Genomic DNA, 72,089 nt, shown 5'->3' on the forward strand with positions numbered 1-72,089 from the left:
TTCTTGGCTCAACTGCCTCCATATGACATTGGTCCTTATCAACCATGAAGCAGATGGTTTTCTCATATTTCTCAACAATCTCCTTTGGAATCCTCTCTCTTCTTTGTATTGGTACTTGAAATGATTTAAAATATCCGCATAAAGTAAACTTCTGCACAATAGTATCGCCTAAAACTTGTAATCCTTCCTTAATTTGAACAACCACTGGTTTATCATAACCCCACTGAATCTTTCCAATACTGGGGATTTCATTTAGGAAATACAGTGCTAAGAATACAATCAAGGAACTGAATTTGAATACATGTGTCTTGTCTTGCTTAATCTTCTTCATATTTCTTAATAACTCACTGAGAAGTACTGCACAAATATCATACCTTTTCCCTTCCTTTAGCATCTCATAGGCTGCAAATATGACAGTGTCAGATACATAGTTTTGCCTATTGGATTAATATACCTTATATCCAGTCACCATCGAGGCAAATCTAACATCATGCTCAATGATATCACTGATTGTCATCGATTAGCTATCATGCTGAGATCTGGTAACCTTTGTTACCATTGTATTCTAAACTTTCCTTAATCTGGGGATCTCACTGGTTTCATTTAAACATGTAACTACTTCAATGGCTTTCGATTGGTCCAACCATATGAATTCATCATGGATTTGACTCAGAATGTATCAGACCCATTCGGGTTCATTGAACACCAGGAAATGAATGAATTGGATGAAACCTTTATCATGCAATGACTTGAATTCTGGCTTCAAATTTCCCATACCATCCATCATATGCTTGGTGTAAAGTGAGAGCATATCTCCATTCCCAATCTATTCAATGTTGTAGTGGATATATGCCCTAATATCTTCATTATGAAGCATTCCATATGGAACAAAGGAAAATTCACCTTATAGATTATCTTTAGTAGATTTGAATGGGTGCCTTTTGAATGTGGGCCTTGCCTTCTCTATAATATCCACCACCAATGGAGTCACAACACTATATGTAGATGCAGATGCCATTTCAAAATTAGGGTATGAATAGATAGCTTCAAGAATGAATAAATACCTTTCCAATCATAACTGGATGCTTAGAATCACTGACTGGTCGCTACAGGCTCAGATTTTGCTACTAAATCTCTTTTTGCCCTTCTACTCTTTTCTTTTCTCTCATTCACATTATGAGAAATAATTAGAATCCCTTTTTATCCACAAAAAACCTAATTTTAAGTTTTAATAAATGCACAACCCTAAAGACTTCTGGATACTTTATTTTTTCATGAATATCATTTGCACATCTAATCTCCACCATTTGCAACGATCATGACTGGTTATAGATCTTCGAAAGGGGGTTCTAAATATCTACATGAAAATCTTCCCCCTAATGCATTAGGCCTTAGTTACCGAATGAGGTTCCTATACCCAGATCAGGTGTGGAGCCATTTTGCACATTTGAATGTTCCTTCTTCACCCACATCTTCTTATATTGATCTCTGATCTCTTCCACCTTAGCTTTTCCCTTTTCATCTGATTTGTTCTTTTCTACCAAAGCATTCTTTCTTACATTCTTTCTTTTGTAATATCTTGTAATGTGATCAAGTTTCTTGCATGCATGGCAAACAACATTTATTTGCATAGGCTTGAAGTTCATATAATTGGTCTCATCCTGCAATGGTTAGAAATATGCCCAAACATTCCAGAAGCATAGAATCTCTTATTCTAAAAATTATTTATCACTATTTTGTACATGTTTGACTTATGACCAAAGTTGTTGCATATGAAATATTGACCGGTAAGGATAGGACCATTGTTCATCATCCCATTATTCATCCTACTTCAGCATTGACTTTCCATATGCCCGAGTTTACCATAAACAAAACATTTACCATTGAATTTGTATGCATTAGGTTATCTTACCAAAGGTTTCTTGTTCTTCTATTGATGATTTCTCTGACCAAAACCGAAGGATTCTCCTTTCTTAAATCCAAGTCCTTGCAAGTCTTTCCCATGTCTCTGACTTTCCATCATCTCATCTGGTTGGGCTGAACTAGATTTGAATTTTTCTTTGTACTTGTTGGATTTTGCCAAGATCAAGAGGTCAATGAAATGTACAAGATAGAGACACAATATAGGACAAGAATAAACTGTATTCTCATCAATAGAAAATGATCAATAGTTGTTCAATAGTTGTTACATACAATGTAGAAGAGCCTGCTTATATAGGCAAGGCTAGGGATATGTATGAGCACACAAACATGACAAGTGGCTCAATAAGAAACAAGGGTAGATAGGAAATAGGTGTGGGTAGGTAGGAGAAATAATATAATATTCCACATGAGGTGGATCACCCACCGAAGGTGGAATTATCACTCCACAATAAGTGGATATGATAGTGTAATAACAAGATCAACACCATAAGAGGTGGAATTTCTCCTACACACACTATCCCAATGTGGCACAAACACCCAAGTGTCTCATATCCAAACTACTATGAAATGCATTATCCTAAGTAAACTTAAGTAAGTGTAATAATATCCATGATGAATAATTATTTACACCAACACCCCCCCTTAAGTGCAACTTAGGGGAATGCACTTAAGTCTACAATGCAACTAAGCAATGCAAGATGGGTCCCGGCAATGAGGCCATGTTAGGTACCCATGTACAAATGCAAATGCATGCAAACCAATGCACTGAAATCTCTCACAAAGTGGGGAAAGAGAGAAAAACCCAATGGGAAAAAACCCTCCCCCAAAAGAGAGATGAAAGCTATACAAAAACTCTCATAGAAGAATGTGAGGAACAAAACCCCATGTGAGGAAAAAGTCCCCCCCATATGAGAGAAGAAGAGAAGTCAAACTGTGATCCTCCCTCAATGAAGAATCTGCACCAATGATAGAAGCTCGATGTATGAAGAAACTGCTCCATGAACATCGAACAACATTCCTCCCCTTAGGAAGAAACAAAACCAAAGGTGTATCCATGAAGTCTCCCCAATCATGAAGGGAAGATGTATGAAGAAAACTCATGATGAAAGGAATCTCTGAAAACTGCTCAAGTGTCCCCATGTCAATGCTGAAAGATACCCCTTCCAAAGGTGGTAAACTGTGCCACACTACTGAAAAAGGCACACCAAGATCTAGTGGAGATGGATGTAGAACATGTCCCAAAGATTCACATGTCTCCTCAAAGAACAAAGAGACCTCCTCCAATTGCTGTACATAAGTATCCACAATCATGTCAACCTCGAAAGAATGATCATGTAGAGAATGAACAAGAGGGTCAGAGTGTGCCCTCGCAACAATCGAAGAAGGATCACCTTCATCAAAGAGAAGATGAATGTCATCAATGATGTCTCCCAAATCTGCAATGTAGGATTCCACAAACAAACCTGCAATATCTGTCAAGTAATCATCCCATGAATCTGAAGCTGGAAGACAATGAATATCCTGCTGCACTGAATCACATGAAGGCAAAACTGTCGCACTATCTGCATCATCAGGTGCAATAGGTGATGTGATATCAATATGAGGAGATAAAATACAAGACTCAAGAACGGGGTTACATGTGAGAATCCCCATGTTCAAGTGTCCAAAGTCCTCCTCAAATTCTGAACCATCACAATAAGTGTGATCATCAAATGTGAAATCATCATCATCAACAAAATCTGAAAAGGAGTATAACTGAGATGCATGATCAACCACCCCAGTTGCAATGATAGCTCTAGTCTCCATGTCTCTAATGAAAACTGAGTCAGGTGTGAACTCCACAACTTTCTTAGTTGCGCCATGTGTGATTTGATAGATAGAAAGGAGATTATTTGTCAAGTGGGGTACACACAACACATCATTGAAGGAGTTATCCCCAATGTCAATAGATCCTTTCCCAATCACATCCATGTATGTATGATTGCCCATCAAAATCTGTGGCATGGTACAAGGCTCAAATGTAGAGAACATAGACTGTGAAGATGCCATATGATGAGAAGCCCCTGAATCTAGAAGCCATCTCTCTGAATCATGACTGATAGTAGCACATAGAGCTTTTCCTTTTCTTGTTCCAAAAGAGTGAGTCTTTCCACTTGTAGAAGCCATGAATGCTTGCCCTTTTCCTTTTGAATGTGAGGAAGTTGAAGTTGATGAATCATCCTTCTTGTAGACTTTAGGAAAATCAATGTTATGCTTTTTGATGATATGTGTGAGCTCATCAATCTTCTTAGAATAGCAACGATGCTCCTCATGACCAATCCTTTTACAATAAGCACAAGTAGGTTTCTCTCTCTTTGGTGAATTATCTCTCTTGGAAGAGAATGAATCTCCTTGTTTTGGAGAAGATGGTGCTTTTTCCTTAGGCTTTGATTGCCATTTCTTCTTGTTTGAGTTGTCCTTTCCTTGATTTCCTTTGTTTCCTTGATTTGCCACTAATGCTTGAGACTTAGAAGCCTTAAGAATGCCCATGCTTATCAACTTAGTTTGTTCCATCATCAACATTTCATTGAAAGCATCAAATGTAGGCATTTTGTATCTTGAACCCATTTTCATCCTATGAGTTTGGAAACTAGAAACAAATGCTGCATATTCTTGTGGAAGCTTGCCTATCAAGTTGAATATCAATTGAATATCCTTCTTATCAATGCCACGATCTTTGAGTTGTGCCCTCAACTCATTTGCCTTAGTGACATAATCTTGTATAGTATCAAAGTTCTTGGGATCTAACATGGTGAGATCACTATCAATTTGATATCCCCTAATCTCATCAACTTGACCATACAAGTCTTGAAACTTTTGCCAAGCATCCTTGATTAGAGTACATTTCTCAATATGAAAAATGAGATCCTTTGATACATACTTTCTTAAGGTACCAATTGCCATGATATTTTTAGTGAGCCAATCTAAGTGACCAACTGGATCAGCCTTAGGATCAGCTGGAGCAACAATAGTTCCATCAATGTAATGAGTGAGTCCTTTTTCCATAAGTTTACTCCATGCATCAATTTTCCAAGTAGCATAATTATGTGGAGTTAAGAGAGGAAACTTAGAAGAACCCATAGCAGCAAAAAGGAAGGAACACAAGAGCACAAAAGCACAAGAGACACCCCCCAAATTCAATCAATCAAAGTACCCCCCCAAAAGTGATGATTTTGGCACTTTATACTTAGTGCGATTACAATGAGCCACTTGCAAAACAAGACAAAGTTGACTTATGATGCAAATTTTACAACTTCCCAAATGAGATACAAGAGACTTCAATCGATAGTGCAATGAATCTAACTGAGATTCAAGCAAACATACAAGTATCAAGAGAGCCAAAAATGGCCAAGATCTAAAAGTACAATTTCTACTTACAAGGACATCAATCTGATAGCGTCATGTGAAAGTAGATGAAAAAATACGCACTTTCAAAAAAAATGGCACCTAAAAAGGAGGTCGGATGACCCCAAACGAAGCCTCTGAAGTTGCAAAAACTGGGATTACTCAGGGACAGTCACCAAAAACTGCATTTTCTGAAAACTCTGTGCATCAAAATTAAAAAATTCTTTCACCACTGCGGAGAGCACAAAATTCTAGCCCATTTCAAAAAAAATTGCACCCAAAAAGGAGCAAAAATGAGCAAGTTATGGCCATTTGAAGTTGAACTGCAAAATCAAAAATGCAAATGAGAGGGGGTCCAAAATTTTCAAACCCTGCTGATGTGGTGCTGACATCACCAAGTCATGCAATTAAATTTGACGATCGTATGACCGTCACAAAAACTTCGCCCTCTACTGACTTGGCGTCCGTACTGTACGGACAGATTACGTGGCAGGCTGGCTATGTATTGCGTACTGTATGGAATTGTTGACGTGTCTTTGTGACTGGACGTGATGACGTGGTATCTGTACGGATGTGTTTTATCCATAGGCCAGTGGCTTCCTACCATGTGGCGGGCGTGGTCCTCCGTTCTGTGTCTGCGTGGCGGATGAGCTGGCGCCTGTAGGTGGGCTGCGGAGGTACCGGCGACGGTTTTCGTGGGCGGCGGCGCCGGAGGCCTCAGCGGGCGCCAAAGACGGGAGGAGCAGGGAGGTGGCACGGCCCGAGGGTAGGCGGTTGCTCGGGAGGCACCGCTAGGTAGAGGAGCGGGCGCCGCTGTCGGGAGAACCTGCGGGCAGCTGTCGGGAAGCGGCAAGCAGGCGGCTGGACCAGAGTCTTCGACTGCGGGCAGAGCGAGGACGACGCACTTGGCACTGCGGCAGCGTGCGGAGCGAGGACAGCAGGGAGGACGCGGTTGCGGGCGCGGACAGCGGCGGCGGGCGCGAGGTTCGGAGCTCGCTGCAGCGTTCTGACAGGGACGGACTGACAAACCTGCGACCTGCAACACGCAGGTACGTTCGGCACGGGGGGGGTCTGCGGACCCTCAAAAACCAATTTTTTTATTTATTTTTTTCAAGTTTTTGATGATTTTTTTCGATTTTTTTCAATTTTTTTTTATTTTTCAATTTTTGAAAACAATTTTCAGAAAAAAAAATTTCCGAAAAAATATAAAATAAATTTCGAAAATCCGTACGATATAGCAAAATTGGGGAAAAAAAATTTCTCACCAAAATAGGCCAACTTTATAACCAAAATTTATGGAAATGACCTTCTGGACGCAATGGCGAGGTCGGATCTGGTCTAGGACACCTCCAAAAGATGCTGCTCCTCAGATCTGCCTCTTGACGTCGCAATAATGCCTCTTCAAGACGAATCAATGAAGCCCCAATAGCTCTGATACCATGTTGGATTTTGCCAAGATCAAGAGGTCAATGAAATGTACAAGATAGAGACACAATATAGGACAAGAATAAACTGTATTCTCATCAATAGAAAATGATCAATAGTTGTTCAATAGTTGTTACATACAATGTAGAAGAGCCTGCTTATATAGGCAAGGCTAGGGATATGTATGAGCACACAAACATGACAAGTGGCTCAATAAGAAACAAGGGTAGATAGGAAATAGGTGTGGGTAGGTAGGAGAAATAATATAATATTCCACATGAGGTGGATCACCCACCGAAGGTGGAATTATCACTCCACAATAAGTGGATATGATAGTGTAATAACAAGATCAACACCATAAGAGGTGGAATTTCTCCTACACACACTATCCCAATGTGGCACAAACACCCAAGTGTCTCATATCCAAACTACTATGAAATGCATTATCCTAAGTAAACTTAAGTAAGTGTAATAATATCCATGATGAATAATTATTTACACCAACAGTACTCATTAGCAGTAGTCAGCTCATTTATCGGAATTATGATTTGCCTTTCAAGTTCTTGACCAACATTCTTTGTTTGCACCAATTCAAGCTTCATTTGATCATTCTCATATGTCAATCTACAAAATTCATCAGATCTATCCTTCAGTGATTGAGTTAGGGTTTCTTCATTCTTCTTCCTATCTTCAAACTCATTTGTTGGCTTCATTACAATGGATTGCATCTCATTCTTCAAGACTACATTCTCCCTAGCCAACTTCTTACATTCATCTATCTTGTCTTGTAGAGCTTGATTGTCTATGCTTTGTTCTTCTTTCTCCTTCATTTTATCCATCAATTAATTTCTCTTCTCTCTTGATGTGCTTACTTGATCTTTCAGGGTTTCAATGAAATCTTCAGCTGCATTTAGGTTTCTTTGCAGGGAACTCATTGTGTTTCTTGTTACATCAAGATCTTCAAGTGCCACACTAAGTTGTCTCTACAAACCAGAGTCCATTGATTCAATCTTCTAAATCTTCCTCAAGTTGTTAGGCTTCTTTTGAGGCACAAAGATCCGATACCAATTGTTGGAATCAAAGAACACTGAGAGGGGGGTGAATTAGTTTTTATAATTTGCAAACTTGTCAAATTGATTCTTAAACCATCAAATGCACAAGAAAGAAAGTGAAATGCATAAACATAAAGCAATTAACCATGCAACCATAGCACCAAGTTTTTTTTACATGGAAACCCAAAAAGGGAAAAACAATGGTGGTATTTGAACCCATAATATTATTATACTATGGCCAGAGGTATGATAATATTACATGTGGGGAATGCACTTGCATTTAGGCTCACTGCCTAGATCTCACTACTCAATTACAAAAAGGGCTACAACCTGGAGGAAGGCTCACTACCTTAAAATATATTACAAAAGGATTACAGTAATGAGTGAATTGAAGTATAGCATCTAACTATGCCAAAATCCAGTTCCAGTTAGGCTCAGATTCTCTCTTACAATTGATCTGATATTCTGCTTTATAATTACCGGAGCAACAAAATCTTCAATCACACTCACCAAACTTACAAACTCGCTTACAAATATTTTCTTCGCTCATAACACACACCAAAATGATCAACCAAATCAATCTTATATATCTGCACCAACAAAAGAAAATCATTTACTAAATTGGCTTCCAAACATAACACGCAACATGAAATGTGTTTCACCAAGTCGACTCAATCCAATCACAAATAAAAATGCAGAACAAAAAAATTGATAATATGCTTCTCATAAGTCAGCCCAATCACCTCAAACACAAAACTAATCACGGAAATCAACCCATCAAATCTACAATGCATGTTACACCAAAATAGCTCTACCTTAACTGAATTATCGGATACCGGAGCTCTAAAATTGCACACAATTCAACACCAAATATAAGGATCATGAGATAATCTATCTTGAAACTTGAATCAACGGCCTTGATAACCACAACCAAAATTACAACACCAACATCAAGATGTGTACACTAATCTCAAGCTCTACCAGTTACTGTGTTCCACCATTCAGACTTATGCCTATGAAGAAAATAAATTTCAATAAGTAAAATCTATGTACACTGGATGTGATCTGCAAACTGAGTTGCCATCAATAACAACCCCTAAACATCTATCATGCACCAATCTTCACCAGAACAATGTCTCTTTCCAAAAAACCTGTTGTTCAAAATGCATATGACAGTTCAAACAAAGATATTATTTATGAGACATGAAGACAACAATGTTGAAGATGAATATGAAAATGTTTAAGTGTAGCAATAAACAATGGAAAAGAATAATAAAAAAATGTCTATCCTATTAAGAGATCAAAAGGAGAAGAAAGCATGATATAGAGAGGAAAGAAGATGACAAGAAGACAGTGGTGAGAATGAAGCATAGTAAAGGATGCAGTGAAAGTTTCTACAAATTGACATACACAACAAAAGAGACGGTGGAACAGGATCAAAGAATGATCATAACCAAAAAAACATGGAAGGAATATTTTCAGACCTCTATAGAAGCAAATATAAAGAGAAGAAAAGGAAATGACAATCTTGAAAACAACAAAGGATATGATAGTCAGAGTTTCATGCATAACCAATGTCTTACCCTTGCTTGAGGAAAAGCAAGATTTTAGCCGGGGGGAATGATGAGCCTATAAATTGACCATATTATTTCATGTTTTATGATAGTTTACCTCATGTTTATAATGTCCTTCCAATTCATTTCCAAACATTACCTTGGTTTTCTGAAGCATTAACTAGGATTAATGGTGTTTGATATGCATATGTATGTCTAGCTAGTTAATGCTAAATAAAGGTAAAATATTATAATAGATAGTTATTATTGAATGTAAATTATTTTTTAATGATTAACACATTATTTGTGAGTGGTTTGAGTCATTCATATTGTGTCGACTTGAATTTCATCATCAGAATACTACCTGCAACATATTAGTTTCACAAAATACAAAGGAAATGCTACAGCAAATCCAAACTCAACCAATGAAACTACATGAAATTGATATTAAAATAAAAACCATATTATTACCTTCATGATTTAAGTCTCATTGTGTCCTAACTCCACTATTCCTGGTTGTAGATGATTTGCTCTCAGATAAGCATTGATAGCTTCCAAGATGGCATATGAAGAATGGACTGATAACTGATAGTTAATTGATACTATGATATGCAAAGCAAATGATTTAAATCTAAATGATTATGATAAATGCTAATTTATTCAAGATTAAAACTAATGGATGCATAAGTTTAATCAAATTGTTAACTTGAAAACTCACTTGAAGACTAACTCTTTCTCAACTCAAACTCCCACATTTATAGACTTTTGAGAGAATAAGATGATGTGTCCTAGATCAATGGTCATGATCAGATCTACAAATTTGGATGGTTGTGAGCAAAGGTGAAGGTTGAGAGAAACGGGGAAGGAGAAGAAAAGTGCCACTCATCTCACCTTGACTGGGTTGTTGATTAAGGGAATCTAGGGATGGTTGGAGAAGATTTAGGCATGAGAGGACAAGTGGACTCAAGTCCTTCCTAAGATATAGGGATGTTAGAGATAATATAGAAGAAGGTTAAGAAATATGTGTACGTACACAATGTTTCATTTATTTTGGAAGTTGGAGATAAGTGGCTAATAAATGTTTTATTTATTTTAATTTTGTTGAATTAATTTAGCCACATGATGGATGAGTTGGAAATGAAAGATGAAGTGGAGATGGAAGGATGAGTTGGAAATAAAATTAAATAATTTAGAAATCATTTAATATTTGAGACTATAGGATAGAAGAATAACCATTAAATATTAGATATTTAATTGTTTAGAGGAATAATTAAATATTTAATATTTAATTAATTGATTAGAGGAAAAGGATAAATGAATTAATTAATAAAATATTTCAATTAAAATAAATAAATAGAAGAATATGGAATGAATTAAATAAATTATTCTTTTCAAATTAACTATTTAATAGAAGAATAATTATTAAATAAATATTAAATATTTATTTAATCGCTCATAGCCATTTTTATGTGTATACATTTTGCCCCTCTTTGAAATGATGTCCAGACAACATTATTTCAAAGATTAAATCAAGTCTTGATAGTGCGCCTATTGGAGATAAAAATCCTGATTGTGTGCCCCCTCGAGAGATTGATCATGAAATTGTTGAAAATTTTGGATAAGCGATTGATCTCACGATAATTGAAAAGGTCCTTCAATTAAATTCATTTGTGAAAAATAAATAAAATTGCCCCATTCAAAAGCATTAATTACCCTTCCAAATGGTAAATATAAAATTAACCAAAGTTAATTTTAATCTCATTTGCATCCTTGTCAGCTTGTGAAGATAAGTGTCATTGGTGAGGTGGAAAAATGGTGATTTCATTCGAGAACCATCAATTTGAGTGCGTTCAACAATATCAGTGACCTCCTGAGTATGGTTATTCAGCATGTACCTTATCCCAATCTTGTGTGTAACTTGTCGGACAATTTTCCTTGCTTTTCGACACGTGTGAGGCTATTTTGAATTTTTCTGATTTTTGGCTTTATGATTTAACACTTTTGTCTTGTATGTTTGTGCATATGCATTTTATGTTAACACTTTTGATAGTTTAACGCATTGGTTTGTTTTGTTCATGCCTTTATGATGTATGTTAGCGCTAATGCTTTGAGTGTTTGTGCATATGTTAAAAAGGGTAGCGCATATGACTGTTTCACATTTTTGTTCCAAGTGTTAGCGCTTTCCTAAAAAAGGTTCACGCCTATGTGTGTTTTAGCGCTTGTGTTCAATAGAATAGCGCTTTTGTTAAAAAGATTGGCTCTTTTGTTTTAGATGAATTTGTTTGATTTTTTTCATGTTAAAATTCATTTTGATGATGTGATTGATAGGTATTCATTTGATTTCTTGATTAATAGAAATTTGATAATGTTGATTGATAGGATAAACAATTGATTGATTTGATTGGTAGATTAATAGATTAGCTCTAAGAAACTGATTCAGTTTCTTATGAAGAGCATAACAGAGTTTGATTGAACTCATTGATTGATAAAAAAACCATGAGTGATAGGTTTAGATTGATTTGATAGCCTGATTTGCTTCATTGAAAAGATTTATCAATTGTTGATGTGATAGATTTAGCGATCTCTTTGGATTTGATAGATAGATGATTGATAGAGATCAAATTCTCTTGTTAAATAGGAGAAACTCGATGTTCTCCAATGTCAGGAGAAATTCCTGGCCATGCGCTACTTAGTGTCAGAGCTTACACAGACTGAGGTTAGACATATAGATGCCTGTGGATTTTGCCATTTGTTATACATGCCTGATATAACCCATAATAAGGGATTGTTGATTGCCTTAGCAGAGAGATGACATAGTGAGCATAACCCTTTCCACCTGCCCACTAGTGAGATTAGTGTGACACTCGAGTATGTCTATAGGATTCTCTACATCCCTGTGACTAGTGAGTTAGTCTAGTATGATTTTCAGGATCATGGAGGGATAGAGGCTTGCAAAGCCGTATTTGGTGATGAGAGCATTTCCAAAGGAGAAATCCAATGGGAGGATATGATCATGTATTATGAGACTCTTCCTATTATTCTTGCAGGTTTGATTGGAGGATTCATCTATCCAGACAGGAGATCTCAAGGTTTTTCTATTGGTTGGGGTGAGATTCTTCAGAGCTTGATGCAGCATCGGACTTGATATGCTTGGGGTGTTTTCATGATCGCTTATTTGTATCATGATCTTCATCAGGTTATTTTCGATGAGAGTGTTATACTATCGATAGGATGCACACTTTTACAGATCTGGTGTTGGGAGCACATTTCTATTACTTGACCTATCCATCATAGAGTTCGTGGTGAGAGACAACCATATGTCTATTTATATGTAGGTATCCTTACTCAACAAAAGTTGGGTATGATGGATTATTGGTGTTGGGTTCTGGATTCATTTGATAGCATTATTTGGAGACCTTATATTGACAGTGAGCCATGGATGGATGATGCATGAACATTACCATATATTATGAAGAGTAGATATCTCATTGGTCGGACTCCATGCATTATTGAGCGACAGTTGATTGGTCAAATTTTGAGACAGTTTGGTATCATTCAACACATGCCTACTGGTATCACTATATATACATGACTATACAAGGATAGGTGAGATTGGGGACCATCTTTGTCTTTTGAGATAGCACACATAGATTTTCTGGCTACTCCTAGGGTGGCTTATGATTTGAGATTACACATTCTAGATCCTGGGGTGAGTGCGGATTATGTTCAGTACATGCTTGCACACCCTTTTCCTCGTATTACCGATCCAGCAGACCCTCCTCCCATCTCAGGAGATGAGGAGGATGATTATGATGATCCCATCATTAGGAGATGGAGATGGAGATGAGAGCTTACAGATTCTTAGGAGGCTGAAGGTGATGGAGATGAGAGAGGAGATGGAGGTGAAGACGGTAGGAGACCCGGATGAAGAGGAGGTCGATTGAGAGTCCGTGGAGGACCTTTTGGACTAGTTGGCAGGATTGGGAGACCACTTCCCATGGGTGGGAGAGATGTAAGATGGATTTGAAGGGGCACTGGCAAGACAGGTATGAGATCAGTGAGAGGATTACCCTCTACAGGAGGAGGCATAATTACTGGACTGGATGGGGGTTGCGTGAGAAGCATTGATTTTGGTTAGATTCAACCAAACCCTAGGGTTATTTTAGCTCATGGTGGAGAGGAGGAGGATTCAGAGGATCATGTTCCTCTCATTAGACGATGAGTTCTAAGAGATACTCAGGCTAAGATTCTAGCAAGTGGACAGGGAGGTGGAGATGAGGGGATTCAGGGTCATGTTCCTCAACAGGATGTGCCAAATAAGGATACCTGGGATAGTCTCGGAGTACAGATAGATCAGCTTAGAGCACAAGTAGAGACACTCATGACAGAGAGGGACATGGCTATTAGGAGACAATGAGATACTTAGGGTCTTCTTGATCACATTGAACAGGTTGGATTGGGCACTCTCTCAACTAATACCATTAGAGCACTAGTTCGAGTCGGGAAGGAGACAACACACTGGCAATGATTATATAGGATTTAGTCACAGAGAGCCAAAGGGTAGGTAGCTATCATACCACTGTGAGGATGGATAATAGAAATGGTGGAGTCATGGGACCTCCTCAAAGGAGTGGTGATCATGTGAGATGGGCATCTGGAGGATCTTCTTACCCACAGCCACAAAGGCAAACAAAGTCAAGTGGTAGTGGCACAAGACAACCTTGACTTGATTTATATTGATAAGGCACTTGTATTTTTGATCTGATATCATTGTATACTTGGACTTTTTATTGTTTTATAATGATCTATATGCAGACATGGAATCTATATGATGATCTTTTATTATGCATGTTACTCTATATGATGATGATCTATATGCATTGATTGCATGGATGATGTTATGATGATATTTTCTTTTCTTTTATTTTCATGATGATGATGTTCTATATGATGCAATAAAAAATGCTTTTGTTTTTTATTTTGATGATCATGGATGCAAATGAAAATGATCACTAACTTAAATGATATGATTTACTTAAATGATGAAAATGCAATGTTCTATATGGGAATGCAAATGAATGTTGATTTTTGAGGTGTATGCATATAATGATTTGAAATGCAAATTATCTTCATGGAATGTTTTTGATTTCAAATCTGATGATTTTAAATGCAAATGATGATTATGAAGTGCAACTTATGGATGTTTATATGTAATATTTATGATTATAATGAATCTAAGTGCAAAGATGCAACTAAATGACCTTAATGGATAAAAATAATGACAATGATAATGATCCTAAATCAAATAATAATGATGATATACACATGATCATGAAATGCACTTAATTGAATGCAAATTAATACAATGATTGAAATGCACATAAATGAAATGAAAGATGGTTAAAATGATTCTAAAGATGAATGCACCTACAATGATCAAATGCAAAATGGTTTTGTTTGTCTAAGTATACTCAATATTTATTTATGATCATTGATCTCTAAATGAAATGAAATGCTTATAATGCAACTGACAATGAATGTTTATAATGCAAATGAATAATGAGCTAATCTAAAAATGATCTAACTAAAATGATACTTCCATTCTTCATATGCTATCTTCTAACAGTGCTTGATTTTATCATTGAGCTTTAAAATGTTGTAAGAAAATACAAGCAACTTGACATAATGATTCAAGCTGACCTGAGTATTACTGACATGGATTTTGATATAGAAAGTTAATACAAGAAACTTGATATAATGAACCAAGATGACCTGAGTATTTCTTGCAGAACAGACAAGGATTATCTCCTTTCATGCATGACACGAAATGTCCTTCTTGATATTTTGTCGATTATATCCTTAGATAAGTACATAGCTTAATAAGAGATAAAACACACACAACAATCAAAGAAAATAATCATGCCCCATCATAGCTTCTCTAGTCATGGACATCCTTGAGTCACATAGAGTACATGATTAGCAATAAAATCAAGTTATAAACACTGAATCTTATATGTCATTCACATGTTCTCATGGTCATTAACTTATATAATCATCTTGATGAATGATCATTGATAATCCTTCATTACTTGTTGGTTGATTGTTCATTTTCTGAGTTTCACGATTCTGTTGTCATAAAAAGCCTTGATCTTTATCGCTTTGTTGCTCGTTATTTGTTTCAAAACCCTAAGTGTTTTTGTGTTTTTCTAAGTTTCTGAATGTTTTTGTATTTTCAAAGATTCAAAAGATCACCTTAGCAAAAGGAATTAGGATTTTGCCCCCAGTGGAAACAAAACTTTATTATGGATGTACGAAAAATGATCAAGATCCGAACCATGGTGGGATACAAATGTAGATTGATTGATTCTGATAAAATCTAAGACAATGACTATGCTAAGTATGTCAAAGATTGATAGTTATTGGTAAGCTGTATATTTCCTGCTAAATGGTTCAGAGCAATGGATGAGCTAAGATAGATGGAAGTGATAGATACGATAGGATGGAGTGGATAGGTGCACAAAGCGATCTAATAGATGGAAGAAGTCACTTTTTAGATAGCACCTATTTACCAAGTTTTCACTGTCTAAATTTATTGCATAATTTCCATATTTTGATTTTTTTCTTTTTCTATTTTCGTTGTTTCATGCTTTTTTAGGGATTTTCTGCTTTTCTAATTTTTACTGATTTTTTTTTTCAGGACTTTATATGCTTTTTATTGATTGGTATATTGTAAAAGACTCATATATGTATGAGATCTTATAGATCATTTTTTAAGGAATGAATATAGAGATGTATGGTAGAAGATAATTGTTTAGTGGCAGCGAAGGTTTTTGGTTAAGGTATCTATCTAAGCTTAAACCGGTATTGAACCTGGCATTAGAGATGTTTTTTTGAGAAGTACATTGTATTGGATTTAATTATCCATTTTGTAGTCAATGAGACTCTTCATTGAGCAGTGAGCTCTAGGCTATTGGCCTCCTTGCATGTGTAGGCCCCTTTATTGTAAGTAGTATTTATTCATTGGCCAATGAGTAAATATTGTGGGTCACAAATCCCACCGAGATTTTCCCACACTGGGTTTCCTCATTAAAATATATTGTGTTATGGTGTGTTTCTATGTTGTCTCTATTATTTATGTTTACTGCATTTATTCTTATTTACCGATACACTGTTTTGGGTTGCAAAGTTATAAATAAGTTTAAATATTCATTCAACTGGTTAGACACTGATTCACCCCCCCTCTCAGTGTCTTTGGGACTGTCATTAAATCTAACAATTGGTATCAGAGCCTGGTCCTCTATTTGCAAAAGCCTAACAGCTTGAGGAAGATTCTAAAACTGATACAGATGGAGAACTTAAAAAAACAGTTGGAAGGAGCTCTTGAAGATTTTGATACAGAAAAATTGAAGAATATCAAACTTGAAGATGATCTGAGGACTACTAAGGAATTTATTAAAGGACTTCAGGAGAACCTAGTTATAGCATAAAATAAGAGAAAGGAACTTCATGAGAAAATGCAGAATGATGATGATGAAAAGGAAACTCTTAGAGACATTGCAAATAAATTAAGGCAAGAGAACAATAATATGAAGAATGAAATGCAAGATATGACTATGAGGTTATGTAAGGATATTGAAGATAGGAAGAAGAATAAAGAAGACTTGACTAGGAGACTTAATGATGTTGGAAATGGAAATCTAAGACTCAGAAATGAAATTGATATGCTAAAGACAAATCTGATTCACATGCAACATGATAAAGATGAGCTTGTGAGACAAGTTGGAATTCTGGAAAATGAGTTGGTCACTGCAAATGAACACAAAGACAAATTCAAGAAAATTTTAGAAAGGCTTGATGACATGCTGAAAAGATAGAAACCTGATGGAGATACAATTGGACTTGGATTTGAAATTGGAGAAAGTTCGGGTACTGAAAATAATCAAGATCAGAACAAACCGGTAAGACAACCTAATGCTTATAAATTTAATGGGAAATGTTTCAATTGCAACAAATATGGTCATAGAGAAAATCAATGTAGATTTAGAAATAATCAGAATACAAACTCACCCATCAGTCAATGTTCCAAATGCAACAATGTTGGTCATAATTCAGAAAATTGCAGAATAAATGTGAAATGCTATGTTTGTGGGAGATTTGGGCATTTATCTAATCAATGCAGATCACAAACTGGTCAAGGATATGGAAAAGTTATTCAAAGGAATAATGTAACTTGTTATGCATGTAACAAGATTGGACATATTGCAAAATTTTGTAGAAGCAAGACTATACCGGCGAACAATAAAGGATCTATTGTGAAGGGAAAAGAAAAGGTAAATGAAATAAAGCAAGATTTTTCAAAATAATGGATTAAGAAGGCAGATAAGAAAGTTGATGAATCTATCTCTGCACCAGTAGAACAGAGTAACCCTTGACAAATAGGAGATCTTCATATAACTAAGGAATAATCCTTAGGGGGTATTGCAGCAAATTGAAAATCATGCATTCTACCCTCGATTGATGGTGAGAAGATACATTTCTTCTTTACCGACAGATGTGTTAAGTTTTCACTTAACCGACAAGCATTTAATGCAGTTTTTAAAGAACCTTTTTCGCTATAAAGCACCGGAAAACCCTCATTTTGACTCACCAAGCATTCAAACAATCAGAGAGCATGAAACTGAGCAAAGGCATCCTAAGGTGAAGCTGTGAAGTGATTTTTAGGCATTCAAAGAACTTCACTTAAGGGGTATTTATCAAAATGGCAACCTCATCTTTTGTTCCTGAGTTTATTGCAAAACCTATCATTGTTGAAAACATCAAACTCCCTAGACCCATGTTTAAGATTATCCCCAAGATTGCAAAGCAAGATGATTTTGTCGGAGCTTTTTTGAAAATTCCAAAGGGTGTAGCATTTGCAGAAGACCCTAGAATCTACATAATTCCAACATAGAAAACCTAGGGATTGAGGATTTGAGAAAATATTTAATGAGGTTATTACCGATGAAAAAGGGTTGATTAAACCTGAACATAAGATTGTGGAAGACTTAAGTTTTTTAAAAATACTGAACATTCCTAAATTTTGAGTAGAGTCCATGGAGAGTTCATGTGGTTAGAGTCAATTTGCAAGATAACGAAGGAATCAATTAAGGCAATTATCGGTTTACCTTCAATCGGTAGTAGGCCTGATAAAACCAAGAAAATACCTAACAAGGGAGTTATGGAGTTAACTGAAGCCACATCTGATAGCAGGTCACTTAGAGTCAATGATGTCAAGGATACAAATGTGAGATATATTAGTATGATACTTGGATATAAAGCAACACATGCCAATAGACTGAATTCTATTTCTAGCCTTTGTATTCATAATGCATATGAGATGGTGAACAATAATGCTAAGATAGATATTTGTGAATGGCTTGAAGATGAACTAATTGACAATTTGAAGAAGATTAAGGGAGATAAGAAAGGTACTTTCTATTTTGGGAACCTACTAGTATGCTTAATGCTATACTTTACCAAAGAGATACCTGGCATAGGTCACAAGGATTTTGGTTATGACATCTCGGTAGGAAAATAGATATAGGAAGCTTTCACTAGTATGGGCACTAACTATGATAAGAACATTGCAAATTACTTCAAAACATTTCAAACTAAGATGAGAGCAAGAGAGAGATTACCACATAGCATAGTTGATAAATATGACAAGCACATCTATTTTTTCATTAAGTGAGATGAGACTTGGATGGAAGCAGTAAGCCCTAGAACTATTTGGGTTACTGAGATGGGTTATGAGGTAGACCTACCTGTTCTGAAAACATATGCAAAAGCCCTACTTGATGCACCTAGGGAGCCATCTAAAGGAATATTTGGTAATGCAGAAACTATTGCAAGTAATGTATCTATGGTGAAAGAAAGGAAGAAAAGAGACAAGTTTATCAGAGATGCCTCTAAGAAGGCCAATGAAATTAAGGAAAATATCATGAATATCAGTGGTATATCAGCTAGTGAGCTTAAAGGACTGCAACTGGAAGCACATGTTTCACCGGTTGTAAAATCTTCTGATACTGATAGTGGCAAGGCTTTTGAGTTTAAGAGAGTGGAAAGGAAAAGTAAAACCCCACCGGTACCTTCTCCTCCTCCTAAGAAAACAAGAACACTAAGGAAGAAGGAACAGGAAGCTATAGAACCATAGAAGAAGCTTACACCAAAGAAGAAATAGACATCGGTTACCCCTACACTGGATGATCTACTGAATGAGATTACACAGGAAGGTAATCTGGTAAATATAAATAAATGGTATAATTCTTTTAAGGATTCTGACAAACAAACTATTGAAGAAAGCATTATCCTACATTTGGATATATATACAAGAAGTAATTGATGATTTACCTAACGATTTATACTTAAGATTAGAAGCTAAAATCTATCTGTGATGGAACTAGATAAGAAGTTGAAAGTTGAAGCACTCTTGGTTGTACATCCGATAAACTCTAGAGAAGAGATAGATGAGCTTATATCTAAAGAAAACCAGTCAGTATTTGTCAGTGGACACCGAAAAGTAGGCCTGGTGGCTGGAAGGGTTAAGGAAATTGCAAATGAGACTGCAGATAAATGGGACATATTTTTTGTTCAGAAGGAAAAGAAAGAGGAAATAAATAGACCGGAAGTGGAAAAGACATTGAAGGTATATTAGAAGGATAAGGGAAAAGGTAAAGTAGGTGATGTACCTTCTATAAAAGTAACTAATAACATCCCTTCATCGGCTCAAGACACCCCCCCATTAAATTCAACATCACCGGTACATATAGCTAATCCACCGGATATGGCTACTGAAGGTATAACTCATGATGACACTAACCCAAAGTTTGAGATACTTTTTACCATGAGTGTAGATACTCAATATATAAACATTGTTGTGGACAAAGAAATTGTAGAGGTTAAGGCAGATGATCTCAAAGATAGCAAGCTCTCTAAGATACCGGCACACACTGTAGACTCTTAGGAGACTGAGATACCGGCACAAACTGTTGATTCTCATAACACTGAGATACTGGCTCAAGCAGAGCAACCAAAGACTAAGAAACTTATAGAGGACAAGACAACTAATACAGGGCAACCATAATCAAAGAAACCGATAGTTGTACAGACTGAGAACTAATCCGAGGTAGAGGTTTATGTTGAGTCTGGGAAACCAATAGTTGCAGAGGTGCTTAATCAAATGAAGAAACCATCAAAGGCAGAGGCACATACACAGACAAATCCATCGAAAGAAAATGTAAGTAAAGTGGATGCATCTGATGGAAATAAAGAGGATAGAGTGAAGGTAATTGGTCAAACATCTATTGAGAAGAAAACCATAGCAAAACCAAGCACATCTACAGAGGAGATCACTTGCTCAGGGGGAGCACATCTTTTTGGATTTCAGTTTTGGGATAACAGTTTTGATTTTTCTCATGAGTGTTGCCATCAATGCCAAAGGGGGAGATTGTTGTCATTCTACACTCTTATTAGAATAGTTGATGTTGTCATTGATGGCAACCAACTGGAAACCAACCGGAAATAGGTTTCTACATGCACCAGCAAGCGCTTACACCGGCATTCAGATTACATCGATAGCAAAGCATATCAACACTCAGGCTGACATGGGATGAACTTTTGTTTATTAATTATCTTTTGTAAGCCGACTTGGTATATTGTAAAAGACTCATTTATGTATGAGATCTTATAGATCATTTTGTAAGGAGTGAATATAGAGATGTATGGTAGAAGATAATTGTCGAGTGGTAGCGAAGGTTTTTGGTTAAGGTATCTATCTAAGCTTAAACCGGTATTGAACCTGGCATTAGAGATGTTTTTTTGAGTAGTACATTGTATTGGATTTAATTATCCATTTTGTAGTCAGTGAGACTCTTCATTGAGCAGTGAGCTCTAGGTTGTTGGCCTCCCTACATGTGCAGGCCCCTTTATTGTAAGTAGTATTTATTCATTGGCCAATGAGTAAATATTGTGGGTCACAAATCCCACTGAGGTTTTTCCCACACCGAGTTTCCTCATTAAAATATATTGTGTTATAGTGTGTTTCTATGTTATCTTTGTTATTTGTGTTTACTGCATTTATTCTTATTTACCGGTACACTGTTCTGGGTTGCAAAGTTATAAATAAGTTTAAACATTCATTCAACTAGTTAGAGACTGATTCACCCCCCCCCCTCTCAGTCTCTTTGGGACTGTCATTGAATCTAACAATTATAACTTCTTGCCATTCTATGTTAATATACCTTCAAATGATCTATTGCATTTTGGCGACATTCCTGAATCAGCTCAAGTTCTTGAGGTCTAGAGACTCGTTGTTCTTCTTCTGGTATAAGACCTTTCAAGGAAACTCGTTGAGAAGTTATCTCTACTTCTATTGGTAATATGTTTTCCAATCCATAGACTAAGCAATATGGAGTTTCCCACGTTGGTGTGCGGATGATGGTTTAGTATGCCCAAAGAGTAGGATTTAGCTGAATGTGCCAGTCTTTTCCAGCTTCATTAACTATTTTTTTCAAGATTTTTAAGATAGTCTTGTTTGATTCCTCAACTTGACCATTTCCTTGTGGATAATATGGAGTGGAAAACCTATGTTGGATATAGAATTGCTCACATAGTTCCTTCACATCTTGATTCTTAAATGGTCATCCATTATCAGTGATATCATAGGAACTCCGTAGCAAAAGATTATATAATTCAAGATGAATGATGATATTTGTTTTCCTGACACTTTTGTCAAAGGTACTTCTTCAATCCATTTAGTGAAATATTGAGTAGTAGATAGAATGAACTTATGTCCATTAGAGGATGAAGGATTTATCTTACCTACCAAATCAAGGCCCCATTGATAAAATGGCCATGATCCTACCATAGGTTGCAATTCTTATGTTGGTACGTGGATGAGATTCCCATGGATCTAGCATTGTTTGCGTTTCTTCGCATATGTGAATGAATCTATCTCTATACTAGGCCAATAGTAACCCATACAAAGAATTTTCTTAGCCAATGTTAATCCACTTGAGTGTGTGCCACAAATACCTGTGTGAACTTCATTAAGAACTTTCTCATATTCTTCTTGTTCAAGACATCTCAATAAAGTGCTATCTAGACCTCACCTATATAAGGTATCAGCAATAATAGTATAGTGGGATGATTGAAGGATAAAATTTCTTCTCTAATTGTAGGATAGGTTAGGAGGAAGGATATTCTCTTTTAAGTATTTGATAGGTTTGGCCGTATAAGGATTGATTGGTTCCCGATATATGGAAAACCATGTAGGTATGCTCAGATTGAATGGTAGGGGTTAAGATATCTTCCACTAGGAATTCGTAATGCTATTGATTCTCCTAATTCTGCAAGAGAGATGCTATTGTAGCCATTGTATTTGCTGCTTTATTCTAATTTCTTGGGATCTTAGTGAATGATACTTCTTCAAAGTGCTCTTTAAACTCTTCTACCAACTATTTGTAGGGCATGAGCTTGTCATCCTTATTTTGATAATCATCATTTATTTGGTTGATGATAAGTTGTGAGTCACCATAGACATGTAATTCCTTGATATTCCATTCAATAGCCATTTTGAGACCAATAGTCAATGCTTTATATTATGCAGTATTGTTTATGCATGGAAACCACGGTCTATATGATTTTGGAATTGTGTCCCTGAAGTGTGATGAACAAAATTCCCACTCCTGATCCATATTGTGTATAAGAACCATCAAAGTATAATTCCCAAAATTTTGTACTTATTTTCATAATGTCTGCATTAGGAAATTCAATGTGCAATAGTATGTCATCTTGTAAAGGTGCTTCAGCTAATTGATCAGCAATGACCTATCCTTTTATATCATTTTGATCAACATATTCTATATCAAACTCACTTAGTACCATAACCCACTTTGCCAGTCTACCTGTCAAAGTTGACTTGTTCAACAAATACTTTAGTGGATCTATTTTTGCTATCAGTTTCATAGAATGAGTCAGCATATAATGTCTCAGCTTCTGGGTTGCAATTACAACTGCTAGACATGTCTTCTCTATTGATGTATAATTCAATTCATAGCCAACAAGTGTTCTAATGATGTAATATACTACTATTTCTTTTCCTTCTTCATCATGTTGGGATAAGAGAGCTCCTAGTGATACATTTGTTGTTGAGATATAAAGTAACAATGGTTTCCTTTTGATTGGTGATACAAGTACTGGAGGATTCATGAGATATTCTTTGATTTTCATAAAATCCTCTTCACACTTCTAATCCCATTTGAATGGAACATTCTTGTGTAAAAGATGAGTGAATGAATGACATTTATCTGCTAATTGAGAGACAAATCTTTTGATTGATTGCAATCTTCCTTGTAAAGAATGCAATTGACTTATGTTCCTAGGTGACTCCATTTCCATGATAGCTTTGACCATTTATGGATCTACTTCAATTCCATAAGCTGATATAATGTACCCAAGAAGTTTTCCAGAGGTTACTCCAAATGCACATTTCTTTGGATTTAATATTAACTGGTATCTTTCAAGCCTATCAAAGTGTTGAAATATGGTGACTGATTAGCAAAGTACTGTACACTCAGCACGTATCCTCATCGGGGTCGTTCAGGGGCGGGAGCCCTTGAGAAAAGCAGGGGTTCAGGGGCGGGAGCCTCCGAGAAAAAAAAAATTGCCATTTTTCGTTGATGAAAACCGACATTGTAATAAAACCCTAAAAAGGCCGACTTTGTTTGTTGCCCTATAAACACATGTTATAAGCGTCTGGGATGCTTAAGGCATTATAAGGTTGATGTACTATTTTTGTTGGATAATAAGAAAGATTGGACGATTGTGTATGGTGGACGTAACCTATTCTGGGTGAACCACGTTAAATCTCTGTGTTATCTGTGTCCTGTTTTATTTCTTTATCTTTTGTATTTAAATCTGCATATAATTGTTAGTTCATATTTGCTTCGGATCTGCTTGAAACCCTAACAATTGGTATCAGAGCGAGGTTTTATGTAAATTGGTAGGACTTTCAGATTTGAGTGGGAGCAATGGAGGATTCCAAATTCAAGGTCGAAAAGTTTAACGGCCAGAATTATCAGTTATGGAAAATGCAGATGGAGGATTACCTGTATCAAAAGGATTTGTGGCGGCCATTGGAAGAAAAGGCAAAGAAAGCGACCACAATATTAGATGAAGAGTGGGACATTTTAGATAGAAAGGCACTAGGATCCATTCGATTGTGCCTTGCGCCATCTATAGCATTCAATATAACAGAAGCAAAAATGGCTGTAGATTTGATGGCCACATTGGCTAAGTTGTATGAGAAACCCTCGACTTCAAATAAGGTATTTCTTATGAAGTGTTTGTTTAATTTGAAAATGAGTGAGGGAGGATCTGTAGAGGAGTACTTAAATGAATTTAATACAATTACTAGTCAATTGTCTTCGGTAAAAATTACCTTTGCAGAAGAGGTTAGGGCTCTCTTGATTTTATGTTCTTTGCCAGAAAGCTGGAATAGCTTGGTTATGGCTATAAGTAACTCTGTCTCTGGTAAAAATACTTTGGTATTTGATGATATTGTTGGTGTTATCCTAAGTGAGGAAATGCGAAGGAACAGCACAGGTGAGACTCCAACATCATCGGGTAGTGTTTTGAATGTGGAGAACAGAGGAAGATCAAAGGAAAGAGGAAAAGGCCCTGGGAATGAGAAGTCATGAGGGAAGTCAAAGAAAGAACACTCTCAATCTAGAGGAAAGAAAGATTGCTGATACTGTGGAAAGCCTGGTCATCTAAAGAAAGACTGTTGGTCTTGGAAAAACAAAGAAGGAGACAAAAATGAAAATGACAATAAGGAAGCTAATATTGCAAGTAATACTTTACAAGATGCTTTAATCTTATGTTTGGATAATGTTAATGATTCCTGGGTAATAGATTCTGGGGCTTCATTTCATGCTACACCCCATAGAAAATATTTTCTAGATTATATTCAAGGTGATTTTGAACAGGTATATTTGGGTGATGATGAGCCCTGTCAAATTGTTGGAAAAGGAAAGATAAAGATCAAGTTGCAGAATGATAATGACTGGTTTCTGCAGGAGGTAAGACATGTTCCTAATTTAAGAAGAAATTTAATTTCTGCAGGGCAACTAGGTAGTGAAGGTTGCATAGTTACCTTCTCAGAAATTATGTGGAAGGTCACTAAAGGATCATTAGTAGTAGCTAAAGGTGTGAAGGTAGGCACATTATATATGTGTACTGGTAACACTTACTCTACCTTAGTTGCTATAGATAAAGTTACTGCAGGGACAACAACAATAAATGTTGCAAGAACAGATTCAATAATCTAGAACCATAGGCTTGGGCACATGAGTGAGAAAGGGATGAAAACCCTTCACTCCAAAAATCTATTGCCAGGAATAAAGAAGATTGATTTAGAGTTCTGTGAAAACTATGTTTATGGTAAACAGAAAAGAGTCAAATTTCTCAAGGTTGGGAAAGAGAAAAGGAGTGAGAAGTTAGAGCTTGTACATTTAGATGTATGGGGACTGGCTCAAGTATCATCTCTTGGTGGCTCTTGTTATTATGTTATTTTTATTGATGACTCAACCAGAAAAACATGGGTATATTTCCTAAAACAAAAATCAGATGTTTTTGAAACTTTTAAGAAATGGAAAGCTTTGGTTAAGAATGAGACAGGAAAAAAGTTGAAGTGTCTCAGATCGGATAATGGAGGTGAGTATTGCAGAAAAGCATTTGAAGATTACTACTCCTTAAATGGGATTTGAAAGCAGAAGATAGTTCCAGGAACTCCACAAGAAAATGGTGTGTCAGAGAGAATGAATAGGACTATCATGGAATGCGCGAGGAGCATGAGATTGCATGTTGGATTGCCCTTACATTTTTGGGCAAATATTGTACATACTATTGTCTATTTGATAAATAGAGGACCTTCAACCCCTTTGGATGGTGGTATTCCAGAGGAGGCATGGACTGGTAAAAAGGTAAATTATTCTTTTCTAAAAACTTTTGGTTGTGAAGCTTTTGTCCATGTTGATAAAGAAAATAGAACCAAGCTTGATGCTAAATCTCAGAAATGTACCTTCATTGGATATGGGATAGATGAATATGGCTATCGATTATGGGATTTTGAAAATAAGAAAATAATTAGAAGTAGAGATGTTATATTCAATGAGAAGGTTATGTATAAAGAACACATGCAGGAAAAGAAGCATGAAAAGGACAAACGAGAATATGTGGTGTTGGATGAGATTCCTGAAAATGAAATGCCATAGGCACCTGATGCTCAACAACAACAGATTGTCCCACAAACTCCTGCAATTGTTAGATGTTCTACGAGGACAAGTAGATCCCCTGAAAGATTTTCTCCTTCTTTGTATTCTTTTTTATTGACAGATTCTGGTGAACCAGAAGAATATGAAGAAGAAATGCAGGTAGATGCCAAACAATAGTGGGAGCTAGGCATGAAAGAGGAGATGGACTCCTTGATGAAAAATAAGACTTGGGACTTAGTCCCTTTACCTATAGAAAAAAGAGCCTTGCCTAACAAATGGGTTTATCAGCTGAAGGAGGAGGAAGGAGGTCAGAAAAGATATAAGGCCAGACTTGTGGTAAAAGGTTTTGCACAGAAAAAGGGTATAGATTATGATGAAATATTTTCTCCAGTTGTAAAAATGACTTCAATTAGAACTGTACTTAGTCTTGTGGCTGCAGATGATTTACATCTTGAACAATTAGATGTCAAAACAGTTTTTCTCCATGGAGATTTGGAGGAGGAAATTTACATGTTGCAACCACGGGGATATGAGGTCAAAGGTAAGGAGAACTTGGTGTGCAGGTTGAAGAAAAGTCTGTATGGCCTAAAGCAAGCACCCCGACAATGGTATTTAAAATTTGATAGTTTCATGGCTGAACACAGTTATCATAGATGTCATTCTGATCATTGTGTATATTTTAAGAGATTTGATAATGGTATTTATATTATCATGTTGCTTTATGTTGATGACATGCTTGTTGCTGGGTCTAACATGCTACATATAAATGATCTTAAACAGAAATTAGCCAGGTCATTTGCTATGAAGGATTTGGGTGTAGCTAAGCAAATTCTCGATATGAGGATTACACGGGACGGGAAAAATAGAACCTTGAATTTGTCCCAAAGTGAGTATATAAAGAAGGTGTTGAAAAGATTTAACATGCAGGATGCAAAAGCAATTAGTACACCTTTGGCTAGTCATTTCAAATTGACTAAGGAGATGTGCCCAAAGGTACAGGAAGAGGTTAATAAATTGTCTAACATCCCGTACTCATCAGTTGTTGGCAGTCTGATGTATGAAATGGTATGCACAAGGCCAGATATTGCACATGCAGTGGGAGTTGTGAGCAGGTTTATGAGTAATCCGGGTATGGAACATTGGAGTGCTGTGAAATGGATTCTTCAGTATTTGGAAGGAACTACTACAAAGGCATTATGTTTCAAAGGATCTAATGCTGCTCTAAGTGGATTTGTTGACTCTGATCTGGCGGGTGATATTGATTCATGGAGGAGTACTACAGGGTATGTTTTTACTATAGGGGGAACTGTAATCAGTTGGATTTCTAGGTTGCAAAAGGTTGTTGCACTTTCAACCACTGAAGCTGAGTATGTTGCTGCTACAGAAGCCAGCAAGGAGATGATTTGGTTGCAATGTTTTCTGGAGGAACTAGGTCAGACACAAGAGGATAGCCCATTGTATACTGATAGCCAGAGTGCCATTCATCTTGTGAAGAACTCTACTTTTCATTCAAGGACAAAGCACATTCGGCTTAGGTACCACTTCATTCGGACTGTTTTGGAGGAGGGTCAGTTATGGCTTGACAAGATTCACACAAGTGAGAATCCTGCCGATATGTTCACAAAGGCAATTCCACAGGAGAAGCTTATTTCTTCATCAGTTTTTGTTGGTCTTCTTGATTGATAATTGTGGAATTTATACCAGTCGATTCCTAGTGTTTTATCCAGCGGATGTTGCATGTATAGTGGTATTGTGTAGTATAAGTCTCCAAGTGGGAGATTATTCGATGTGGAGCCTGATCAGTCTCCAAGTGGGAGATTGTTGAAATATGGTGACTGATCAGCAAAGTACCTGTACACTCAGCATGTATCCTCATTGGGGTCTAGGGCCAGGTCGGGCCCCGGATAGGGGTTTGAGGGTGGCAGCCCCTGAGAAAAGTGGGGGTTCGGGGTGGGAGCCCCCAAGAAAAAAAAAATTTGCCATTTTTCGTTGATAAAAACCGACATTGTAATAAAACCCTAAAAAGGTCAACTTTGTTTGTTGCCCTAAAAATGCATGTTATAAGCGGTTGGGATGCTTAAGGCATTGTAAGGTTGATGTACTATTTTTGTTGGATAATAAGAAAGATTGGACGACTATGTATGGTGGACATAACCCATTCTAGGTGAACCACGTTAAATCTTTGTGTTATCTATGTCCTATTTTATTTCTTTATCTTTTGTATTTAAATCTGCATATAATTGTTAGTTCATATTTGCTTCGAATCTGCTTGAAACCCTAACACAAAGATCTTTCCCAAGATGTTCAAATGTTCTTTTCTTGTATGAGATTTTGCAAGTATATCATCTACATAATCTTCCATAAATGTATGTGTCATATCATGAAAAGTTGTTGTCATAGCTCTTTGATAAGTTGCTCCTACATTATTAAGCCCAAATGGCATAACATTCTAGTAGTAAGTACCCCATGCATAGGTGAATGTTGTCTTTTCTTGATCTTTGGGGGAAATTCTTATTTGATTGTATCCTGAGAACCCATCCATTAATAAAAAAATCTCATGTCCTACCGATAAGTCCACAACTATATCAATGTTGGGTAGTGGGAAATCATCTTTGGGACATGCCTTGTTCAAATCTCTGAAATCGGTGTAGACTCTTATGCTTTTATCCGGCTTTGACACTGACACAATGCTTGAAACCCATTCTGGATAAGCAAAAGGTCTTATGAAACTGACATCTAATAGTTTCTTTAGCTTAGCTTTTACAAGGAGAGCGATGTGTGGATGCATCTTCCTTAGCTTTTGTTTAACTGGTTTTTCTTATAGATCCACATTGAGATGATGCATGATAAGATTTGGATTAAGTCCTTGTATGTCTGCATAGGACCAAGCAAAATTTATCTTTGTCTAAAGAATTCTTTGTATTCTTTCCTCTCTTTATGTGATAATGATGCAACAGAATGAAGTATCTTGGGATCCTTTGGTGTGCCAATGTTTATTGCTTCTATTGGTTCTATTAGAATATCAGATCTCTCCTAAAAATATGTAGGGAGGATGTCAAAATTTCCATGTTTTGGTGCCTCAAAGAGGTTTTCACCTTCAGATATGTCCTTTATTTTTCCTTTTGATTGATCTAGTGTTGCCATGAAATGGTTTTCAGCACTAGGTCTTTTTCCTTGTTTTATTTCAATTTTGCGACTAGAAAGTTTGGCATTCTCCTGACTACAAGAAACGTTACTTGATTCCATAATGGAATATATCTTAGGTGTTATGGGTTCGACAGCATTAAGATACACAGCTAAGTCATGGTCATTGGAAAAGACATCCAATTTAGGGTTTTCTAGGTTATCCCAATCAATTAGTTCTGGATGAAGGGGTAAGTCATAGTCATCATCATTGTTAGGTGCTTCAAGGTTCATGACATAATAGTCATAATTTGGCATAGAGTAGTTAATGTCATAGATAGAACATTCTTGAGGATAGTCTCTCCCAAGTGTTCTCCAATAAGTTCTAACAAAATCAATATTGGTATTTTGTAGTTCACACTCAAGTGACTCTTCATCTGATGTTTGTCCCTCAAATGAATGGATTATATCAACACACACATCTTTAACACTGCAAGTTCCTCTTTGATTAATTTCAACAGATTCATTTGTATTTTGAAGTTGACATACTTGTGCACATGACATAGAGGATTCTTTTGCTAGCTTCTATCTTCTCTCGAACTCAGCTTCTTCTGGACTAATAGTCAATCATGCTTGACTATCTCTTAGTTCTTTCATACCTTGGTACATATTGCTCATCATTTAATAGAAATCTGATATTTCCTGATGCTTGATCAATAACTGTTTGTGCTTCTTTTGGTGTTACTTCTTGGTCTTTTTCATCCTCTTTCTTTTGTTGTCTTGTATATGCCTCTTTTCTCTGTATTCTGAGTTCTTCTTAGCTTCTTTCTAACTCTATCTTTTATTTTGTAAAAGACAAGTCTTCATTTTTGATAGTTGTTTTCTCTTAATTTTTTTCTTCACTTGATACACTAGATGATACATCTGGACCCCATTCATAGTCATTCAAATCTATCTCTGAACCATTGTCTAGGATTACACCATTGTACCATACAGGAATATTGTATGGTGCAAATAGTTCTCTAATTTTGGCCATCTCTTCTTTTATTGCTTCTGGAATATCTTGTTCAGATTTAGCATTTGCTCATATTCCTTGAACTTGTTTACAAGATTCTTCTTCTCTTTTGATTGCAATTTCTTCCTGTTGTGAATCCATGGTCTTTCCAGAAGAATGTTATAAGAGAGGTTCAAATCTAAAACTTGACATAATGTATTCCTTTCCACAGGTCCTATTTTGATTGGTAACACCACAGTTCTTTTAGAAGAATGCTCTTCTTCATCATAAGCCTTAATGTTTATTTTCTTCTTTGGATCTACTGCATTTTTTGAATATCCCAAAGCCTTTATTAAACTTAATGCACAAATGTTAAGCCAACTCCACCATCTATGAGTATACATTTGACACGAGTTTTATTAATGGTGAATTCAACATGTAAGGGAGCATTGTGGGGATGTTGCAAGGATGCATCATCATTTTCAAAAAATGATAAGCAATGAGGGGCTATAAGGTTTCCCACCATGTTTTGGGACTGATCTACATCTAGGTCTTTTGAAACTATTGTTTCCGTTAAAGCTTTTTCCAAAATTTCCTTATGCATAGGTGAAACTTTGAGAAGTTCCAAAATTGATATTTGAGAAGGTATTCTTTGCAATTGTTCCATTAAGTTATATTGTCGTGAAGTGGATGTTGATTCATTTGCTATACCTATAAATGTGACCTTTGCATTGCTTCTTGTAATGACATTGATTGGTTCTGAAGGTGTGCTATCTTTAACGATCATGACATTTACCACATCATCATATGTATAAGTCTAGTTCACTTTATTTTTGCCTTTGTCATCTTTTGATTTAGATTGTTCACCTTTTTCATAGTTTGGAAGTGGAGTTTTGAAGGCTAGATGTGATTTGTTTGTCTTATGACTATCCACTGTGATAGTTCCATTATCGATTAAATTTTGGCTAAGGTGTTTCAATCTTTGGCAATCATTAGTTTGGTGTTCTTTATTTTGATGGTAATTGCAAAAATGATTGTCGTTTCACCAATTAAGTTTGACTTGAGGTTCATAACTTCTTACTTCTGGTAAAATAATCAGTTTGTTCGCAAGAAGAGTTTTCAACACTGATTCCAAGGGTTCTCCAATGTTTGTGAATTTCCTACGAGGATTGGAGAATAAAGACTTGGATTTATTGTTTTCTTGATTTTTATTGCTTGGGATTTGACTCGATAGATTAAATATTGGTTGTTGTTTCATAACGTTATTGTCGTCATTTCCTCCATTGATGACATTCATATTCTTTGACCAGAACTTGGGTTTGTCATTGTTGTTGTTGTTGTTGTTGTTGTTGTTGTTGTTGTTGTTGTAGGAATTATTGTAAAGCTTTATCTCTCCTTTCTTTACCATTGAATCTTCTATTTTTAGACCATTCTCAATCTTCTTGGCAAAAGGAGGACATTGCATTTTTAAATGATAACTCATTTCACTGATAAGATTATCAATGAATATGTCCATCTTTTCTTGATCAGGTACATCTCTTGGATACCTATTAAACATTTGTTCCCATCACTGCAAGAAGATCATGAAAGATTCACCATTATTTTGCTTTACATTGCATAAATCTGGCATTGTTATCTCATTTCGTACATTGTAGGAGTATTGTGAAATAAACCTATTCACGAGTTCTTCAAAAGATTTTATTCTAGATGGTAATCTTGAAAACCATTCCATTGATTGTCCATTTAAACTCTTAGGGAATAGACACATCAAGTAAATTTTCTTCATGTGCAAATTCCATACTTATAGTACACAATTCCCTAATGTGATCTTGAGGACCAGATTTCCCATCGTATTTATCATATTTAGGGATCTCACAATGTTGTAGAAATAGTATCATATTTAAACTTTTATCAAAAGGATACAGGTAGATATCTTCCAATGAATACTTCTTGGAACTTGTTCCATTCTGCATATCTTGTATTTGTTGTTGTAGAGTTTGCATTTGCTGAGTGAGATTTAACAACGGACTATCCATATGGTTTCTCCTTGTCTCTTCATATGTTCTTTTATCACTACACTCTCTTCTTGTGTCATCATGTTCTTTTCTTGTTTCTTCATGGCTTTCTTTGTTTATATCTTCGTTATTCGGATCATCTGTGTTTTGAGTGTTACTTATCTTTGCATCTTGTTTCAAGCCTTCTATATTAAATTCTTGTGGCAATTTAGCTCCGAATTTTTCCAACATCAAAAGATATTTTTCCTTTTTCTTTGCTAATAATTTTTCCATTAGTCTATCAAATTTGAAATCTTACTTAAGGTCTCTAATGGTGTTATTGACTGCTTCTTCATCAACAATTGTTTACCCAAAAGTTTGGAAAGTTGAATTATCTTCTTCTTCCATTTGTTTTTGTTGTTTTCTGAGTTGTTCGTATTGAGCTCTAGTCCAAACTGGCATGTGATTATCTCAAAAAAATTTAAGTTTTTGACCTTCTAAAGATAACTCAATAGGTGATTATTGGTTTAGGAAGGTATGCTTTGTTGATTTTACCACTGTTGTTGATTCATTGTGATAAAGCATCTCTTTGTTGAAAAGCACGTCCTTGCAAAATTTATCTGTTAAATTATGTCCTGGAGCCACGTAAATAGTGACGAAACGGTGTAGGAATGTTCTATGTTTTAACAAGATCTTGTGATTGATGTACAAGAATCTTATCCTCTTCTGAGTAGCTTTATAACTGGGCTTTCTTTTCTTAAGGCGACACTTAAAATTCATATAAGAATATGATAGTTTACAAGTTGCTTGATTCCAATGTGAGTACAATTCTAATTTTGATATAACCTAGGTTCAAAATAGGAAAAATATATCCAAGGTAATGAACACAAGGTGGATTGATCAAGTTTTGTGATAGAGGATTTGATATATCTTGATGAGAAACCGAATGATTTTGTTTTTTGCACTTAAGATGTTTGAATCACTAGCTTGTTGAATGTTTTATGCTTATGGAAACCTTTTGGAAATAGCCTGTTGGTTTAGTAACCCAATTATCGAATTAGCTTGATGATTTGTGATAGTTTAAAGACAAATCTACTCAAGAAGTGTTTTGATACTGACTTTGAAAATTTGGTTTGATATGCTTTGCCTCAAATGTGAGAAAGCATTTGTACTAACTTTTGGTCAAAAGTGCTATTTTTTAAGGACAAATGTGCTATTTTGTTGCTTGAAAGCACTGCTCTAAATATGTTTCAAGGATTTTTTTTTCAATTTTTCCAGCAAGTTGTTGGATTTTTGCTCATTTTTAGATGCAATTTTTGACCATTCTGAGCATGTTATAGACATAGAAGACACAATGTTTTGAAAAAAAAATGCACAAGCAAGTACAAATCTTATGGCAAACTAAGATAATAATTGTTGAATCTCACATGGGGTTTCCGCTAAGGCTACGCTATTCAAAGTGGATATTTAGATGCTTGACCCCACTGGATCCACCCTCAGCACTTACTTCTCTGAGGTAGCCAAGCACCAATTTCCATGAAAACTCCCCATGGAAAACTTTATATCTCTACTAAGAACCGTATGTGTGTGAGCCGCTTCAGAGGTCCGACCTCGTGTGCCAACAATTAGAAGGATTTTGGCAACTAGTACAAGTTTTTAGTAAAGGCTTATGATCATGTGACCATACATGCAGCACTTTCAGCTCTATAAATATAGAAGGTTCCCAGCCTATAGAGGTTATGCTCCATAGGGTTTATGGGAAAACATAGTGTCGGTATGAACTTATCAGCACATGTTGCTTGTGACTTTCATCACAAACATGATTTATTTAGAGTGGATCAGAAGGACTCGGTATTAGCCCGTTTCCACTTTGGGTCGTTCCCCTCTCACTGGCCCCCTCAAGGCAGCTCGGGAAGGTAGGCCCTCTAAAGGTTACACATAACAGAGAGTAGGTCTGGTTTTCTAATCACCGTATGAGGGTGAGAGCATACTTACCTACTACTTCGTCAAGCACGAAAAACACAAGTTTATTTTAGCCCTCTACAATCTATGTACAACTACTTTAAAGAAGTCACTCAAAATGCAAGTTGCATGTTGTAGATTTATCCCTTAGTTAAGCTAAATGAGCAAGATATGATGTGTTACTTTCCAAAATAAAACTCTTAATTAACTATGTGAAGAAATGTATGAAATTTGCTTTAAAATAATCTTGCACATAGATATGTTAGTAGTTTGAAATTTTCGGTTCTTGGACATTCAGACCTATAGAAAAAGTTTGTTAGTTGCAAATAAAAGCGTTAGCCTAACAAATGCGTTGTCTTTCACCTCAAAAGCGTTGACCTAAAGGAGAAAAGCGTGAACCTGTGATACGAAAGCGCTACTTTGCGGACTAAAATGTGAGAATTCACTGACAAAAGCGCTAACCAAAATGGCAAATGTGTTAATCTCAGAGACAAAAGCGCTAATCTATGAATCAAATGCATTGATTTTTTGACAAAAGCGCTAACTTAAATGCCAAATGCGCTAACCTACGAGACAAAAGTGCTAATCTATTGAACAAAAGCTCTATTAGAACTCACACAAGCATGAATCTAAATTACAAATGCATTAAACTTATATTTGCGAGAACTAGACAGGATATTAGAAAGATATATGCGAGGCTTCAACCCCATGGTGGACGCCAAAATGTGTCGACTTGAATTTCATCATCAGAATACTACCTGCAACATATTAGTTTCACAAAATACAAAGGAAATGCTACAGCAAATCCAAACTCAACCAATGAAACTACATGAAATTGATATTAAAATAAGAACCATATTATTACCTTCATAATTTAAGTCTCATTGTGTCCTAACTCCACTAGTTGCAGATGAATTGCTCTTAGACAAGCACTGATAGCTTCCAAGATGGCATATGAAGAATGGACTGATAACTCATAGTTAACTAATACTATGATATGCAATGCAAATTATTTAAAGCTAAATGATTATGCTAAATGCTAATTGCTTCAAGATTAAAACTCACAGATGCATAAGTTTACTCAAATTGTTAACTTGAAGACTAACTCTTTCTCAACTCAAACTCCCACATTTATAGACTTTTGAGAGAATAAGATGATGTGTCCTAGATCAATGGTCATGATCAGATCTGCAAATTTGTATGGTTGTGAGCAAAGGTGAAGGTTGGGAGAAAGGGGGAAGGAGAAGACAAGTGTCACTCATCTCACCTTGAATGGGTTGCTGACTGAGGGAATCTAGGGATGGTTGGAGAAGATTTAGGCATGAGAGGACAAGTGGACTCAAGTCCTTCCTAAGATATAGGGATGTTAGAGAGAATATAGAAGAATGTTAAGAAATATGTGTACGTACACAATATTTCATTTATTTTGGAAGTTGGAGATAAGTGGCTAATAAATGTTTTATTTATTTTAATTTTGTTGAATTATTTAGCCACATGATTGATGGGTTGGAAATGAAAGATGAAGTGAGGATGGAAGGATGAGTTGGAAAAGAAATTAAATAATTTAGAAATCATTTAATATTTGAGACTATAGGATAGAAGAATAACCATTAAATATTAGATATTCAATTGTTTAGAGGAATAATTAAATATTAGATATTTAATTAATTGATTAGAGGAAAAGGATAAATAAATTAATTAATAAAATATTTCAATTAAATTAATTAATAGAATAATATGGAATGAATTAAATAAATTAATCTTTTCAAATTAATTATTTAATAGAAGAATTATTTAATAAATATTAAATATTTATTTAATCGCTTATAGCCATTTTTATGTGTATACACATACAAATAGAAGAAAGGAGGAACAAGTTGGCAATTGATTAACAATTTTTTTTCAGTTGATTCACAATAATTAATGAGCAGCATTCACCAGAAATTGACTGAGACAAAATGGCAGATTTCTAGGCAGCAGTTAAGGAATGAGTTCTAGTTCAACTTGGACTCTTCTACCTCTTCATGAGTTTGTGTATTTGGATTTATTGAAGACAACACACATTGGAGAAGCTTGTGGAAACAATATTTGGTGATTCATAAATAATTATAACATGTTTTGTACACATGTTCAGCCATGACTATATTTTATAGTTGTAGAGTTTGAAGGTGGTTTGAAGGTGATTAGAACTTTCTCAACTCTTGTTAGTTTAATCTTTACTATTAGTCATGACTAGAATAAGTCATCTCCTTACTGTCATAGGAGAAATAACATTTGTAATAATTTGTCGAGTTTGTAATTACTCCAACTCTTAAGCCTCAAGCATATATTTGTGATTTTATTGAGTTGTGAGTAAGTAGCATTGAGAATAGTTAGTGTAGTGTAGAGAGAGTATCCAGTTAATTTTGAGTCTTGTTAATGGTGTCTATGTTCAATCAACAAGTCTTATACATGTCCATGTAATATTTGATTTTTAATAAAAAGATTATTTGAGCATTGAAGCTAGTCTATTGAAGATAAAATGCTAATGACAGATTGAAGCAACTCAAGAAAGGGCCACTTGAGGAATTGTGACTCCATCATAGTTTAGATTTGCAATAGTTTAGATTTTTATTCATTATGCTTTAATTTTATTAGTGAGTTGGTTATGATAGGTTTTGTTTTCAGTATATTTAATTTCACTAGTTTTAGAACAGTTAGCCTGCAGTCAGTGTTGTTGCAAATAACTAGTCTTCCTACATCCACTACTGTGTAGTTAGTTTTATTTCTAGCATTGTCATGTTTTCAATTTAGCTTATTATTATGAGTTTATTTTCTATACACAACTAAAATAACAACTTAGAAGGCTTCCATAGTGCATATATATTGTTGTCTCATTTCAAGTTCACGTCCCTGGGTTGATAATTAAATGTAGTTTCTAGTTCATGAAGGGTTGCTTAGTGTGGATGAAAATCCATGAGTTGTGAATTAGTATTCCAACCTCAATTGCAATTAGAAAGCTCAATAGTATGAAGTAAAGTCTTTGTGCAATGGTAGAGTAGAAAATCTTGCAATATACCTGTAAGTCTTTGAGCTAGCAGTATATTTGTGTTTGGGTTACAGTGGTTGATAGGACTTAGGTATTCAAAAGAATCTTTGAGTTCTTGGTGTACACATTTCCCGTCCCCAAGTCATTTTCAGAAAAAGGAAGTAACTGAAAACTTTGTTCTTTCACATACACTTTACTTCCTAGTTATCTTAGTTTTAATATTACTACAAAATTGGAATTGTTTTAGTTAAAGGAATGTGTTTTGAAAAGAGAATAGATATAATTGGTTTTGAAATAGAGGACTAAGTTGTTTCATCTCGGAACAATGTAAACTTAACAAGTAGATAGAATAGAAAGTAATTGTAGTAGAAATGGGGAGTCAACCCTTACAATTAGGAGAGATCATATCTTGCCTTTTGAGAGATATTATCTTTTGTGTTGTCATTAAACTCGCATTTTGTAAACCTTCATCATCTTACCAAATTTTCACCCAACATTTTATTTATGAATTATTTTAATTTTGATTTGAAAATTTACTTTTTACTTTAAGAGCTATTCTTTTATTTAAAAATTTATAATTTTATTTTTTAAATTATTATAATTATATTTTGAAGGCCTCCAATATAATAAAATAAATATAAAAATACCTTAACCATACCTATAATTTAACTTGAGAAAGGTATTCTCTAACATATTTTACCCACTTTAACACAATTTTAAATACACTTCACATTTCAATATTAACCACCAAGACATTAATATTAGTATTTTGTTATTTAATTACTCTTTAAGTATATTTTCAAAGATTATTATCGTTTTGATTTGATGTTTTTATTTTATCCTTTCAAATTTACTTATAATTTTTTAGTACACTTCCTTTTAAATGCCTCTCATATAATAAAATAAATATAAATATTTACTTTTATTATATCTATAATTTAATCTCAAGTAATGTATTCTCCTAATAAGTATATTTTTATTTATTGATTATTTTTCATTTCAAAAACTAATTTTTACTTTGCAAAGTTATTTAATTTCTTTTAAAACATTTTATAATTTTATTTTTTTCAAATATATACTAATTATATTTTGATTTAAAAAACATGTCTTGGAAGTACTAAAGTGTCGTTAAATTATTTAATTATATGACGTGATTTTTCATTTTGAGAATTGCTTATTTTCTTCTTATAATTTTTTTAATAAAGTTATGATTTTACCGGCTATATATTCTTTAAAATATCTTTCCATTTTAGCTATTTGATATATTTTTTAATGATTTTTGTTAACACACTCACATTTCACACTTAGTGCTATCACAAATAGATTGATGATTTTAATACAGTATGTTGATAAAAATATTTTAGATCTATTCAAGAAAAGATGAACAATTTTATATAATAGGTTGATTAAAAAAATATTTAATAAAATTTAAGAGTTAAAAAGATGAAAAAAGGATTTTGATATATTAGTTAAGAGAGAAAAGAATATTAAATCAATAAATTGATTTGTTTTTATATCAAGGTTAACAAATTTTTAAAAAATATTTAGATCTTCTATAAAAGATAAGATGATCATTGAGAACAAGAAGACAAAAAAATACTTGGACAAAACAAAACAATCTTGTAAGATATACAAATCACCAACTCAACGTTAGGGTGGTTTGAAAAATCGTGTTAATATTTTTTTCTTTACCACAGTGCAAGGATTCTCCTCTCCTAAACTTTTTTTTGGAACAAGGAAAATTCATAAGATCATAGGTAGAACCTTCATCCGACTCTGAAGCCTTGAAAGAGGTATCCTGGAATGTATAGTCTTTAAGATCTACAAGTTGTCATGTTGAATCTTTATAGCATTGAATTCACATACTCTAGCTTAACCAAAGCTTTTTGTTAGCTTTGTCTATCTCAAATTGTGCTAACAACTAAGACTTCAAATTAGAAATAAAATAGTGGAGGATAAAGAAGGTTTTATCCCAGTCAAAATAGAAACAAGAACAGAGGATAGAAGAGAACTCTCAGAGATAGGCAAACCGATGAGGTTTTCAACAGGTTTGATGCTCTAGAAGATTTGGGGCAATTTGATGATGCTTTGGCTGACTTGCCTTTAGGTTCAGATGCTCAAGGAATTATTCAAATGAATGATGAGAAAGAAATTGAGCATCAGGTTGGAACTCGGGTCTTAGATTTTGAATTCCAAATGGATACATACACTTCCTAGGTGAATATGTATCCTCCAGAGGGTGTTGGAACTAAGGAAAAAAGTACAAGCTCAGATCTTCCTAGCTTAGGGTCTATTCCAGAAAAAGAGTCATTGGATAGCAATAAAAATAAGGGGTCCTAGGTAACATTTGGACTTTAGCAAAAAAAATTTAAGAAAGTTGTTCCTAAAAGACCCCCCATAACTAAGGGGAGGAAGAAAGATCAAGAGAAGGTTAATTTAATATGTGAGAGATGGTTGAGTCTAGTTTTGTAAAGGCCATTGATTCCCACTTCTTTCCTCCTCAAAAATTATTGTGATATCTTGGAATGTAAGGGGTTGAATAGAATCCCTAGAAAAAAGGTTATTCATGAGTTGATTGCTTCTCATTCTCCTGATGTGGGGTTTATTCAAGAATCTAAGTTTTCAATGGATGGTATGTTAAAAACAACTTCCAAAATTTCAGCTCGAAGTCACTGTCAGTGTGTCAAGGCTCAAGGAACTTTTGGGGGCCTAGTTGTTATTTGGGACCCTTGTAAGCTTGTGTCTCTTTGGTGGATCTCTAGTAGGTTTTTGATTTCTATGGGTGTTGTGAGTAGTGATTCTAGTGAAAATATCCTACTCTCTAATGTGTATGCCCCAATAGATTTCAGTGAGAAATTTGTGTTATGGTCTCATATCAGATTTATTTGTTCTCTTGCCCTTTTGTATCTGTGGATTATTGCAGGAGATTTCAATGCTATATCAAGTCTAGATGAAAAAAGGGATGGAAACTCTAGATTTTATCCTTCAGTAGAGATGCTAAGAGAAAATATTGAATTGTTGAGGGTGGTGGATGTAAATCCTTCTAATGGTTTGTTTACTTGGAACAATAGAAGATGTGGAAAAGAAGTGATTTGATAGATTTTTGGTATCTTGCTACTAGATTAGGGGAAATTGGACAACTAGCTCTAAGATTTTAGATTAGAAAGGCTATGATCATTGGCCAATCAAATTTATTTCCTCCCACTTTCAGGCTTCATAAAACCCATCCTTTAAGTTTCATCTTATGTGGCTTTGTGATCCTTCTCTTCAAGACCTAATTTTGAATTGGTGGCAAGAAGGGAGGATGGCTTATGGCACTGTAATGTGCTCATTTGTCAAGAAACTTCAATATGTCAAGTATAAGATCAAAAGATGGAACAAGTTATGCTTTGGCAACATCTTTTCAGCAAAGTTGGAGGCACAATCTAGGATCGACACTATAACTAGCCAAATTAGAGACCAGGGCCTTTCTGAAGAATTTTATAGAGAAGAAGCTATGGTTGTTAGAGAGTTGGAAGAATGGGAACTTTGAGAGGATATTTATTGCAAACAAAAGGCTAGAGTGGATTGGCTTTAGGAAGGTGACAGGAACACAAAAAAATTTCACAATTTTGTCAAGGACAAGAGACATGGAAATTATCTTACTTCCCTCATCTCTCAAGAGGGTGTCCATCTCTCATGTTCTAGGGAGATTACTCAAGAGGCTATTAGATTCTTTAGGGCTCTATTCACTAAGAATTCTACTTCAATGATCCTGGAAGAAAGATTAGTTCTTGATTGTATTCCCACTATCATCTCTGCAAAAATAAATGAGAATATATGTAGACCTATCTCCTTAGAGGAGGTTGAAAGGGTGGTTTTTGGAATGAAGAAGGGTAAATCCCCTAGCCTAGATGGATTTCCTATTGAATTCTATCAAGATTTTTGGGAAATAATCAATTTGGATCTCTTGGAAGTGGTGCAGGAATCCTACAGGAACAAGTAGATGATAAGGGCTAAGAATGGTACTTTCCTGGCCCTTATTCCTAAGAAGGAGGGAGACAACTCTTTAAGCTCTTTTCCTCCTATTTCCTTGTGTAATGTGGTTTATAAAATCATAACAAAATTGTTTGCTGAAAGACTTAAAGTGCGGCTACCTAAATTGATTTTTGAAAAGCAGGGAGGATCTATAGCTAGAAGACAAATTCTTGATGGGATTGTTATAACCTCTAAAGCAATGCATTCTATGGCAACTTTGAAGGAGAAGGCTATGTTTATTAAGGTAGATATGGCCAAGGCTTATGACATAGTTAAATGGAGTTTTCTTTGCCAGATTCTTGAAGTCTTTGGTTTTGATGGGGAGTGGATTAACTCGATTATGAGTTGTATTAACACCTTGTCTTTTGTTGTTTTCATCAACAGTGAGCCCACTAAAAAATTTGGAGCTTCAAGAGGTCTAAACCAAGGTGACCCTCTTTCCCTATACTTATTCATCCTTATGGTGGAAGGACTTGGAAGACTAGTTGGTTCTAGGGTAAGGCAAGAACTGATTAATGGTTGGGAGTGGGACTATGGTCTTTCCCCTTCTTCCCATCTTCAATTTGTAGTTGACATGAATTTGATGTCTGCTGCTAAAATTTTGGACAACAAATTAATAAGGACAAATATTTTATATACTTTTTTAACACACCTCTATCTATTTAAGAAAGGATTTCCAAGATTCTTAGATTTTAGGTTGGCGTGCTCCCTTTTGGTTATATTGGGATACCTATATCATACCTTCCTCTGAACAGAATATTCTAGCAAGTTTTTATGGATAATATTCATCAGAAGGTAAGTCACTGGACTTATAGATGGTTGTCTTTAGTTGGGAGAATGATTTTTTGAAGTTTGTGGTTCAGGCCCTCCCTATTTATAGATGTTTTGTGCAAACTTCCTATGGATTTATTTATCCACAGTCTCTTTTAGGGGGATTTCCTTTTTTTTTATTTTGATTAAGTCCCCACTTCCCGTATTCTTTTCATGTGAGTTTGGTTTCGGCATTCGCATTCATCACATGTTGGCACAGCTCGCATCTTCCAAGCCTCTCCTTTTCTCTTTGTTGTGGAGTCATGATCAACTAAAATGTGGCGATGGTCTTCTTTTCATTTACATTGTTGGGTCAACGGTTATTAAATAAAGTTGTGATATGTGGTAGCTCTCTGCCAGGTTTTTTATTTATAGTTTTGCTGGGTTCTAAGCTTTTCCCTCTTGCAGCCATGTGTCTTTCATAATGGTGGTCAAGAGATCTTTGTGAATGTTTTCCAAGGAGTGGGGCGTTTGTGCTCAAACTACAAGAAGTTGACGAAACGACCATGGATCTTTAAAACTTTTTGCAAAAGGTTGGGGGGCAATTGTGCTAGGCGTCGAAAGCAGTTTTCTCTTTCACACCCCTGGTTGATGTCCTGGGTAGTGATGGTGTTGCCAGGAGTGCATCTTCAAAATGCCTTCTCTATTTTCCATTAGGGCCCATTCTATAAGAAGTGCAATGTTTGTTTCTCCAAGGGTTCTGAACTTTTAGTTTACTAAGGAAGATATAGACAAGTTTTCTAGGCAGGAATTTGGCCTCTAATCTCTTATTGTATTTCAAGAATAAGATAATCTAATTGTGCTTGCAGCCTCTTGGATTACCTTATTTGGTGTGCATTGATAGTTTTTGTGCATCTTCGATATTCTGGCATAACTTTAGCAATATATGCTTAAGATTCTATTGATTAAATCATGTTTTTATACTCTTTATCTAGTAGATACATGGTATATGTTTCTTTACATTAAAGAAATCTTTGGATGTATCTTGATTAGTGTTCAAAGCATGTAGATTGTTGAAAGAGCCTCAGAATGACATGCATGTGAAGTTTTATGTGCTCCTAGTTTGATAGAAAATATCAATTCAACATATCGCTTTAGAATAGATTTTCTTTTAATGGTTCTTTCTTCCCCTTTTCTCCCCCAAATGAATGAAGAGGTGACTTCTAAAATCCTGAAGGTAACTTAGTGAAAATGTGCAAGTCCCCCATTGTTGAGTTTCCCATAAGGCTATTTTCCTAAGAGTATTTTTAGTGATCAACAATAATTTTTCTAGCATGCTCGATGGGACTCCTTTTTGCTTATTTTTAAAAGTGGGTGTATGAGCCATATACCTATTACTAGGAGCCAAACTATATTGAATCCAAGTTTATTGTTACCACCTCTAGTAGCAGTCCAATTAGTAATAGGAAGAGGAATACAAATCCCAATCCAAGTAGTTCATGTACTGATGGCAGCCTAGCCTCCTAGAAATTTTGATACTTGGAATAGTGGGAGTCCTCTTATTCCACCTGCTCCTCCTACTCAGTGGGATGTTATCCCAACCTTCGCATTAAAAGCATTGCCGAAATTCACCAGAGAGGATTCTAAAACCCTCGGAGAACACTTACAAGATATGGTTGATGTATGCACGGTGCACAATGGCACACAACAAAATTTGGCATTAAGATTAATTGTAGCTTCTTTTAAATGAAAATCTTGAGATTGGTATAGATCTCTCATGCCAAATTCAATAGGCGACTGGGACCAGCTGGGAGATCATTTCTTTGAATGCTTCACCAAAAAGAGAGATCTTCCTTGTTGCAGCAGCTCATAATCATCAAAAGGGCTCCTCAAGAAGATGTAATTGACTTCAACTCTAGGTTCCAAAAGACCTGGAAAAGGATACCTATATCTTCTCAACCTCCCACAGATATGTCCTTTGTGTTCTACCTAAAAGCTTTCAATTCTGATATATCTATTATGATTCAATCTTTAGGCAGAAACACTCTCCTGAATGCTTACAAACTTGCAATCCAAGTAGAGAACAACCTGATTGATGCTGGTAAACTCGCTCCAAGATTGCCTATGTGGTATTCCCCGACTTAACAAGACAAGTTCCTGATTAATCAACCCATGTACGTATACCTGAATGCCTAGTAGGAAAGCACTTTTCCCCCTTCTGCCCTAGCTACTAAAGTGAATGACATGAAGAATTTGCTTAGGACCTTTTCAAATGAAATAATTAATCTTAAGAGGTTACAAGCATCACCTACTAGACCCCCTTTTTAGCAAAATTACCAAGGAGGAAGACCCCCTTTTCAACAAAACCAATATCAGGAAGGTGCAAGAGCTAGCCAAACAATCAAATTGTATTGATGCCAACCCCTTTGGAGACTATTCCTCCTAACCACAACAAGGAGTTGGTCCCTGGCTAGAATAACTTAGGAGCTGACACCAATTCTTGGTGTTTCCCTTGTAACAATACTCACATGCCTCAAAACTTCCCAAGAGGAAATTTACAACAAAAGGTAGTGGATCAAATAAATCAAGGAATGAGCCCTAATACTAGTGTGTGTGCTTCTCCGGGTATGGATAATGTTGCACTTACAACTCAAATGTAGGGCATGTCCATGGAATAAGAGGCAAAAATTTCTCTCGATCACACTCTCTTCTCATGGATGGAGGGAGAAGAAATAGTAGTTACAAATGATGCATCTACAACATCATCAAAATTTCCCCAAGTGTAGTCTGAATATAACCTCGACTCGAAGTGTTGGTTTATAGGGGAACCTGTGATACAACAACCAAAGGTAAGTTCAGAGAAGCCTGAGGAGCAGCCCGTTGTGATTTATAGCTCACAGAAAACTAAGGACTTCATTCTTTATAAAGCTAGGGAGTAAAAAGCTCTCGTTCCTAAAATCCTTGATGTAGTAGAATAATTAAAGAAGGCTCCTACCAACATGTCCCTATGGGATATTCTCACTATTCTAAAATAGAAAAACCATTTATGGGAAGCGCTTGGGGAAGTAGAAAAGCTTTCGACCATTCCGGCATAAAATTTTGTATGTGCAAAAGACAAAGGACCTGAGTTGGTTGATCAGTCGCTAACATCAGCAGTGCTCACAATGAAAGTCTAGAAGATCCTGCTAATATAAAGAAAGCTAAGCCTAAACCTAATCCTTTCTTTGTAACTCTTATATTTGGGGACAAGCTACTCCACAACCCTATAATCGATTCTGGTGCAAGTGCTATGGTCATGCCCAAACAAATAGTAGAGGTCTTGAAATTAGAATATGAGCCCATAAATAGGGGAGTCATACAGCTTGATGGGAACAAAGTCCAAACCATGGGTGTAATAAAAAATCTCCCGCTTACCTTGTTCACTTGTCAAAGCATCACCATCTCCCAAGAAATAGCAATCATTGATATTCCCCATGTTTTTGGCCTTTGCCTGTCCAGAGATTTCACTACAAAAGTAGGGGGATATCTCTCTTTAGACCTGTCTTACCTTATCCTAAGAATAAAGCATGGGGATAAATTAAAAATATTATTTGAGCCTTTACACTCAGAGCATATAGTTGATGAAGCTATGATCAATTTTTAAGCAACTCATGCATCCATCTCAGGAGATGAGATGAGATGTGTAGAATTATTTAAAGATGAAGAAATTGCAGGGGACTGAACTCTGGACCAAGAGGTTTCCTTGACTGAATTCATAGATACAGATCCTTATGGGAACTATCATGCCATAGGGATTGGGACTTATGTGATCTTTGATGAGGATAAGACAATCCCTAAAGTGTCAAAAGACATGCAGGATAGGGAAAAGAAAAAGGAAGACTTGACCTCAAAAATTTGGACTTTTCACTTTGATGGACCAAGATGCAAAACAGGATCTAGAGAGGGAATTTTCCCAACTTCCCCTTCCAGAGAGAAAACCCTGAGGTCTTTTCACTTCTAGTTTTCCTGTTCGAACAATGAAGTGGAGTATGAAGGTTTAGTCCATGGTTTGAGTCTTGCGGAGCGTCTAGGCATCAAACGGCTTAGAGTCTTGCAATATTTGGAGCTAGTGGTTCATCAGGTCCAAGTAATATGATGAAAAGGACCTAGGTAGATCAAAAAATAACAAACCAAATATCAAGGCAAGTTTCAAAGGCTCAAGGCAAAATACACCCATTCATCTATTCACTAGGCAATACTCCCTCAACCCGATTTGAACCAAACTTAGCATAAATTCATAAAACAACCAAGGAACCTTGGGGAAGGCTTACCAAACATTTTTGGACATTAAATACACCCTCAATGTGAAAGGGTTTATTACCAAAACACTTCCTTATGAGGGTTGCCTTGTAATGGCTCCTATACTCTACTGGCCCTACCCTGAGAGTATTTTGGCAATAACTTACAATCCCTTGATCACAGACACAAAATGTAAACCTTTTTTCAGATACCCTTTTAAGAGTTACACAATATATGTCAAAACCCATATAGGTTGTTTCGGAACATAGGGCTCAATTATTGACTGGTAATTCTGTCCTAAGGCCTAATTAGAGCATCAACATGTGTATTTTGGCCATAACTTTCAAATAAAAAATTGATCTCCCAAAACTGAAACTTTATTTAAATACCCATTTGGATTTTTAAGAACATATTTAAAATTTGCCTAGGGTTTCTTTGGATCAAACAAGTCAAAAAATCGATGTCCTCACTCTTTTAAAGGGCAATTAGGTCACTTTTTCAAAGGGAGTGCCTCAAAAACTTATGCAAACAAAAAACAAATGGATCCAACACTTGTATTATTTCTCCAAACCATCAATTCCACCAATTTTAAGTGCCCAAACATTCATATTTGTCTCAGACCTACTTCAACCCTCACTTCCATGCTTACTTGGCCTAACACATTAAGATGTTAGGCATTCATTGCTCCAAATATGAATCCAACCTTGGTCCATAAAAAAATGAAGAAAAACCCATATGTGAAAGACCTATCCCTACCATTCCACCAAGTTTCATTAATAACCCTCAGTGCAATGGAGAGATTTTTACATTTCTTTGATCAAACCCTTGGAAGTAGGGTTCCAAGACATATTTTAGAAAAGCATTCACCAAATGCACAAAACTCAACCAAATCTCAGAAAATCAGTCTTGAATAAAATTTAGTTCACTTATATTTCCAAAAAGTCCATCCTTACATTTTGATCTGTACGAACAGAGAAGTTATGACCAAAATAGCAGTAAATTTTATGGAAAATTGCAGAGAAAACCTTCAAATTTTATAGATTTCTTCCTCAAATCACCACATACAATGCCAAAAACCCAACCTCAAACAAAATGGGGTTATTTATACTTGTTTGGACCCAAACCAACTTCCCCCAACTAATTTTTGAAAGGGGTAACTGTTGGAAACAACTTTTCATTAAAAAGATGAGACTTTTCATCTTTTGACATTTTTTTTTTGAGTTACTCAACATATAGACTTAAAACTTCATAGATACCTTCAAGACACATCAAAATAGACTCTATATGATTACACCATTTCCACTCATGTGGATATATTTGATTGATTTTGACCAACTTTGACCCTATGAGGACCCAATATAACTATATGACTCCCATGGCACCAAGGCCTTACAATTTGATATGAGATGACATAAAATGGTCCATAGGACCTTATTACAACTTCAAATAGTATAAAACTTGAAAATAACTCATGATGACCAAAAAGAAGCATATGGCCAACTAGGTGCTCTTGCACCAGAATATCAGCTACAAAGCATTTCAGCATGTGTTCATACTGCCATTGAGTTTGGGATCTAATTGAGATCTTTGAAGCTTTCAACATTCAAATAATTCACCAGAAGAAAAATGAAGTTGTTGATTGTATGGCGACAATTGGATCTTAGTTTCATCCTGTTTCAGAATTACTAGAGAACAAACACTCGATTCGAGTGATCATCAGACCAGCTATACCAGATAATGATGTACATTGGAAAAATTTGAAAATAATGAACATATAGCCATGTTCATACAGCAGTCAAGTGAGTTTTCTGATCAATTACAACCCAAAGTTATCGAGGCATATGGTGACCAAATGATTTAACTAAAATTGAATAAACTCCTGAAAGGTTTGATCACTTTAGAGAACCTCTTTGATTATGATGATGCAAGGAATGACAAAATAAAATTCATAGCCTATAAGGGAGATTATACTGAGCTTCAATTTGGAAACAGGCAAAAGCTCAAAGTTCGAAAAAATGTCCCTCAACATGATAGGGACAGGCTGATTCATTTATTCGATGAATACATGGGAGTGATTGCATGGTCATATGATGAAATCAAAGGCTACAATCCTAAGGCTATCCAACATACAATTGAGCTAACTGAAGGAGAAAATCCACTCCAGCAAAAGCAACATCATATTAATCCGAAGATTGAATCCTTGATGTCATAGGAACTATGAAAAATAATTGACTCTCGGATCATCTATCCAATCAAGCACAGTACTCGGGTTTCCAACGTAGTACCAGTCTAAAAAACGAATGGAGATATCCACCTCTGTGTCGATTTTGGGGACCTGAATAGAGAATCCTTGAAGGACCATTACCCTCTACTGCCAATGGAGAATTTTTTTCAAACAATATCTAGGTCAGAAATATTCTCAATGCTTGATGGTTTCTCTAGATATAATCAAGTTTTTGTCAAACTGGAGGACCAGCATAAAACAACGTTCACCACAAAGTGGGAGACTTTTGCCTATCAAAAAATGTCATTCAGATTGTCTAATGTCGGAGCTACTTTTCAAAGTGCCATGGATGTATCATTCCAAGAGCTGATGAATAAGATCATCCTCATCTACTTGGATGACTTGAGGGTATTTTCAAAAAATAAGGAAGACCATTTTGATCACTTAGAACCGGTATTCTAGAAGTGCCTAAAGTTCAGTGCATCCCTGAACCCAAAGGAATGTATCTTCGGAGTTCCCCAAGGAAATTTATTAGTAGATGTAGTGTCTAAATAAGGGGTGTCAATTGATCTTGACCATGTTAAAGCCATCAAGGAGCTTCCCCTACTTGTGAACAAGAAAGGTGTTCAGTCTTTCATGGCAAAAATCAACTTTGTCAGTTATTTCATACTTGATTTTGTTGGGATGGTTAGACCCATCACCTTAATGCTCAAAAAAGACCTCCCCTTCAAACGGACCTCAGAAGCTAAAGAAGCTTTCAAAAAATTAAAATAAGCCATCTCATCCGCTCCTATCCTCATTAATCCTAACATGTCCAAAGACTTCCTAATGTATGTTTATGCCAGCAACTTTAGTATTCTTGTTGTGCTAACATAGAGAGATGCAGAAGGCATAGGGGAACACCCAATCGCCTTTCATTCAAAACTCTGAAGGAGTATGAGATCAAGTACAAATTTGTGGAGAAGTAGGCATTCACCATTGTAAAGGGTCTAAATAAGTTCAATCATTTCATCACCTGTAATAAGACAATTGTCTATGTTGCTCACTTAGTTATCCACAAGTACATAATGGAAGGAGAAAAATTACAGAGAAGAGAGATAATTTGATTACCAAAATCCTGGAATACGACATTGATGTCAGACCTACCAAAGTAATCCAAGGAAAGGGTCTCTCTGAATATATAGCTCAGGAGCTAGAGGCTCTCGGAGAAACATGGGATGAAGTGGTGTTGATGCATGCAGACCAAGATGAAAAGTGCTAGATTTCTGATAGGAAAGACTTTATGCAAATTAGAAGGTTCCCTTCAGGCCTTCCTCCTGAAAAGAGAAGGTTTTATTGATTACAGAACAATGGTTATCGGCTACTCGAAGGAGTTCTATTCAAGAGAAACTTTGATGGTGTATTGCTTCATTGCATGGATAAGCAATAAGATAGGAAGATTTTATATGATTTCCATAGTGGCCTCGTGGGAGGACACTTCTCAACACAAACAACCGCTATAAAGATCACCTACATAGGGCATTATTGGCCCTCATTGTTCAATGGCGTGCATGCCCTTGTTCCCGAATGTAAAGAATATCAATTTTATGTGGGAAAATGTAGAAACGTGGGCATGCCACTCAAGCCCAAAATGGTAGATGAGCCTTTTGCTCAATGGGTTTTGGATTTCATAGGGATTACCAACTCGACGTCTTTAGCTAGTCACAAATGGATCCTCACCGTGACGGACTACTTCACAAGGTGAAGCGAAGCAATTCCTTTGAGAAATGCAACTGAAATTGAGATCTTAGGTTTCTTAGAAGAGCTAGTTGCAAGGTTTGGTCCACCAAAAACCATTATCTCAGATAATGCCAGAGCTTTCACGAGTTTGCAGGTCACACAATTTTCCCTCACCAATGGAATTTATCTGAAAACTTCTTCAAACTATTACCTGCAAGATAATGGTTTAGTTGAATTGACTAATAAAAATTTGATTCGACTCATCAAAAGGATAGGAGCTGAGCATAAAAAATAATGGCACGGATGCTTAAAGAATGCACTCTGGGCCAACCGAGTGACTCCTAAATGAATTTTGAAGAACACACCATGTATGAAATTATTTATGGTAAAGAAGCTCAGTTCCCATTTTCTTTAGAGATCCTTGCCCTGCAGCTTTTGAAATCTCTGGAGTTAGAAGAAAATGAACCCATGGAAGTAAGATTACCATAACTCCTAGAATTGAAAGAAAAAGGGAAAAGGATTTTGATTCCTTTCATAATAGATAGCAAATTGTGAAGAGATGGTTCGATAAAAAAAGTTTAGACCCAAGTTTCAAGCGTAGAGACCTTGTTTTGAAATTGTAATGAGTGAGCAGCTAAACAAGGTCAACACGCAAAATTCGATAGTTTGTGGGAGGTCTCGTTCTGCATCCTCAAGTGTAAAGAATGCAATGCTTTCACTCTTGAAGACATGCAAGGTGAAATACTCGAGATTCTAGTAAATGGGATCCATCTTAAACCTTTCAATTAAGCTTCAGTTGCTTATATTAGGTAAATATTGTAAATAGTTCATTTCTCATTTCTCAGAGGGCTTTCCAGTCCTCTACCTTGTTTTTTTTATGTTCTGGCCCTTTTAATTGTTTAAAAATTGAAAATATTTAGCAAAGCATAAGTGAACAAGAAATAACAAGCAGAATTCTTGAGAAGAAAAGAAGAGTCATAGTGACATGAAGTTAAAGTATTATATTGTATTATGTATCATTTCTTTACATAAATACATGCCAAAATGGGCTCTTAGGCATTGTTGTTGGTAAGTAAAAAGAGTCAAAAATAGTGGTCGTAGAAGGGGGGAGTTAATCTTCTTCTTCTTCTTCGTCCACCTTCCTCATCATCATCTTCTCCTTCTTCCATATAAGAGACTAAAAATTGCATGATCACTTGGAGAAGGGGATGATCATCAAGGGTCAGGATCCTCAAGAAGATGTAATCGTGTAAATTGAGTACCAAGTGATTCCATATGAGTCCACTAAGAGGTGCATCCACAGTAAGAAGTCAAAGGATCACCATACTCAGCTCCGGTGTTGCGCCAAAGACATGGTCTTGAAACCAGAAACAAATGGGAGCCATGGAACCACCTCACTATTGTCAATAAAATGCCTCAAGTCAGATATTGTGGAGATGCACATGTAGGGGACTATGTTTCTTATTACCTCCTCTAACCCACCCAAATACTTTGTAGGAAAAAGCACTTCAGTAAGATGGGTAATGATTTCCCCCGGCAAGTTTATATCTAACAGTGAGGCAATAAAGAAAAAATAGATGCTATGTTCACATGGTACCTATCCTCAAAGCTCATGAATTCTTCACTTAATACCCATTTTATGGCCACAATGACAATCAGATTTCTATGACCAGTCATCCTTTGCAAATGGCGGAGAAAAATAGTTCCTAAAAAGGCAATCTGATTTTTAGCACTCACTAACCTAATAGGAGAATCCATAGCTTCTACTCTTAGCAGCTAAGACCATATTCTCAGTTGTTGGAAATTGACACATTTGATTAGTTTCAATATGTTGTCATTGATGGCAACATGTTCTAGCTTTCAAATTTTGGTTTGGTTGTTTACTTGTAGACACTTCACCGGCATCGGCACCGGTAGGTATCTTCACCGGGAGGAAGAATTCTATGGGTACCGGCATTGCATGCCAACATGACTTCATCAGGTTATGAGAATTGGAGGATGACATCATTTTAGGAGATCTAGCAATCATAAAGTGATTTTGATATTTATGTAATTAAGTCAACATGTATATTCACTTTGTACTGATCTATGTAAGCCAACATAAGGCATGAAGGATTGTAAGGGTATATAGGTCAGTTGATTAGATCATTTTTGAGATATGAGATGGAATGTAAAATATGAGTGAGAGAGAGATATTTGTAATGTGGGGAATGTTGATTATGTAAAAGGTTATTCTGGTAAGGTTTTAGGGTTGCAGAAGCGAAATAGACAGAGCTTGAACTGGAACTCTATCAGGCATAGCAAATGCACTTTATGAGTTCAGTTTTATGTTTCCTTTTTCAGAGTAGCTGTACTTAGTGAGACTCCTTTGTGATGAGTAGTGTGCTCTAGGCTGTAAGCCTTCCTACATGTGCAAGCCCCCATATTTTGTAATATCTCTTCATATGGCCAGTGGATTGATATTGTGGGTCACAAATCCCACTGTGGTTTTCCTCTTTGAGGTTTTCTACATATAATTCTCTTTGTTATAGTATTCATTGGTGTGGTTGGCTTATTGATTGCTTTACTTATTTCATTTATATATGTATTAGTTTACCAGTTGGTGAATGCATGTTTTAATAAGGTTAAAATTGATCATTCCGGTAGAACACTAATTCACCCCCCCCCCCCTCTTAGTGTTCTTGGATTCCAACAATTTGTATCAGAGCCTTGTGCCTCGGAGGAAGTTTAACAGCTTGAGGAAGATCCTGAATCCAAAATCCATGGATATGAGTTTAGAGAAGCAACTAGAGGTAGCACTTGAAGATTATGATGCTGAAAGGATGAAGAACTTGAAGTTACAAGATGAATAGAATTCTACTCAGGATTTCATTCTTATCCTATAGGGGAGGTTGTCATCTATTCAAGCTAGGATGAAGGAACTTCTGCAAAATCAGGACAATGATGAGAAGGATGCCCTTAATGAAAGATGTTAGAAGCCAAGTCAGGAGAACATGGTCATGAGGAATGAAATGCAAGCCCTAACTATGAAGATTTCAAAGGAAATTGAAGACTGGAAGATGAATGAATAAAATCTTGGGAGACCCCTGAAAGATAGATCTGAAGAATGCATCTGGTTGGTTCATGAAAATGATATGTTGAGAACTGATTTAGTACAATCCCAAAGTAATGAAAAATAACTTGAGAGACAAATAATAATTCTGAGAGATGATCTGATTGTTGCAAGTGAGTTCAAGGACAAATTCAAGGTTAGTTCAGCACAACTTGATGAATTATTGAAAAGTCAAAGACAAAATGGAGATTCCAATGGACTTGGATTTGAACAAGGTCAGAGCTCTGGTACTACAAATGAAGATAAAAATCAGAAGGAATCAGTAAGGTAGCTTAATGCTTACAAATTTAATGGTAGATGATTTGTTTGTAATATATTTGGTCACATGGCTAGGCAATGTAGAAATAGAGAAAATCATAACTATAATTTTGCTCTGGGTCAATGTTCTAAATGCAATAAGTATGGTCATAAGACAGAAGATTGTAGAATGAATGTTAAATGTTATGCATGTGGAAAATTTGGATATATGGATAATCAGTGCAGGTCAAGTAATTATATCAGTTTTAGCAAAGCAATTCAAAATAACAATGTTACATGCTATACATGCAACAAGGTTGGACACATAGCTAAGTTTTGTAGAAGCAAAAATCCATCGGTTAACAATGATGGATTAAATGATAAAGAAAAAGAGAAGGTCAATGAAATCCAGCAAGATCATATCAGGAAATGGGTCAGGATGTCAGATGATCAATCAGCAGATGGTAATGCTCCAGTTACTCAACCGGCAGAGGAGGTTGCTCCTGCACTGGTAGGAAGCTCATCTGGTAACTAAGGCAAATGCCTTAGGGATAGGAAAATTTCATGATAATAATGCTTAAGCCTGAGGAAGAGGTTCTGGAAGATGTTCCAGACATTGGAAATGCTTATCTAGCATGGAGTTGTTCGAGTGAGATCCAATATCTTTCACCAAAAGTCATTCATATCAATGATGGATTACGGTTTCTTGGAGATAAAATTGTTGAATCCACTTTATTTCTGATTACTTTGCATTCTGAGAGATTTAGAGCGTTTCAGAGTGAGTCTAAGGTAATTCAGTGTGTTCGATATCTTCTTGAGCGATTTCACCAGCGATCAGAAGAGTTCTTTAGGGTTTCACCGGCAACTATTTCTCAAGTACTTATCAATATTATCTTTCATCATGGAAGCGAGATCATCCTATACACCTACTTTTATTTTAAATTCTACTGTTGTTGAGGTCAAGGATCATCCTAGGCCGATTTTCAAATGATGTCCGCATATTGCCACCTTGGATGATTCGGTTGGCGCTTTTTCTCATGTCCCGAAAGGAGTTGTATATGTGGAAGATGTCAGAGCATACATTCACTATCACATTGAGGATTTGGGAACTAGTGGTATTAAGACAATGTATATGAGTGAGTTAATGTGATATTTTGGAAAGATTAAGCTCGAGTACAAACACATTGAGGATCTAGGGTTTACCGGTATTCTGGATATTCCTGAATTTGAGGATGAGATTGTCATAGATGTTTTGAGCAGAGTGCATGGAGAATTCATCCGGTTGGACAAACCTTATAAGATCTTGAAGGAGTCCATTAAGGCCATCACTGGTTTTTCATAGATTAGACAGCGTCTAGAGAAGAAGATTTTTAATGATCGGGTTAACAAGCTCACTGGCGCAACTTCGGACTAGCGATCGATGAGGGTTAGCACTATCATAGACAGAGACATCAGATTAGGAAGCATGGTTATTGGATACAACGTAACTCAATCAAACCGTCTAAATTCTATTTCCAGCTCTTGTATATATGTAGCACATAAGATGATGAGGGAAAATGAGAAGCTAGATCTTTGTGGATGGATGTTAGATGAGTTGTTAATTAACCTAGGGAAGATCAAAGGAGAGAAGAAGGGAACATTTTGGTATGGAAATATTATTGTCTGTTTGATGCTATTTTTCATTAATGAAACTCTCAGTTTTGGGAAGAGACAATGGGCATTTGATATCCCAGTAGGAAGGCAACTAAAATAGCTACACTAGGTAGTCATCAAGATGACAAGGTATGGGGTTACTTCAAGGCATTCTAGAAGGCTATGAATTCTAGAGAGAAGGTTCCAAAGCAAATTGTTGAGAAATACTCAACGGAGATATTCTTTATGGTTAAAAAGAATGAGACCTTGATGGAAGCAGTCAAACCTTGAAAGATATGGATTGAAGAGATGGGTTATGAAGTTGATGCTCAGATTTTGGATGCTTATGGAAAGTTGTTAATTGATGCACCTATTGATGAAGTTGAGAAATCCTTTGGTACTACAAAACAAAAGAAACAAGAGGTTGAAACTGAATTTAACTGGAAGAAGAGGCAGAAATAGTAGGGTAAGGCAAGAAAATTTGTTGAACAAGTATCTCAAGATATCAAGGCATTAATTGATGTTGTTCCCGAAAAAGGAAGGAAAAGGAAAGATCCTGAAATATTTATTGAGCCTATTCCATCAGACTCTAGATCTGAAGATGACACACCCTTAGCATTCAAGAGGGTATTAAGGAAGAAAAGTGAAGAATTTAAGGAGGTAGCAAGGAAGCAATCGGTTAGGAATGTTACAATCAAGGTACTGGCACATAAGAGAGATCCAAAGGAAACATTGTTTGCTCTATCCGGTACTGGAAGAAGAAAGAAGATGGATGACACTGATCTAGCACTTGTCACCGGTAATGTAACTATTATTCCACCCAAGACTTGTGCAGAATTGGTTGATTAAATCACTAAGGATGGTATGTTGAAAAATGTACAATTTTATTATGAGCATTTACATAATGTTGAGCAGAGAGAAGTTCAGGAAGCAGTTTTATTATATTTGGATATATATAAGAAATCTTTGTTGGAAATTGAAAATCAAATGTCGGCATAGTTATATGAAAATTTAGATGCTAGAAGATTATCAGCTATGGAGGAGGATAAGCATATAAAGATTCAAGAGTTGTTAACTACTTGTGCATCCATTACTCCAGAGGAATTGGATAGGACTCTTGAGGTTGCAGACCGAAAGATCTTTCACAGCAAGCACAGGATAGCTAGTCTTATGTTAGGAAGGGTTAATGAGATAGTCACTGAGACCCACAAGGCATGGGTTCAATTCTTTGCTACAAACCCTGTTTTCTATACTTCATGAAAGTCTAAAACTGACACTAAAGACATCACAGTTGAAGGGAAAGGTAAAGGTATAATGGGTACCTCATCTACAATTTTGAAGGATATTAATATATTGGATATTGAGCCCCCGATATAATCTAATGTACAAGACACAGAGGTGATATTGGAAAATGTTGAGATACCAGCATGTTCAGAGAATGTACAGGTTGAGGTCACAGTTCATAAGGAGGAATCAACAGTAACTGCTACTACACCAAGTGGCAAAGCCACCGGTGCAAAAGAGGAAGCTTTAAAAGTTAATAAACCATCAGAAGAGAAAAAAGAGGAATCTAGAAGGGAACCGATAGTGAGCACATAATTGTTGTCAATTGACACCTCACAGGTTGAACAGAAAATCACAACTAAGATAAGTTCTACTGAGCTCATGATGATGGTTGTACAGAAGATGGTGAAGGATCTCTGGACAAAGGAGTTATTGATCAATCAATCCCAATTTTGCACAAACTTGTCCCAGAGTGCAAATTTGACAAAGAAGCAAACCCATCTGACAAGCTTAAAATAATCACAGAGCACATTTCTAAGGACTTTCAATCTTTACAACAAATATCAAACCAACAGGCACTGGGGAGATTTACACAAGCCAAGAGAGAAACATTTGATCAGATGATTGAGTCAAAGAAGAAGTAGATTAATTATACGTTGAAGTTGATTGATAATGCTTTGAGGCAATGTACTAATATTTATAGAGTATGTTGTAACACAGGTTTACTTACAACAGATTTAGATAAAATGATTAAGGATACTCAAGAGAAGATTGTAGGTATAGTGAATTCTTTTGATGGCTCAAATTCTTTGACTACATCTATTGATGGTCAGATTTTGGTTTTGGAAGCTCAATTTTCAGTTCTTGAGAGCGATAAAGACAAAATTATAAGAAGAGCTAGAGGTCTTAGAGGATTGGTGAGTCCCCAGTTGGACTCATTAAGTGTACATAAGAAGGAGTGTATTGATATGGTTGGTAAGCCCACACCGGCAAAGCTTAAGGATAAAGAGTCATATTCCCATATGCTTAATGAACTTGTATTTGTTTTTGGCACACTCAAATCGGGTTGGGATACCTATCTAGAGATTTTGGAGAAAGCCTATCTGGAAATTTTCAAATATATTCAGCTCCGGTAAGGTATTTTGGGAAATTCTTTGTACATACTTTCATTCTTTGTCCCGATTTTTGGTATTTGTTGGCAATTGACACTCATTTGATTGGTTTCAATATGTTTTCATTGATGGAAACATGTTCCGGATTTCATATTATGGTTTGGTTGTTTACCGGTAGATGCTTCACCGGCACCAACAGGTATCTTCACTGGTAGGAGGAATTCTATGGGTACCAGCATTGCAAGCTGACATGAATTAATCAAGTTACATGTATTGGAGGACGACATCATTTTGAGAGACGTGACATTTAGCAATTGATTTTGATATTCATGTATATATGTAATTGAGCCGACATGTATATTCACTTTGTAATTATCTATGTAAGCCGACATAAGGCATGAAGGATTGTAAGGGTATATAGGTCAGTTGATTAGATCCATTTTGTGATATGAGATGGGATGTAAAATATGAGTGAGAGAGATATTTGTAATGTGAGGAATGTTGATTATGTAAGAGGTTACTCCGATAATGGTTTAGGGTTGCAGAACCGGAACTCTATCAGGCATAGCAGATGCACTTTATGAGTTAAGTTTTAGGTTTTCTTATTCAGAGTAACTGTAGTTAGTGAGACTCCTTTGTGATGAGTAGTGTACTCTAGACTATAATCCTTCCTGCATGTGTAGGCCCCCATATTTTGTAATATCTCTTTATATGGCTAGTGGATTGATATTGTGGGTCATAAATCCCACTGTGGTTTTTCCTCCTTGAGGTTTTCCATGTATAATTCTCTTTTTTATGGTATTAATTGGTGTGATTGGCTTATTGAATGCTTTACTTCTTTCATTTATATATGTATCGATTTACCAGTTGGTGAATGCATGTTTTAATAAGGTTAAAATTGATCATTCTGGTAGAACATTGATTCACCCCCCCCCCCTCTCAGTGTTCTTAGATTCCAATATCAGTGTGAGTATAACTATTTTCCCAAGCGGTATTTATAGAAATCCGATGCTGAAGCAATATTAATAGCTTGTCCATCAACGTAATTTGGTGTTTAATGACAATTCATATCATGACAATTGAGAATATTTTTAAATAAGATTATAATCAGCATGCACAAGATTTTGAAGAGTGTGCAAAGCCCAAGCCTTCACCACATGTCCCTCTGTAATATTTCCTTTTTGTGGAAGATACTAAGTAGCCCCTCATGCATATATGTTTGGTCGGTTGTCATAAATATGGACTCAAAAAGAGGATATACTCTTCCCAAGAAAGTTGTCTGAAGCTTTCAAATGGCGGTGAAAAAAGAATGATGGCCTTTCAACTTAGTGAGTTGGCAATCACATGGGTGTCGTGAGGATTAATTTTGCACGTATGTGTAAGGTGGTGCATGCATTGGGAAAATATCATAGTTAACGCACCATTCAACATGGAAATAAAGGCTCTCATCTTCTTGAAGATGATTTATCAAAAGTAAAAGTGCATGCAAAGACAGTCTCAAGAAATCTTCTCTTCGCGCCGAAGTAGATTTTTGAAAGCACAAGAACAAAGTAATGGATTTTGAAGCAGGAATTATCGATGATGTTGCAAGTTATTCCTCGGCTGAATCTTTTGTGGACATATTCAAGGATGTATCCTATGCATCTCATGTCATGCCCCCAAAGCCCGTCCATCCGAAGACAGGACCAAAGGATAGAACCATGATTAGAAACCCTATGGTGGTAGGAGATAGGTATGAAGAGGTCTATGATCTTGAACTTCATGAACATCCAAAGACCCTCTGAGTAGGCACCTGCCAAACGAAGTTAAGCAAGAAGGGAAGTTCAGGTAAGCCCGCTCTCAAAATGTGGAATTTTGGCCTTCCTCAATAGATGGTGTCGAGGGTTCTTCACTGCCCATAATTTATTAATGCATGTGTTGCAAGCCTCAAGCCAAACCCACCAAGGATCAAAGGGGAATCACTACATGTAGTGATAAGTGTGGATGCAATCAGGGACATGTTGTGTATCCCACCAATTGACAGCAATGCAGAGATGTTCCGCAAAAAGATTCTAGAAATTTATTCGCAAGGAAGGAATGATGTAAGATTTTGTAATGATGCAATGAACAGAGACCCAAATACCAAAGACCTCCTGCAATTTCCATTGTCATACAATGATCTAAAGAAAAAGGATCAAAAGGATGTTGCATCGATGTTGGCATATATTTTTCAGTTTTGACATCGATGCCAATATCTACCCTTTTCAAATGGGTTCTTGTTCAAGTTTCGGAAGCAGAGAGAGCCCTTCTAGTGTGATTTTGTAGAAATCCTCATTCAAGGGATCATGGAATAATTCACAAATTCCTCAAAACATTATAGGTTCAGGGACACCTTTTTTCTAGTCCATATGTTTTTGCATCAAAACATAGATTAGTTTCGACAACATATGGAGCTTTCAATTAATGATAGTCAGAATAGGAAGAAGCCTATAACTATATGGACCCACATCCTATCCACTATGTATGATGTGTATGTGTTTTCTGATGCCTTCTTAGCCCTCTCCATGCTAGATTTAACTAGGCAAGGAACAGACTCTATTGTTCTCTTTTCAAAAAATCAAATCAGTTGGATGATAGTGAACAGCCCCCCATGAGATTGGTTTTTGGGTCAAGATTTTTCTTTCATTAGAATCCATGGGTTCACAAAGAGGCCTTTCTATCTCCCATAGTCTGTTCCTAATCATACTCTTGCCTTAGAAATGTTTAGACAATTGGTTATAATTGAAAATCGTATAGGCTTGGGGTGACATGGAGTTTCCATACACAGGACAACAAGATCATAGGGCCTATCGTTCTAGCCAAAAGACTCAAGCAGATGGTGTGCTCACCTCGAAGTTAGTTCAATTAGGCCTGGTGATAATTCACAATAAATGGAGATACGACCTAGATGGTTGCCTCTCCCAAAGGACACCTATAGTGCACATACCACATGGTCTCGTCTAGGAGTCTTGGACAAGCCCAAAAGAAAATGATCCAACATTGTATGTAAATCTAAACCTCATCCCTAAAGAAGAGTGACTATCATGGTTGATGTTCTACCAACCAATGGCAAAGGTTGATCCCATGAAGAAGATGATAGCTATTTTATTCAGGAAAATGGAGGAAGATGCTTGGCCTGAAGAGAAGAGGCAAGTGTTCTAATTATACAGACAAGAGGTTGGGAAAACTTGAGTAGGATTGGGTAATCTCCCTAGTGGTGATACTTTTCAAAAACGGTGGCAGAAATATAATGATGGCATTGAAGATGATAATGAGCCTTCCCCAATGGCACTGATGAGGGAGCTTTTGCATAATTAGTCAAAGTGTCTGGGGGAAAAGGAAAATAGATTGAGATAATACTGCCATTAGAAGGCTCTGCACCTTTGCTTGCTTATCGCGCTATAAAGAAGCCTATCAGGAGGCCTCGCTCCCAAGTCTCCAGGAAGCGATCTAGTGATACATCTCAGTCACAAAGTTCCCCAGAAGTTGGTGCGGCCCCCCATAAGAAGAAGCATAACATAGATAATGTTCTCGGGAGTACTCAGACGCAAGTACCTATATCGTCACTAGTTCTAGTTGCATCGACAACATCTTTGGCTTAGGTACTATTTTTTCCCCCTCTTCTCTCTTCTCAATCTCTGGTTTTTGTTGCATCCTCATCTTCGCTCGCATGCGTCATTGTGTCTAGTAGCCAGGCCATAGTTATATCTTATGCAGTCATTGTGCAGTCTCAATCAGTCCCAACCTTCACTAGCCTTGTTGCATCCACCCCACCTAGCGTCACTTATTTCAGCACTGTAGTAAGAATTTCTCACTCTGCTCAAACCCCAAGTCAATCAACAAAAGTGTCTTTTGTAGCACACATTTTAGGATTTTCCAACTCTACGTCTGTTGCATCGTCAAGTGTTGGGTCGTTGTTTTCCTCCCTTGTTGGTGTTTTACAAGGAATCTGTCCATTCTCTCATGCTTCTCTCACTTTGATAGATCAAGCCTAGTTGCAATCCATTGTAGCCCCAATCCCATTTGTTCTCCCTTTAGGGGCTCCTTTTGTAGGGCAAATGATCTCATCCCCATAAGAATTCTTTCAGCATACAGATTTTGCCAAGCTTGCTCAAGCTCAAAGAGCATAGAAAAGAAGAGCAAAAGACTCTCAGAAGCTTTCTGATCCTTACATACAGACACTGTATAGTGAAGATCATGAGAACTTGTTATTTGCAGCTATGACACCAAGCATCATTAATCCAGCGAGCCAAATGCAGCCCGAAGATTATGCAGTACATACCATTGACATTGATCTGAAGCAGGCTTGCCCACAAGATAAAGTGGAACTCATGGAAGAGATATAGAGACTGGTGTCATCTAATTATTTGAAGAGTACTTGATGCCTGGATAAACTCATAGTTGAGTTGGAGAGAGTGAAGGCTACCAATGAATGTTTGCAGAAAGAATCAAAAGCTAGGGAAGTGGAAATCACCTGACTTCAGGCGACAATGCAACAAAAAAGAAAAGAAAGAGACAGGCTCCAAAGTGCATTGAATGGCATGGTAAGCATGTTGCAAGTGGAGCAATCTACAAATAATAGGCTGACTAAGGAGTTGTATGAAAAGGAGCAAGAGCTTCTGCAAGTCTAGGCAGGTATCTTTGATGTAGCTCGGGCCCAGACACAGTTGTAGGATGTCATCAGGGAAAAGGGGCAATATTATCACGATCTCACTAATACACAAGATATCCTTGAGGAAGAAAGAAAAGTAAAAGATCGGGCTCTGCAAGAGTTCCAAGAAAAGAAAGCCCAGTTCAAACAGAAGCTCCAAGATTTAAGAGTAGCTTTGGAGAATGAGCAAGCGAGTAATAACCGATTGTTGGAGGAGGTACATGACATGCACACTAGGATGGTGGTTTTGTAGCATCAAGTGACTGAATCAATAGGGAAGATGCATGAGAGGATAGAATCAAAAGAATCCAAAATGGAGCTCCTTTCAAAGCCTTCAGCTCCTCTGCTTGCTCCTCTCGTGGATTTCACCATAGTGCGGGAACTTCATATTTCGTATTGGGAGAAAATAAACCAATTAATTCCATCTTTGGAGCCAGCTTTGAATATCTTGATGGATTCCTACTCCTTGTGTGTTGAATTCAATGTCACCATTGAGAAAATGGTGCAGTCCATTGCACCTAAGGTTCCTAATGCCCAGAGGCTAGTAGATTGGTTGTATGTTTCTTCTAGCTAGGAATTAATCATTTCAGGAATAGATGATCCTAAAGAGGTGGCCCAAAAATCTAATGAATTCCTTAATTGCAACAAGGCAACAATGCAGGTTGCATCGAACTTGTCAACCTTATGATCCTCAACCACTTTCGTAAAGGAGCATTTTGAAGGTTTCACAAATCTCGACCTACCTTTACCTTTCCTATCCAATAGCTCAATCATGGGCGTCGATCAATTCTCGAATCTAGTAGCACAACAACAACAACAACAACAACAACAAAAAATAGCCTTTCCTCTAGGATTTGAGTAATTTGCCTGAGGTCGACGAAGTGGACAATTTGATCCATCCACTGGCCCGACTCCTGACTTTTTTTGAGTTAACTCATAAGGAGTTGGGTAGTCTGCCTTTCAAAAGAAATCATCAAGCGGGATCAGAATTACCAAACCCTCAAAGCTTAGACCCTACCCATAGAAGATGATTGGTTTCCTCTGCAACAAGTTTTCAATGGGATTTTCAAAGCAGAGATATAGGTTTTGGTCTACAAACCAAAAATTTTGGGTACTGACATCCCATAGGCAAGATTATCCCAGAAGTCGCCAAGAAACTATGGATTTATTTGTCCATGGTTCCCATTAAGGGGATGTCCTTTTTTATTTTCATTAAGTCCTTGCTTCCCTTGTTCTTTGCTTGCGAGTTTGGTTTCGGCACATTCGCATTCATCACATGTTAGCAAGGGTCGTATCTTCCAAGCCTCTCTTTTTCTCTTTGTTGTGGACTCACGATCAACTAACGTGTGGCAATGGTCTTCTTTTCATTCGTGTCACTCGGCCAACAATTATTAAATAAAGTTTTTGTGATACGTGGCAACTCCGCCAAGTTTTTTATTTATAGTTTTGCTGGGTCGAGCCTTTCCCTCATGCTTCCATGTGTCTTTCATAATGGTGATTAGGAGATCTCTATGAATATTTTCCAAGGAATGGGGCATTTTTGCTCGAAACACAAGCAGTTGAGGAAACACACACAAATCTTTTTTAAAAATTGCAAAAGGTTGGGGGGCAGTTGCGCTAGGCGCCGAAAGCAGTTTTCTCTTTCACACTCCTAGTTGATGTCGTGGGTAGTGATGGTGTTGCCAACAACGTATCTTCAAGATGCCTTCTCTGTTTTTCCAACATTGGGCAGTTAGGCCCCGTTCTATAAGAAGTGCAATGTTTATTGTGCCAAGGGTTTTGAACTTTTAGTTTACTAAGGAAGATATAGACAAGTTTTATAGGTAGGAAATTGGCCTCTAAAATATTATTGTATTTCTGGAATAAGCTAATCTGACTGTGCTTGCGGCCTCTATGATTATCTTATTTAGTATGCATTGATATGTTTTTGTGCATCTTTGATATTCTGGCATAATTTTAGCAATATATGCTTAAGATTCTACTAATTAAATCATGTTTTTATACTCTTTATCTAGTAGATGTGTGGTATATGTTGCTTTATGTTAAAGAAATCTTTGGATGTATCTTGATTAGTGTTCAGGGCATGTAGATTGTTGAATGGGCCTCAGAATGACATGCATGTGAAGTTCTATGTGCACCTAGTTTGACAGAAAAATCAATTGAGTGTATCGCTTTAGAATAGATTTTCTTTTAATGTTTCTTTCTTCCCCTTTTCTCCCCCAAATGAATGAAGAGCCAGCTTCTAAAATCCCGGAGGTAACTCAGTGAAAATGTGCAAGTCCCCCATCATTGAGTTTCCCATAAGGCTATTTTCCTAGGAGTATTTTTAGTGATCACTATTGCCCCTGTAAGCTTTATTAAAGAATTTGATTATTTATCTAGACAATTTCTTTGGACGAGTAATTTGCTCTCCTTAAAGTGGAATTTGGTAAGATGGGACTTTGTTTGTAGACCACAATAGTATGGTGGTCTTGGTCTTCGGAAAGCAGGTATGAATGGTTTTGTTCTAGCAAGTAAGATTTTTCTGGAGATGGTGCACCTGTCAAGAGTATAAATGGGCTAAAGTTCTTAATTTTAAGTATTTAGGGGGAGTGGATAGCTCAAAGATTCTTGGATGTAGTATGGTAGGTAAGGGTTTATGATATGGAGTACCCTTAAAAAAGGCGCTCAAGTTGTTAAGAAAGGTTTGTCTTGGATTTGTAATAAAGGAGAAAAATCTCTTTTCTTGCATGACTCTTGGGATGGCTTCCTCCTATCCTTTTTCAATCCCCGTAGATTCAACTTCTGAGTGATAGGTTTACTAAAGCTTGGTGGCATAGAGTTGAGGACTATAAAGTGTACCGGAGGCTTGAATCAGGGGAAGTGGCCAAGTGGAAAGAAATGCATGAATTGCCTTTGGGAGGATTAGTTGAGGCTCGGAATGAACTAGCAAGGATTTTGTTAGGCAAGATGTGTAATTCCATGAGGGGACGAGATGTTCTTTCTACAGGAAAATTTACGAGCAAAGTGTGACCTCTTATTTGAAGTGGATCTTGGTGATATTTCTATTATTCAGAATTTAAATATTCTAGGGGAAGTTGATCGGGTTCATGAGGGGACGAGATGTTCTTTCTACAGGAAACTTTACGAGCAAAGTGTGACCTCTTATTTGAAGTGGATCTTGGTGATATTTCTATTATTCAGAATTTAAATATTCTAGGGGAAGTTGATCGGGTTCCTCTTTTGAGGAATCAATAGGTTAGCCATTGTCATGCCAAGAAGAAGGCTCAAAGAATTGGCAAGTGGTCTCCTCCTCCCCCTTGATTTCTTAAGATTAATACGGATGGTTCCTCTCAGGGAAATCCAAGGAAGATGGGAATTGGAGGAATTGGCAGGGATAGTTTTGAGAAGGTGATCTTTGTTTTTTCTGTTTACAATAGACATTATACTAATAATCTTATCGAATCTTTGGTTGTTCTCTATTCTCTTTAATGTGCTTGCATGCTTGGCTAGCGCAAGGCTATATTTGAGTCAAACTCTCAGATTGTTATGGACATGCTGAATAAATAGAAATCAAATGATGTTGACTGGAATCTAACTGTAGTTGGAAGACAAACTTTTATTTTTTTGGATTCTTTGGAATCAATTTCTTTCTGCTATTTTCCCAAGGAGTGGAATAAAGTAGCAAATTGTCTAGTTAAGTGAGCTTCTGAAAAATATGATTGGTTGGAATGTTGGAAGTAGTGTTGAATTGCCTCAGGATTTTTCTCAAACTCTTGATAGGATTATTGAAGAGGATATGATAGGGTAGTTATCGTGGCCTTTTGGGTCACGTGTTTGTTGCTTTGTATTGCCTTTATGCCTTCTATTTCAATCAATTTTTACCCCTTTTTCCAAAAAATCAAAAATCAAAAATCAAATATACATTCCCAAACAATAACATATCATCCACATATAATGCAATAATGAGAATGCAACCATTATCAGTTTTAAAGTAAACACAATGATCGGATTTAGACCTATGAAATCCCAAACTCAACATGTAGGTATCAAAATTTTGGCATCACATCCTAGGAGACTATTTCAGACCATATAAAAACTTTTTCAACTTGAAAACCATGTTTTATTTTCCTTTTATTATGAAATGTTTTGGTTGTGACATATAAATCTCTTCCTCCAAATCACCATGAAGGAATGTTGTCTTCACATCCATTTGCTTGATTTTCCTATCATGAATTGTAGCAAGTGATAATAAGGACCAAATAGATGTCATCTTTGAAATAGGAGAGAAAATATCACCATAATCTATTCCCTCAACCTGGAAATACCCCTTCGTGGCCAATCATGCTTTTGGCTTCCAACTTTCTCTTGAATACCCATTTGCATCCCATGGGCTTACATCCTTTAGGAAACGGTACTAGATCCCAAGTATTATTTTTCTTCAAATATGCCATCTAATTGTTCATGACTTATATCTAGGATTCTCCATCACTCACACCCATATCCTCTATAACAATCCTAGGCGCATTGGTGTTAGCAATCAAGGTAAAAATATAGTTGGAATCTAACAATGAATAACCATACCTATCTAGTTGCTTGCAGGTTCCTCAAAGGGTGAGGTTGAGGTTATTCATATTCTTATAAACTTTTAGATATGCTATAGCTCTCCTCATCATTAGGTCCACCAGGAGCTCATAATTCTTCTTTCTCAAGGGTAGAAGGAATTTGAATTACCTCCTTATTCTATTTCTCCTCTTTCTCTAGCTACAACTCAACAATGTAAGGTTTCATCTATCTAAAATGACACTTCTACTATAGAGAACCTTCTCTATCATTGAATCTTAAAGCTTGTACCCCTTTACACCGACACATAGTTGATAAAGATACACTTAACAGTCTTGTTGTCCAAATTAGATTTTTTTTCACTTCTAACTTAAGCATAAGCTTCACAACCAAATACTCTGAGATGTCTCATAGAAGGCTTCTTTCCTAAAAATTAACAAGTGTTGATGTAGGAGATTTGTTTACCAAATAACAAGTAGTGTCTATAGCTTCAACCTAAAAAATTTGTCCGAGTCCAGCATCACTAAGCGTACTCCTATCCCTCTCCATCAATGTCTAGTTCATCCTCTCTACAACTCCATTCTTCAAAGGGGTGTATGGAGTTGTCTTATGCCTCTCAAACCAATGGTCCTTACAAAACTTGTCGAAACTTTTTAGATAAACTCACCACCTTTGTTAGTCCTCAAACATTTAATATTTCTACTAGTTTGATCTCAACAAGAGCCTTAAACTCCTTAAGTTGACTAAAGACTTCAAATTTTATTCTACGAAAATTAAAAAAATGTTCTTCTACAATATTTATATCAATGAATGAAACAAAATACACATATCTTGAAATTGAAGGAACATTCAGGGCCAAAATATAAGAATGTATTAAGTCCAACAACCTATAAGATTTGTGAGTACTAGAGTAAAACTGAACAAGACTTTGCTCACCATAAATGCGGTGTTCAAAAAAATTAAACTCAAGATTACAATCGACAATCCCCTCAACAAGGCATTTATATTTTAGGATTTTCAAACCCTTCTCAATAATGCAACCAATTATTTGGTGTCATAACCATGTCTTCCATGTTGGGAGTTTCATCTCCAAAGAATTCACATCCTTAGGTATCCAAAAAACATGACCATCAAATGTAGAAGCAACACTCCTCTTCACAACTCGATCTAATAGTGAAGATGAAGAATATAGAGCCCTCTTCTTGGACTCCACAGAAGCACTATTGCACAGAACCATGCATGCATCCAACTTATGCAAGGTGCTTATCCATACACCCTTAGCAAGACTCATAGAGCCTCTAGCCATTTTACATCCTCCTTGTGATAAAAAGACCTAGACACCCAAATCACCTAGTTTACTTATAGAGAGAATATTTCATGCCAAACCCAGGATGTGCATTACACCATCGATCCCCTTCACTCTATCATTGGTAATCTAATATTGACTCTTCCACAACTAGCAATATTCAGATGAGATTCATCACTAAGACATCTTCCCACCATCATATTCTTCATACTTTGAAAACCAACTTTGATGTAAGGTCATGTAAAAAGATGAATTGAATCTATCAACCACACATCTTCCAATGCATGTGTTGTCAGGGCTATGATAAATGTTTTGTCGTCATCTTGAGAAGATGCCTAAATCTTAATTGGAGGGTCTTTTCTTCTTCTTTTTTCCCCCTTACATTCTCTTTGGAGGTTACTGGTTTTGCCACAATTCCAAAATTTTACCTTGGACTTTCTAGGAGACTTAGATCTTGCATGGTATTTGGGTCTACCTCTTTCATGTTTCTTGTCCTTTTTCTTTCCTTTCTCTTTCGATCTACCACAAATGACAAGAGCCTTCTTATATGACTCTAAAGTCTTCCTTTGAATCTCTTCAAGAAGTAATAATGCTACCACCTCATCCATCTTGAACTTGGTGGTTGTACTCCCAATAGCCATAACAAGGTAGTCTCATGAGTTAGGCAAAGAACACAACATAAGCATGCAATGATCCTCCTCCTCAATATCGTCACCAACAAAACCCAACTAAGCAATAATCATGTGAATGCATTGAGATGATTAGCAATAGATCCTTTAGCTTCCATCTTTAGAGAATACATATTATTTCTTAAGAAAATCTTGTTTACCAAGGATTTGGCCTTATAAACATCTCCAAGATTCTTCCAAAGATCTTTCACAGTCTTCTCTTCATGGACATTTAACAAAACAGAGTCTACTAAACAAAGCCTTACAAGGCCCTTAGCTTTTTGATCTATTATATCCCAAACGTCTTGTGCTATAGTTTGATGTTTTGTTTCAAATATTTTAGCCCACAAATCTCGATCTACAATCATATCCTCCATCTTTAATTTCCACTATTCAAAGTTGCTACCATTAAATTTCTCATTATCAACTTTTGTGGTTGTGCTTGTTATCTTGTTCCTGCAATAATATTTTGAAAATAATTTGCAAAATCTCTTACTCAAATTGAGATCAATATAAAAAAATCTACTAGCCAATAATGGGACCAAAAGTGCCCAAGCTCTAATACCCACTGAAATGAAGCTAAGGTGCGGAAAGTTCTTCCTAACACTTATATACTAGGGGAGATAATGCAAATTTTCTTACAAATCTTAAACTGATATAGAATGATAAACACATACAAAAGGAGATATAGAACATGTAAATAGATTAACAATAAACACAAGATATATCGTGGCGAAGACCCTTGCAGAAGAAAACCCACACACTCCAAAAGTTACCCAATGTATTATTTAAAAATTTATAAAAAAATATAATATACTTGCAAAGAAAACTTCTGATAGGAGTACCATAAACCAAAGATCCATAGTTGTAAGATCGTTGCACACAACCTCCATCTCAAGAACCTAAAATATAGGAGATAAAATATATGAAATTGTCAAATAGTATTAAAAAACCATGAGCTAAAACAACTCAAAATGTGGTGTCCAACTTATCTCCAATCCAACATGCTCTATGATGTGTCAAATAGATGCCAACACTTCTAACCCCCTTTTACAACTCATTTTTATGTTTCTTAATTCTAGAGACCCAACTTCTGGAGGCCATAACTTTTGAACTGGATGTCTGATTGATGAGTTGTTTGAAGCGTCAAAAATTTTGTGAATCATTCTATCAATTTGTAACCCACATTACTTATTAAGACTACTTTCGGGCTATTTCAGAGCCTTTGTAGCCTTCAAATTTGACTTCAAAGATTTCATTTGCAACTTTCAAAAATGAAAACTTTAATATCTTAAAATTTGAAACGTAATCTTGCAACAAAAATTTACCAGCATGCTTATTTATCTAATTCGTAGCTTTGGGGAAAATTTTGAACCAATTCATGCTCAAATGTAAACTTACTATAAATAGTAACATTATGTAAATGCAAGATTGAGACACAATTTTCCTAACATTCCATTGGATTAGACATGATTACAAGTAAAAATAAATGAATAATAAAAAAACTAAAATCAAGCCTTCCTAAAAAGACATCTCCAAGGGCCAAGATGTCCAAGTTATCTACTAGAATATGAAATATATCACATATTAAATAAAAGATACTTAGTGTTCAATCCACAAAATTTGCATAGATGAATGTGAATACTTTGTCAATAGCTTTCCAACATTATAATAATCAAGAAAATTAGAAAAACAAATAAAGAGATGTGAGCTTAATGTCCAAAAAGGATGATCAAACTTCAACTGGCAATATATGAACAATAAAAAAATTTAAATTATCAACACCATTGGAAAGTTCTTAGAACTAGATTCCTAACAATTATTCATATTAAAAATTCTAATACAGGATGTACAAGTTATGGTATAAGAAAGAAGATCCTTCATTAGTCAAGATGAGGAGCTAGCAGTTGTCCCTTTGCAGCTTAATGGGGGATTGATTACTATCCAACAATGGCATTGGCTAAGCAATGATTTGGCTAACCATAGACAATGACAAGACTAAGCCCTAATAATAACTGAGATAAAGACTAGCGGCAATTTTTGGAGTGGTGTATTATGGCGAAGACTAGCAATCATTTCCCAATGAACAAAGAATGGGGGGCACAAGATATAGCCCCATGGTTGGATGTGATTAGGTGAAAGCAACAAGATAGAACAAAGGGCTCTTCTCAAAACCCTAACATCAATAATAATAAAAAATAAGCCGCAAAATTTCCTAGTAGATAACTCATTTAGTTCTTCACCAAAATTCCCTAGTGATATCAATGAATATGACATGCATACCTTTCTCAGCCTAAGCATAGTAAGAATCCACCAAAAAGGTTTTCAACATTTAAAAAATTACCAATTTATTATACAATAATGCTAAATTTTTGCACACAATTTTTACAAATGGTGTATGAATTTGTGATAGAGAATGGTGATCATACAAATAGTTTAGTCATGTGGATTTGTACAATTGTACAAAAAATTGTCATTTTAATTAGAACCCAAATAAATTAATCCTTTTTTTTTACTCTAATTTTTGTATTTGGATAGATGACCCTAGGGGTTTGATACTTTTTGGACACAATGTTGATGTCTATTTTAGTCCAAAATGTACCATTTTAATTCCCAAGGTTGAATCTCAAAAAAAGGACAAAAAAGTATTGATCTTGAGCTCTGATACTTTGTTGGAGTCTATGATTGAACTCTTAAGCACCCCTGTGATTACCTACAATTAAAACACCTTATGACACAAGAGAAAAGCAATTGATTTTCCATGAAGCCTAAGATTTCATTAAATGCAA

The sequence above is a fragment of the Cryptomeria japonica genome, chromosome 6 (genome assembly GCF_030272615.1).
Source record: "Cryptomeria japonica chromosome 6, Sugi_1.0, whole genome shotgun sequence".
In the NCBI taxonomy this organism is placed as follows: Eukaryota; Viridiplantae; Streptophyta; class Pinopsida; order Cupressales; family Cupressaceae; genus Cryptomeria; species Cryptomeria japonica.